At 38.6% G+C, this 72,089-nt stretch overlaps 5 protein-coding genes across 7 annotated transcripts; 2 read left to right on the top strand and 3 right to left on the bottom strand.

The window, feature by feature from the left end:
- Nucleotides 1-1,323: 1,323 nt before the first annotated feature.
- On the bottom strand, nt 1,324-6,910 carry LOC109187086 (cell division cycle 5-like protein). 2 transcript variants are annotated; one of them, XM_019337231.1, is made up of 5 exons: nt 6,430-6,910; nt 4,047-5,744; nt 2,667-2,948; nt 2,066-2,511; nt 1,324-2,008 (listed from the first exon to the last, which is right to left on the bottom strand). In XM_019337231.1, exons 1-5 carry the CDS (start codon nt 6,604-6,606, stop codon nt 1,666-1,668), a joined length of 2,946 nt encoding a protein of 981 aa, XP_019192776.1. In that variant the 5' UTR covers nt 6,607-6,910; the 3' UTR covers nt 1,324-1,665. The 2 variants fall into 2 exon arrangements, with proteins under 2 accessions (XP_019192776.1, XP_019192775.1); XM_019337230.1 differs by having other exon boundaries at nt 1,324-2,511.
- A 19,249-nt stretch (nt 6,911-26,159) lies between these two features.
- LOC109187028 lies at nt 26,160-27,212 on the top strand. The gene has a single exon (XM_019337186.1). It carries the CDS (start codon nt 26,160-26,162, stop codon nt 27,210-27,212), a length of 1,053 nt encoding a protein of 350 aa, XP_019192731.1.
- A 23,233-nt stretch (nt 27,213-50,445) lies between these two features.
- Nucleotides 50,446-50,820, bottom strand: LOC109187027. Its single transcript, XM_019337185.1, has one exon. It carries the CDS (start codon nt 50,818-50,820, stop codon nt 50,446-50,448), a length of 375 nt encoding a protein of 124 aa, XP_019192730.1.
- A 7,907-nt stretch (nt 50,821-58,727) lies between these two features.
- On the top strand, nt 58,728-60,684 carry LOC109187026 (ubiquitin-conjugating enzyme E2 A-like). The gene is made up of 3 exons (XM_019337184.1): nt 58,728-58,789; nt 59,256-59,577; nt 60,438-60,684. Exons 1-3 carry the CDS (start codon nt 58,728-58,730, stop codon nt 60,606-60,608), a joined length of 555 nt encoding a protein of 184 aa, XP_019192729.1. The 3' UTR covers nt 60,609-60,684.
- Nucleotides 60,685-65,884: 5,200 nt separating this feature from the next.
- On the bottom strand, nt 65,885-71,541 carry LOC109187002 (cytochrome P450 87A3-like). 2 transcript variants are annotated; one of them, XM_019337164.1, is made up of 9 exons: nt 71,270-71,541; nt 70,817-71,129; nt 70,473-70,622; nt 70,132-70,389; nt 68,292-68,381; nt 67,710-67,788; nt 67,500-67,606; nt 67,254-67,381; nt 65,894-66,095 (listed from the first exon to the last, which is right to left on the bottom strand). In XM_019337164.1, exons 1-9 carry the CDS (start codon nt 71,524-71,526, stop codon nt 66,005-66,007), a joined length of 1,473 nt encoding a protein of 490 aa, XP_019192709.1. In that variant the 5' UTR covers nt 71,527-71,541; the 3' UTR covers nt 65,894-66,004. The 2 variants fall into 2 exon arrangements, with proteins under 2 accessions (XP_019192710.1, XP_019192709.1); XM_019337165.1 differs by lacking the exon at nt 67,254-67,381 and having other exon boundaries at nt 65,885-66,095.
- Nucleotides 71,542-72,089: the final 548 nt, after the last annotated feature.

Below are 72,089 nucleotides of genomic sequence, written 5' to 3'. Positions count from 1 at the left end.
GTGCACATCGTCGTCACCGGTCACAGCCGCATGAGCCTGAGGAGGTGGACTGTCGGTGTAGCGGCGGAAACAATACACTGTTGTGTGCTCGTGGCTGCGGCAGATTTGACAGCGTGGCGTACCTCCACGACCACGACCTTGCCGACGGCCCGACGCCGCCTCGCTGGTTCGAGCGTCCTCCGCCACGCGACTACCGTCCTCCATTCCCGGCACCATCCTGCTTTCGTCTACGACCAGCACCCATCGCCGAAGGGGAACTAGTACATAATGCCGTCGCACCGGAGGGGAAGTCATCGGAGAGGATGAACTCCTGCGCCTGTAAGAAATCCGGGAGTTGCGGGATTGTCACCGGCGTACCTGAAACCGTCAAGGAAGCTGCCATGGCTTGGAACTCCGGTCTCAATCCCCGGAGGACGTACAGGTTCTGTTCGTCCAATGATACGGGGCAACCGGCCAGAGCCAAATTTTCGATGATCAATTGAGCGCGGCCAAGGTACTCAGCCGGTGAACTGTCGCCTTGCGGGAGTGCCTGAAATTACCCGAGCAGGTTGAGAGCCCGTGCCTGAGTGGAGGAGCCCAGCGCCATTTATACAGAAAGCCAAACCTCACGAGTCGTGGTGCGACCGACGACAAGGTACATTACCTCCTCAGAAAGTGACGAAATCAACAGGGATATGATCGACTGATCCTGTTGCACTCAAGGGGGGTAGTCCGGATTGCTGACGCTGGAGACAAGTTCGCCGGAGACGGCATCTGCGACAGACTCAATGGTGGCCGAAGGACATGGCTAGGAGCCGTCTACGTAGCCAAGAAAACCCTGTCTACGAAGGAACGGTATTAATTGGGTGCGCCAGAAGAGGGAGTTGCGAGAGGTTAACTTTATGGAGACAAAGTGGTGTGCGGAGGATAGTTGGTTGGGGTGGTGGGGGTTGGCTGGAGATGGTGACTGCACAGTGGCAGCAGTCAGCGTGTGCTCAAAGGAAGCGGAAGCCATCAATAAGGGATAGGGAGGGCCAATCGTTTAGCGATAGAAAAGGGAAGAAAGAGAATCCTAACACTATCTGATACCAGATGAAAGAAGAATACAATGTGTATTGATCATTAACCGTAAGATGATACAGAAAGAATATTAGTATAAGCTATCTATTCCTATACACTAGGTGAGATGTAACAAACTGTACCTAATCAAAATACCTAATATCTCTAAAACGAAGTGTATCCAATCAAATGGCGGGACAATATTTTCTGAAACATAAGGTTAGCTAGCAGGTAATTTGGACAAGCACGTATACGCAGTCTAGCAAAAATTTGAAATTGAATGTTAGGAAATACAATGGATTCAATGCCTGACCATGTAAACAAGGCCTATTTACCAAAACAGTATACGGGTTGACATCAACAAACTTCAGACCATTCCCCCTACCACCCTGCCAAACAATTTGCAACTAATTCCCCAATGGGAAGAGAGGGGATCACAGCTCCAACATGAATTTCAATGATACAGTCTGAAAAATATGTTTGTTTTTTTGTGTCCAAAATCTCAAAATGTGTAACAAGATCTCAAAACCTCATGATTTGAACAAGATGAGTACAAGTCTTAGGAAAGTTTATTGGAGTCCCGTGCCAACATCCAGCAATGCATCTTTTTGTCATATATTAGCAAGTTCAAGAGACCTGGTCCTCTGCAATGGGAGACACAGAAGCTTCGGCCGAAGCCGAAGCTGAACCGTCATTGCCACTTGTTGGATTGTCATCTGCATTCATTAACTGGGGACTACCAGAAGAAACAATGCCACTTTCGGATTCGTTGCATGCATTTTCGGCATGCACCTCATCAGTCAAACAAGACTCCCTGGCAGCAGGTGTTGTGTGAGATAAATCATTTGTGTCTGTAGTATTCCCTACCTCGTCGATATCCATTCCAGCTTTTGGGCTTCCACTTGGCTGTTCCTGAGCATTATCTGTCTGCTCGTTAGGATTCTCTTGAGCTGTGTCATCTGCCATGGAACTTTCAACTTCTGTCTGCTTGTTAGGACTTTCTTGAGCTGGGTCAACTGCCATGGAACTTACATCTTCTGTCTGCTTGTTAGGACTTTCTTGAGCTGGGTCAACTGCCGTGGAACTTTCATGTTCATTTACGGAGGCAACAGGTTCAGGATCTTCATTACTCGGTGCAACAATCATTTTATTGTCTGCAGCATCACCCTCAGCCTTAGCAAGTTCGAGAGCACGATTCTTTGCCTCAATTTCTTGCATTTGTGCTTGCTTTTTGTACTCATCCATGAGATGTTCAATTCTTTCTTTCTCTACCAAGAGGTCTCCATAGCGTTTCTGTAAGGTACGCTCAAGCTCTTTCTGCTTCTGAACTTCTTCCCAGATATTATTGATCCTGTTTGATGCTGCAAGCTGCTCTTGCTTTTGCAACACTTGGAAGCATTCAAGTTCAGTCCCAGCAGTGTCCATCTGCTTGAAAGTTGCCTCAATTTGTGACCAAAATTTTCCAGCTCGAAACTATTCACCAAAAGTAAAAAGGGAGTTACAAATGAATTTTTTTTAAGTTAAAGTGAACTTTAATGAACAACCAAAATGAGAAATATGATAAGTGAACATAAAGCAAATGTAATGAATAACCAAAATGAATCATCCAAGAAAAAATGAAGGCTCACCTGGTATCCATTTGTTAGAACCTTAACCTTCTGCTCAAGCTTCTGAGCCTTCTTAGTGTCATCATTCATTTTCTTCTTCACATTCTCAAATTCAGACAGCAGAGCACTGAGCTTCTCCATGTTTCCAGCAACACTGGAAAGACCATAGGCATTCCGTGTAGGGAAGTACATGATGTCACTTGAGCATGTTTTGTGTGCTTCGACAAATTCATCTACAGATTCAGTCTCATGCCCCATTGCCACACGCAGAAACTGAGCCTCACCCTTGATCAAATCCTCAGCCTGTATTGTTGGAAGTTGTTACTCAACAGTCGGGCAATACCAAGAATAGTTAACTACATATGCATAAGAGGAAATTAAAAGAAGATAAAATGAAATTTGCAACCACAGCCTCCCAACTATAATCAATTCCCAGTAAAAATTATGATAGCAGAATTAGAGAACCCCTTACATGAAATAGTGGAAAACATCTCTATAACTCCAATAAAAGGCCAGATTACATACTGTTTAATTTAGTGATGAAGGTAAAATCAAAGTCCAACCCAGCATAAACCATTGATTATTTATTTATTCATCTTTGACAGGCATCCTGAGTAATCATCTGTTATGCATTTTAGATGAAATAATATGTTTAGGACTTCATTTATAATGCAATGTAAGAACACGTGACATCTCTTGAGGGTAGAGAGATGCTCTGTCATCTTAGCTGAATTTATCATATTTCTCTCATATTATATATGAAGTAGTTTCTTTTAGGTCATAATAGCAACCAGATCATTTCACATATGTCATACCAACCAAGTGTTTTGGCACTCACGGGCTACTAAGCCTTCCAGAAGCCTTCAGTAATCAGTACTAACTTATCTTATACACTATGTAGTTTCTTCAGAGCCATAATAGAAGCCCATCAATTTTAACTCTGATACACTGACCAAGTTTTGGCTCTCCTGGGTTCCTAAGCCATCTAAAATCCTCTTGCACTAAAACACACATGATAGACTTGAATGAATTGATTATATATGTAGTACAAGATGAAATATGTTGAGAATTTAATGAAGTGTTCAAGATATGCAAGACTTAATACTTATGCATAGTCTGCCAGACATGAATTTTCCTCTGTTGAATAATCATGTCTACAAGGAAAGAATCATGGATATGCATGGGTATATTAACATTATCCAATGCAGTCAAATCAATGTATACGTAGTAACAGAAGATATACACAACACACCTCACAATGATGAATGATGAAATGTCAAAAATAAACATTGCCTTGCATAAATGTATTGAACCTGTGTGCTACACAGTGTATTTACATCCACCATCACAAGGCAACAAAATGTTATCCAAGGATGAGAAATTATATAACAAAATACGTACCTCCTTGAGCTCATCTTCTTCAAAATCTTCAATCACAGGCACAGGAACAGATTTTCTTTTGGTACCTTTCTTCTTCTCTTTTTCTGATTTCTCATCAATAGGATACTTCACATTATCATGTTCTAACAAAGATAGAAGCTCTTTTCTTATCAGCTCATCAGCCTGCTCAATTAGTGTAGGAGGAACAAAGGAGCTCTTGTCTTCATCAGCTCTTATTAATGAACTCTTAATTAGGTCCAATGAAGCAGCAGGAGGTCTTGGGAGATCCCTCTGTAGTGCTTTTGATCTTTTCCGGAGTAATGCTTGCTGCCTTGCTTCTTCTTCTGCCTTCTCCCTTGCAATCCTTTCAGACATATCCTCTTCAATCTTCTCCTCTGGTTCTTCACTTTCTTCAGGTAGTGGTTGCATGACAATCTGGTATTCATTCTTCGGATTTGGAAGACCTTGTAAACCGGAACGTAGTTCTCGTCTGGAATCCGAACGCCCAACTTTTCCGCCATCCATGTCCATTTCTTCATTAATGTGCAGCTCGTCCCTCATTGGAGTCCCTTTTGGCGTCATTCCAAAAGAATATCCATCACTTGAAGGGGTCATGCCAATTCTAGGAGTGAGACCTGTCCCTCCTGGTGTTGCTGAAGGGGTCAAGAGGGGGTTTGGTGTTTGTATCTCCTTCTTTTTAGGAGTCACACCAGAAAAGTCAGAAGGATGCAACATTGGGTTCTCCCCTCCCAGTAGTGGTGTTTGAGACTGACTCAATCTTCTTTGGTTTTCTGCTTCCATCATTATAGCATCCTGCTTGTTTGCAGGTGTTCTTTGTGGGGTTCTTAGTGGAGTCATCCCCTGCCGTGGAGTCTGGGTATAATTTGCAACAAGGGCACGAGTTGCAGCATTCCCTTCCAGAAGTTCCTCACTCCCAATGAGATCGCTGGCAATGCCAAACTTAGAAATAGCCTCCAATTCATGATCTGAAATTTGTGGAGCAGGAAGATTCAGTTTAGTCCTCTTCCTCACTGTTTCAGGATCATTAAGCTTGTTGGCATGGAGAATGGCTGAAGGGGCATCCTGCCTTTGGGCAATTTTATTCCTAGCAATATCCTGCTTTCTCAGACGGGCCTCCTTATCTACTCGTCTTTCACCTTCAAGTTCTTCAATAGTTGTTGGGAACTTAGGTTGTTCCACCGTACGGTCTTCATCAGTAACATCATAAAATCCTGGAGGTGGTTTCTTCTCAAAGGGTATTTCAGCATTATAGTCAATACCCTTCCTTTTTCTCTTTCGATGTCGAACATCAATTCCAGCTGCCTTCAACTCTCTCCTCTTTTGTAAAGAAGCTAGCCTCCGAGCCTCTTCGAGTTGTTTCTCTCTAGCTTTCCTTTTGGCCTTCTTGCCTCTTGTATTGGCAAGCCGTGCGCGTGCTTCAGAAAGCATCTCTTTCTCATCCTCATCCATATCAACAGGATCAGGACGAGCAGGCTTTGATTCTGGATTTGGATCAATCTCTCCTGGCCTCAGTTTCCTTGGATCATCACCTGCTTCATAATTCTCATCCTTGGCACATGCTGCATCAAGGAGCTTCTCATAGCGTTCCAGGCACTGTGATGGCGTACGGCCCACAATAGGTGCAATGGTTCTCCACTGTGTGGGCATAAGCTTTGCAAGGTGAAGCAGCTTCTCATCTTCTTCTCTAGTCCACTCAGTCTGCAATGTCATTAACAGTGATTGGTCAGCTCCAAAATCTCAATATTCCCACCAGAAAGGTGCACACGTAAATATTAGTTATGTAAAAAATTCTTGGTACCAGAAAGTTCAACAACATACGTTACCTGGAGATGCTATAGATAAAGAGATAATCATATACTCATATAGAATGAGCAGAGTTGTACATCATGCAAGGAAAATGTCAAAAGCAAAGCAAACAGTTTATGAAACACACTAATCTACTTTGTTAACAGTAAGCATTCCTTTTTACCAAATTCATTCAGTCTTACACTCTTACCTTGCAAGCACTCAAGCAGTACTTATATTCAGCTATCAATTTTTTAGCACAATTTACACACTGAATGCTATGCTCAATCTTTCTATCAAATCAAAGTTATAGTCTACCATTTAATGTGTATGGTAGACTTAAGTTACTTTTAATTCAATTTTTCATAATATTAAGTTTAGTATTAGTATATAAAATTTATATATATAAAATTTAAAAACTACATTAAAATTACTATTAAGCACAAAAAATTAAATTTAAAAATAATTTAAAATTACTAAGAAAAATAAAAAGAGTTAGATAGATAGGTAATTACGAAGGGATTACATCTAGTCTAGATTTATAAATAGATACACACTTGTTAAGAAATAAGAAACAGAAACAAAAATAAAGACTTGCCTTTTTGATGGAAGGGTCGAGCCACTCATACCAACGAGCTTTGCACTGCTTGGCAGATTTACGAACAAGAAGGGAGGAGATACGGGCCCACTGGTTCTTGCCATACTTCATGACCGCTGCCTTCAGGATCTCGTCCTCCGTGTTCTTCCATACTCCTCCCTTTATCATAATCCTCATCTTCGCTCACTGTTTCTACCTCCCGGAGGAGGACCTTCGCTTCTCCTGAATAATAACTTACTAAAACTCGAACCACCGATGTACCGGCGGTGCTAGGGTTTGCAAACCCCGCGATAACTGAGACGAAAACCGCTCCGCCTCCCTAGATATCGACGTTCATATGCATACTGTGAACGTATACGCTTGGCGTTTCCTCTGTGTCGCAGTTTTCGTGTGTAGATTTGGATGATAATGGCTGTGAAACCATGAATCGCTTCAGTCCCCTGAATCTGAGCAGAGCTCCCTTAGCTATTTGTTGCATGTCGAAAGGGTTTTTCTTATGTTATTACAATATAATAATGAAACTTGTGAAGTAATTGGGCCACCCAAATTTGACAAGTGATCCGGCCCATTCTTGTGATCCCCACATGGAATTTTTCTTTCCCTAGTAAAAAATTACCGTACTAATTAGAGCAACCACATCAATACAAAATAGGGAATAATGTAAGTTAAATTCTCTCATGTTAAAGATAATAATCAATATGGATAAGAAAGAATACAAAATAATTCTCCTGCAAAGAGTGGGAGAATGAAAGAAAAAAATAAAAAAATAAAAATAAAGCAACGCACGGACTGCGCGTATCGCGCAGTCCAAGAGGAAGGCCGGGCGCGTGCACTTCACACGCCCGGAGACGCATCAGGTGCGCCCGTCGGCGCGCTTAACGTGTTTGATTTCATTAGTTTTTCTTATATTTTAATTTTTTTTGTTTTGTTTTGGTTTTTTTTTCCTCCCCTCCTACATTCTCTTTCCTAATCACTCTTACATTATCCTCAAATTTCTCCAACGGATGCGGATGCTCTTACACGGAAGAATGGAGCATGATAATTTAATTTGAACTAATATATATATATATATATATATATATATATATATATAAGTATTTTTTATGCGCGATGCGCATAAAATAAGTGCCCAATATTAATACATTATATTAAAATTTTAAATTTATTTAGATTTTAGATATTTAAATGAGTCTAAATAATAATAATAATAATAATAGTAATAATAATAATAATAATAATAATAATAATAATGTAAATTATTTTTATAAATTTGATATTTATATTTTAGGTAATAATTAATATATAACTCAAATATATAATGTGTATATATTATTATTAATGAAGAAGATAAGAAAATATATGGTGGATGCATGTGCATGGTAACAAATAACAATAGTAGAAAAGATAACGGAAGTTATAACGGTAGGGGTATGTTTGTCCAAAATATTTTAATGTACAACCTTTATAGCATAATGTACAAAAAAACTTAATGGAAAAAACAGACATAAATGAGGGGTATAACTTTCATTCACACTTATTATGTTTTTAGATTTAGATTATAAAAGAAAGTTCAAATGCGGCGGGGTCTTCTTGTGCGGCGGTGCTGTGGAATTTCCGAATACACCAACAGTGTTAACAACATGCACCAACAGTGTAAGAGAAACACACCACAATGAAGTTAAAAAAAACACCAAAAAATACACAACAGACCTAAAAAAAAAAAATACACCATATAACTCATCACCCCCAATGGTGTATTTCCAAACAATGTATGGTGTTTTTACTCACACCTAATGGTGTATTTTTGGTGATGCGTACCTAATTTGTGTGTATTTTTATGGTGTCTTTTCCTAACGTTGATGGTGTATATTTGTTGAACTATTGGTGACACCGCACCGCCACACCGTAAGACACCGCCGCACCTGAACATTCCTCTATATATATATAATATAAATATATAAATCTACTAATCTAATAATCTACTTTCTACTATCTACTATCTACTATACTAATAAAAGCCAAAGTGAGTTATGCCTATAATAATATATACCATACTAATAAGAGCCAAAGAGAGTTAGGCATATAATGGGTAGAAAAAATGACGGTCAAATCTTTTAATCAAATTAATGACTAGATCTTCTTAATTTATCCTTAATTACATGATTATCCGTTAAATTTTCTGTTAAATATTATCTTTTCCATTAAATATTATCTTTTCCGTTAATTTCTGTTAGTTCACCGTTAACTTACTCATTGGTTTCAATAAGAAAGGTCTTGGTAGGGAATATCGCGACCGACATGCCTTCGTCCTAGAAGAACCCGGCCGGTTCCCGACCGGTCATCACCCGACCGGAATCGTCGACCACCGAGCGGTAGCCCTTAGGCAAGAAAGTTGATAAGAGACACGTGGCAACGCTACGTGTTGACAGGCAGGGCACCCGGGAGGACGACACGTGGTTGCTACATGGGCGACATGCCGGACGGCCGGACTTGTGTCTCCGGCCTCGCGGCTATAAATACCCGCGGTGGCAACAGTGTGAGGGACTTTTGGACGATCGATAGGTTGTTATCAGAGCATCCCGACCGCAGTCAGTCGGTACTCGGAACAACCATTTAGATTGTACTTAGGGTCTTCACCTTGATCAATAAAAGACATTTAATTGCTTTAATGTCTTGTGTTTATTTATTTCCGCTTACGTGGCAATTAACATTATCATTTTGGCGTTGTCTGTGGGGACCCGTGCACGAAAGCTAACGTCTTTACGAGCACCTGTCCTTTCTATCACAATGTATCCCTTCGCATACAACTTGTTCGGTGACGATCAAGCGGATGCGGCGAGCTCATCCGAGCATCAGCCCCGAGCATCAGCCGACCCAGTATCAAGGTCAAACAGTCGACCTTAATCTCAACCTCTCACCACCCCATCCAGCAGATTAGTATCCGGCCGCCCAACAGCCGGTCAATTACATTCAGTCGGGATATCCAACACCTGGTCAGCAGCCCAGTTCCCCGTGAAGTATCCTTACCCAGTCCCGCCACCTCCATACGGGTACTGGCCCGGTCAGCCAATGTTCTACACACCACCGGCCGGCTATTCCCCTTATACGCCTGCGTACACGGCTCCAGCCGCCGCCCCTCCGGTTTACCCGACTGCTCAAGTAAAGCCGGAGCATCAGCCCACTTCCTGGGCTCGACGCTCGGCTCGTTCGTGGTTGGGGTCGGGGGGTGCTGATGCGATGGAGGTACCACGGCAGGCTCCACAAGTACAACCGGAGGTCCAAGCCCAAGCGGAGGACCCCGAAGAAATCAACCAGGTGGCGGCTTTTTAGCGCCTCCGACCGGCGATGCGACAACGATTGGGACCACAAGACCCGAGCCGGCGCTCGGGAGATGTACAGATGCAGGAGGCTAGCCAGGAGGCTTCGTCCGGGCACAGTTGGTCGAGATCTCACCGTCGACGACGCGCTCGGGAAGCAACTCAGGCCCGGGCGGCTGAGCTCAACGAGACCCGAGGACTGCTCCACAACCTCCAGGCGGAATTCGCTCGATTCCGAAACGAGCATGCAGTGAGGCCTCCAGTCGTCCTTATTGAGGACTCCATTTACAGCGGAGATAATGGCCCAGCCATACCCGCTCGACTTGCAGGTCCCGGGAAATAAAGGTTACGATGGCCGTACGGACCCTGAGGTCCACGTTAACGACTACTATGGCAATATGATGATGATGGGCGTGTCAAACGCCGTGATGTGTAGGGCTTTCTACTCCACGCTTTCCGGTCGGGCGGTGGAGTGGTTCCGAACGTTGCAGCCGGGTTCTATTTATGATTTTCCAACCCTGGTGATGAAGTTCGTGCGGAAGTTTATTACTTCTAAGACGGTGAGGAAGCCCTACATGTACTTGGAAAAGGCCAAGAAGCTTGAAGGGGAGAGCTTGACCGATTTCTTTGTTAAGTGGAAGGCCGCGGTCGGGGAAGCCGAGCCAATGGACGATGCCACCGCCACCCACATGCTTCACATTTCTCTTCGGGCGGGTTATCTTTATCAAGATTTCATCCTCCATCCCCCGGCTACATACGAAGAGGCCATTCGAAGGGTCACAGATTATGCTAACGTCGGCGAGGCAAACGCCGTGAAACGCTCGCAGGAGGTCGGGTCTTCATCTCGTAAACCAGCCGGCCGGGCGGAACATCGATCGGGTGATGATCATCCCCGATCCTGCACTGGGCCTGGTGAGTTTACGGCCCTGAACCGATTCGCAGCGGAGGCCATGCAGTACGCACATTCCTGCAATCTCATCAAACTCCCCCATCCCGGACAAGACGGACCGGACAAGGGTAAGCACTGCGCTTAGCATCGATGTGCTGGGCATGACACTGAAGAGTGTACCCACCTACGCCAGCTATTAGAAGATTTGCTCAGTATTGGAAAGCTGGACAAGTGCGTGGGGAAGAGAGAAGAAACAAAGAAGAATACCGATCGGAGAGATCATCGACGTTCACATCACCGCTCTGATCGCTCCGATCGTGATGAACGTTCAGACCGGTTGGGTCGTGACCGTAGGGATGATCGCAGGGACGACCACCGGGACCCTGACCCTCCATCAAGCAGCCGGCCGGCTAGCAAGCCGACCATCCACGTAATTTTTGGTGGATTGGATGATGCTTCCCGACCGAGGGAGAACTGCCCGGTCGCCATCGTAGATTCCCGGGACACCGGGAAGAGACAAAAAATGGAGCCCATAACCTTCTCCCTTGAAGACCAACCTAGTAGCGGTGACCATGGCATGGAAGCTCTCGTGGTTACCATCGATGTCAATGGGACGGACGTCCAGAGGGTTATGGTAGACACTGGGAGCAGTGTCAACGTCCTTTATTTGGACGTGTTTGAGAAACTTGGACTCGACAAGAGAGAGTTGATTCCAGTCGGTGTACCATTGTCGGGATTTACCGGGGCTCTTATCCGCCCTGAAGGAAAAATCACGCTCCCAGTGGAGATCGGCACCCCGCCGAAGTCAGTAAAGACCGAGATGGAATTTTTTGTGGTGAACCTGCATTGCGTCCACCCGAGCGGTTAACAGACGTGATTCTGGTACGTCTTCTCGGGTGAACACGATCGCCAAGGAGGTTTCCAACGACCGGAATGAGCAACCCGAGCCTTCCGAGGAAATCGAAGAAGTTCCCCTGTCCGAGGACCGACCGGACAGGAAGATCAAGATTGGCCGGGCCCTTACCCCCGAGCTCCGAGCAGAAATTTTGGCAGTCCTCCGGGAGTTTGCCGATATCTTCGCATGGGGGCCCGAAGACATGCCCGAGATCGACCGAACGGTCATTTGTCATAAGCTGGCCGTTGATCCCGCAGTTAAGCCGGTCGTGCAGAAGACCCGACACCTTTCATCCGATCGCCGCGAGTTCGTTAGAGAGAAAATGGCGGCGATCGAGCACATCCGACCGGTAATCTATCCCGAGTGGGTGGAAAATATTGTTCTTGTGCCAAAGCCCCCAACTTGGAGGGTGTGCATTGATTTCACTGATCTCAACAAGGCCTGCCCACTCGACCCGTATCCATTACCGAGTATCCACCAGATGGTCGATGAGACGGCCGGGGCCGAGTTGATGAGCTTCATGGATGCATTCAAGGGATATCATCAGATCATGATGCACCATGAAGATGAAAGCAAGACAGCCTTCGTCACCCCAGACGGGCTGTATTGTTACCGAGTGATGCCTTTCGGCCTGCGCAATGCAGGAACTACCTATCAGCGGATGGTCAACATGTTATTCGCCGATCTGTTAGGCCGAACGATGGAGGCATATATTGATGATATGCTGGTCAAGAGTCGGGACCGATCCGACCACACTCGGGACCTCCGGGAATGCTTCCAGATCATGAGGAGGTACCAGCTGAGGTTGAACCCAACCAAGTGTACATTTGCAGTTCAAACCGGGAAGTTCCTCGGCTACATGATGACTAAGAGAGGAATCGAGCCTAACCCGGCCAAGGTTAAGGCAATTCTGGACATGCAACCACCTTCTACCGTTCGGGAAGTCCAGCAATTGATCGGTCGGTTGGTTGCACTCAGCCGGTTCCTCTCCAAATTAGCCGAGCGCGCTCTACCATTCTTCAAGGTATTGCGTAAAGTCAATGGTTTCGTCTGGGACGAAGTGCCGAGCGGCCTTCGATGAGCTAAAAGAGTATCTCATGTCACCAATTGTGCTATCGAAGCCCAAGCTCGGGGAAGAGCTAGACGTGTACATCGCCGTATCCGATCAAGCAGTAAGCGCAGTATTGTGCCGAACCGATCCGGAAGGGGTCCAGCGACCGGTGTATTATGTAAGCCACGCGCTACATGGTCCCGAGCTCTGGTACTCCCGGCTTGAGAAGGTCGTCTATGCTTTATACATTGCCGCGAAGAAGTTGGCTCCCTATTTCCAGGGTCGAGCAATTCGCGTGTTGACCGATCAGCCGATCGGGCCAGTCCTCCGCACTGCTTCATCATCCGGTCGCCTAGTCAAGTGGGCGTTAATGCTGACCCAGTACGCGATTGAATACCGACCGAGACCAGCCATCAAAGGTCAAGCCCTTGCAGATTTCTTGGTCGAGTGTACCGCTCGGGACACCCGACCTACGGAGGTCACCGACCCCGAGGCCGAGTGGTGGTCGCTGGCTACTGATGGGTCTAGCAGCAAGAAAGGGGCAAGAGGAGGAGTGGTAGTTACGAGCCCGGAGGGATTCAAGGTGTATTTCGCTCTCATGTACCAGTTCCATCCAACCAACAACGAAGCCGAGTACGAAGCCTTTGTCAACGGCTTGCAATGTGCTCGGGACTTGGGGGCTGAGTATATCCGAGCTCAAACAGATTATGCGCTCGTGGTAGGGCAGGTCCTCGGTGACTACGAAGTGAACGGTGAACGATTACAATCGTACTGGGACCTTGCAATGGAAAAGCTTGCCTTGTTCCGGGGGTACACCGTCCGACACGTACCCCGATTGGATAACGCTGATGCGAACCTTTTGTCCAAATTGGCCCAAGACGCCCCGGAACATATGTCAAAGATCGCTCGGATTTTGGTGATCCCAAGGCACAACATCCACCGATTGCCGGTCATACCTATCCAACCGGCAGAAGATAACTGGATCACCGATCTAATGGAATTCCTTGAGCACGGTCGGCTCCCAGACGACCCTCAGCGTGCTCGGAAGGCCAAGCTCAGGGCTCCTAGGTTTCAGATTCAAGACGGTCGTCTCTATAGGCGATCATATGGGGGCCCGCTCATGCGTTGCTTGACCGCGTTTGAGGCGGATCTAGTGATGAAGGAATTGCACTCGGGCATCTGCTCGTCACATCAAGGAGGCCGATCGCTAGCTCGTCGTATCATGTTGATCGGATATTATTGGCCGTCCCTCCAGCTTGATTGTGAAAAGCTCGCTCGGGATTTTGAGACGTGCCAATTGTTTGCCCGGATGCCCGGACGACCGGCCACCTTTTACCAGCCGGTCACGACTGCAATTCCTTTTGCAAGGTGGGGGGTGGACATTTTGGGACCATTTTATCAACTTGCCGGCCGGAGAAAGTTTGTCATCGTCGCCATTGATTACTTCTCCAAGTGGATTGAGGCCGAGCCGTTAGCCACGATCACATCTCAGCAGTGTGCTCAGTTTTGTGGCGTAATGTCATTTCCCGCTTTGGTGTGCCCGTGCATCTCATCAGCGACAACGGCCGCCAATTTGTAAGCCAGTACTTCCAGAACTTTCTTGCCACGATCGGGACAACCCACATCCGGTCGTCGGTGGCTTACCCGCAGGGAAACGGACAAGTGGAGAACGCCAATCGGACAATACTGGAAGGTCTGAAGAAGAAGCTACACTCGGCTGGTCGTAGTTGGGCCGATGAGTTGCCCTATGTTTTGTGGACTTATCGGACGACCCCGAGAGAAGCGACTTTAGAGACGCCGTTTGCCCTAGTCTACGGGGCTGAAGCCTGACTCCCGATCGAGGCATGGATCCCGACCGCTCGAGAACGGACCTACAACGTGGAGGAGAATGAACATTCGATGGTCGTGGATCTCGACGGGGTCGAGGAGAAGAGAGAGCTAGCCGCTCGGCGTATGGCTGAGTATCAGAAGAGAGTTAAGAGTTCAAAGGATGTCCGGGTCAAACCTCGGTATTTTCAAGTCGGAGATTACGTCTTACGCCCACGGGAAGCCAGTCAACCTTTGGAAGGGGGGAAGCTAGCTCAAAATTGGGAAGGGCCGTACGTCATCAGCGCTGTAGTACGACCGGGGACATACCGACTGGAGACAACGACCGGTCGGGTGATCGAGGGGACTTGGAACTCCGAGCACCTCGTTATGTTTAGGCATTAGCCTCTTTTTATGTAATTTTATGCGAAGTGGGGGCTCGACCTACGAGTGGGCTCTATTCGTTGATTAAATATTTGTACATTATTTGTTGTAAATATTCCTAACCGTCTGCGAAAGGGATTTTCCTAATGTATATACGATAGGTGATTGCTCGACTGTTTGCATACGGCGGCCCGATCGGTTTTTTCATTATCTTGGATAGAAGTAGGGTAATCTGCTTCATCACTTAGCCTCGCTCGTGAACTACTCGATCGAGGTTCAACATCAACATAGAAGAGGGGCTCTACGCTCCATAAACACCTCTCTCTCGGTTCCTATCGATAGGGGTGTGCAATCAGGCTCTAATAGCCGTCAATATTTTGGCTCTAATAGCCAATCGAAACTCAACCGGGCGAATATGTCGACCGGTTAAATGCGCTCCTCTTCGGCGGACATCAGGGTCACGCCACCGATCGGGAAAGCCAGAGATACAGCAGAATTCCCTGATCCGTCCAACTTCTTTCCACTATTGCACCCACTCGTGCCTCGAGCACACAATAGTGTGGGGGTTAGGATGGAGGAAGTGTAATATAGGTCTAGCGGTCGGAACACCCCGAGCGAAGAGGCCAAACATTTTTCGAAAAATCGACAAGGCCAAAAGGTCGGGTAAACCCCGAGCGGGCAGGCCATTCAAACGTCGATGTCTCGGTCAGAAGGTGCACGATCAGAAGGTGCACGATCAGGCTATAAGGCCGCGAGGTCGGGCATTAGACGATCGATATGCATACAAGCGAAAGTAAAAACATACGAGCCGCATAAGTTGGACAAAAAACAAAATTCATTAATCTTAATGTGCCCGGTACAAACGGGGGACCGAGCTCCCGATCAAGTTCATTTACAAAAAATGAAGAAGAAACTAATCTACTTCTTCGTAGCCTCCGCATCGCTCGGCGCAGCAGCAGCAGCCCCACTCGCCTCGGTAACATATCCGTCCTCTCGGCCAAATGGGGCCTCACCGGGGTCGGGGACAGCGGTCGGGAGAGTTGTTAGGACAAGTCGGAGGTCTTCGCCCTCGAGCGCCTCCTCCATGTTATTTTGTGTCTTCTCCCTCATCTTCCGCTGCCCGGCCTTGAAAGCCCAACGGCCGAACTCCCACATCAGCTCGTCCCCAACTAGGTTCTTTCGCATCTCCCGAACGAACTTGATGCCGGTCTCGACGTCTCGGAAGAGAAGCTTGGCCATCTCGGCCGGATCCTCCATTCGAGCCTTCAGGTCGGCGGCTTCTTTAAGCGCTTTTTGCGCTGCCTTCTCCGCTGTAGCCCAGTTTGCCTTGGCCTTTTTCAGCTCGGCGGACAGATCGCCGACCTCCTTTAGCCGCCGCTCGGCGACCTTCTTCAATGCCATGGCCTCGTTGGCCAATAATGCTTGGCGTTGAAGAGCGAGACCCACTTGGGAAGCCTACAAAACCGAGCGGGTTAGCCCGAGCAGCAGCAGTTGAAAAATTAAAGCAAGATAGCACCTTCTACATACCTCAACTAAGTCGCAGCTGAGCTTCTCGGCCAGTTGGTTCGGGGTCATCTTCGACACCTCAGTCGGGAGCGGCATGAGGTTGCTGACCCGTGTCAGGAGGGAGGCGTCGACCGCAACTGCCCCGACCTCGGGGCTGTTCTGCCTCCTTTGACGCTTTAACGAGGCGGTGTCTCCGACGCCCTTCTCGATTGCCTTCTCTTTACCCTTGCGGGTACCCACCCGAGTGATCAGGGTGTCAGATGTGTCGACCATGCCACCCTCGGGGGTGACGATTGTGGTGGTCGAGCCCAGGGGTCGGGCAGTTGGTATCTGTTCCCCTCCCGACGACCCAGTCGGGGTTTTGTTCTTCCCGAGCGATATCTTGGCCCGGGGGGGCGACTTCGCACCTTCGTCGTCGAGTCTTCGCGCCGCCATTCCTACAAGCAAACAAGCTGGTTAGGTCGGGAACAAGAGGCGTTCGGGGTGTTAGGGTCGGGGATGATTGGTTAGTGTTAGACCTTTGTCCTTCCGCTTGCCCCAAGCGGGCGCCCTTGCGATGCGCCCATCAGCTCGGGCTTATACTTCTCGGTCAGTTCGTAGATCGGCGCGGGCAATTGGGCTGCTTCGTAACTCTCGGTCGTCCGGAAGATCTTGTATTCGTAGATCTCGCCTGAGATCTTTATGACTGCGTCCCGGAGGGCTTTTGTCTCGACCGGGGTAACTTGTTTCCGGAAATGGGTGCTCCAAGTCCTCTCGACCGGGAGGATCCATGGGTCATACTTGACCGAGAAGATCCTGTTCTTCCATCCCCGGTTGTTCCCGGGTAGACCCTCAATCGCACACATCTCGGCTCGGGATTGGGTCATCAGGAACCCGCCCCCATATGAAGCTGCGAGGACCTTCACTTGGTACACAAAGTTGAACAGCTCCATTGTGCAGGACACATCGTGCCGAGCGCATATCTGAGGGAAGCAGGCAATCATCCTGTGCGCGTTCGGGCAAATTTGTGCTGGAACGACTTGATAGTAGCCCATGAATGCTGTTAAAAGGGCCGAGAAGGGGAAAGTGATCGGGGTCGTCAAGGAATCGTAATGCATCCCGATCCACTTTCCTTGATGGCGCTCGATGACGTTCCCGAGCCGGCGACTGGTGTCGAACTCGACCCGACCGCTGAGTGTTGCGGCGATCTTGGCCGCTTCTTCTTTCGTCAGTTTACTCATCTGACGTTCGACGTTCTCGCTGTTCAAGAACTCGAATCCGCCTGCGGCCGGTACCGCTGGGTCGGCTGGTTCCTCCTCGACCGGCTCTGTAGCATTTTCCTGGTCGTCTTCGTGAGACTCGACTTGGGGGTAGTCGCCAATAATCCCAGTCGGCGTGTCCCGAACGCCTCTGGTCGGGACATTTTGCCCGCTTGTTGACGTCTTCCCGCTATCTCTGCTCGAGCTCTCTGATCCGCTCGAGCTGGACCCTGACGTCCCAGATGAGCTTGACGATCGTCGTCGCTCGGGGGCTCGCTCGGGGGCTTTTTGTAGTCGTTGAACGACCTCCGGTGAGTAGGACATTATGTCCACCTCTTTGCTGATCTGTTCGACCTCATCGTCATAGTCCGCGATTGACACGTTCTGGCTATCTGAATCTGACATTTTGTCTACCTAAAGGCCGATCGGGATTAGTGTAGGACTCGGGATGTTTGGGTCGAGGTCAGCTCTAGCCTATAATTGGCTATGCGAAAGCGTAAAGCGAGAAATAAAAGCTAAGGATCAAAAAACTTACCGATTGCAGAGACTTGAAAGCTTGAAAGCTACTTGCTTGACCGATCTGTTGAAATGCTTCGCTCGGGACGTTCTGAGTGTACCGACCGATTCAGGAAGATTGGGAAAAGTTCAAATGAGGGCCTCAAAGGCCTATTTATAGGAGAGCATTTGGGCGGGAAACCAATCCACTTGCGTGACGCGACCGTTCCTAACTCCGAGGTGACCGTTGCGGTCGCCGAGGCCGGCAGTCATCGACACGTGGCGCGAAGGGAATGACAGCTGGCCGGTCGGTTTGGCGGCGGACGGTTGGGCTTCTTCATCCCGTCCCGTTTTTTCCCGGACGGTCAAAAAGGCAAGAGCTGGGGGGCTCTTGGTAGGGAATACCCCGACCGACATGCCTTTGTCCTTTTGTTCTTATCTGTGCAGGTTGCAGGTCGGATTTCCTAGAAGAACCCGGTCGGTTCCCGACCGGTCATCACCCGACCGGAATCATCGACCACTGAGCGGTAGCCCTTAGGCAAGAAAGTTGAGAAGAGACACATGGCAACGCTACGAGCTGACATGCAGGGCACCCGGGAGGACGACACGTGGTTGCTACGTGGGCGACATGCCGGACGACCGGACATGTGTCTCAGGCCTCGCGGTTATAAATACCCGCGGTGGCAACAGTGTGAGGGACTTTTGGACGATCGATAGGTTGTTATCAGAGCATCCCGACCGCAGTCAATCGGTACTCGGAACAGCCATTTAGATTGTACTTAGGGCCTTCACCTTGATCAATAAAAGACATTTAATTGCTTTAATTGGTCTTGTGTTTTTTTTTTATTTCCGCTTACGTGGCAATTAACACTATCAGGTCTTAAGTTCGAATCTCATCCCAATCAAAATTGGCATAATTAGTACTCTATTTTACTCTTATTAAATTATATACTAGTTTTTTTACGCGCTTTGCGCAAATGAGATAATGCCCAATTATTATTTTTAAATAAGTATTTCAAAGTATATCAATGTAATATATTATAGGAGATAGTCATGCATAGGTAAATAAATGTTGAATTTGTTTATTTAAATTAGTAATTTAAAGTATATAAATGCATGATAATATATGAGAGATTGATTATAATTGTCACTAAAATAAAGTTTGCAACTTTGTAATAATGCTAGTCTAAATACTTAGTCTAAAAACGATATAGTTTAAAGGAATAAGGTTCAAATTGGCCACTGAACGTAACCTGAAAATGCAATTAGACCACTGAACGAAAAAAAAGTGCAATTAGGCCACTGAACACTCAAAAAATGTGCAATTTCACCTGATAGCAGGTTACCCTCAATTTTAGGAGGTTATCTGCTTACGTGGCAGCTGAGTTGACATTTTTAATAACTTTTAAATAATTTTTAATAAATTATAATAATAAATTTTTATTAAAATAAATTAAAAAAAAAATAAAAACGACTTTATTTAATTTTGAATGCTACTAGCTCTATTACAATGTAGTATCTGTTTATATACTTTCTCAACCTACTGAAACACAAAGAGCCAATAACGCCTCCACTGAGGCTCGAACTCACAACCTTCCAAATAGAAGACTAACCCGGATACCATTAGACTACATAGTCATGGTATTTTTTATTTAATTTCTTTCAATTTTTTATAAAATTTATTATTAAAATTAATTATTAAAAATTATTAAAAATGCCAACTCAGCTGCCACGTAAGCAGGTAACCTGGTAAAATTGATGGTAACCTGCTATCCGATGAAATTGCATATGTTTGGAGAGTTCAGTGGCCTAATTGCACGTTTTTGGAGTGTTCAGTGGCCTAATTGTATTTTTTTCTTCGTTCAGTGGCCTAATTGCATTTTCAAGTTACGTTCAGTGGCCAATTTGAACCTTATTCCTAGTTTAAATAAGAGTTAATTCTATCGGAGGTCCTTTGTCTTTGGTGACAATTCCAAATTTAGTCATAGACTATCGTTTTTGCCATTTTACATCCCAGACTATTGTTTTTTGGACTTTTTTAGTCCTTCTCATGATTTTTTCTATTTTTAGTAAGGACATTTTTGTCTCTTCATATTTTTCTTTTGTTATTTTTCTGGTTTCAACAAGTTTAATTGGTTTATAACTTTAGGTAACCTCTTATTTTTAGTAATCATATTTTTCAACCAATTTTTAGTAAAGTCCTAAACCAATTAAACTGGTTGAAACCAGGAAAAATAACAAAAGAAAAATATGAAGAGACAAAAATGCCCTTATTAAAAATAGAAAAAATCATGAAAAGGATTAAAAGTGTCCAAAAAACGATAGTCTAGGATGTAAAATGGCAAAAACAATAGTCTGTGACTAAATTTGAAATTGCCACAAAAAACAAGGGACTTCCGGTGGAATTAACCCTTTAAATAAATACTACTTTTGATTTAAATTTCTCTAATTCTTCTTAATTACTTTTGGGTAGTATTGTCATTGCCTTCATCTTCAATACATGTCCTTTTTTTTTTCTTTTTTTTTTTTCATTTAATTGTTAGTGTGTCATGTGCAATTGGGTTACTGGTGGTAGCATAGATGTATTCATCGTGCAATGAGATTATGATGTAGGAAGCTTTAGATTTGCCTTGTTGTGTATATGATGGGATCTTAGCATGTACTATGAAGTCTTTATTTTACAAGCACATATTGATATTTGGTAGTGGTAGTTTTTTCCTTACATGTTTCATGCATTGTGAGATATGTGTCGTAGGTTATCATGTGAAAGTATTGAACAAAATATTAATATTTATTATATTTGTATAAAATACTCGGTAAATAAATATACATAACATATTTTGTATTATAATTTTGATATTTAATTACAAGATAATGTAAAAAGACGACAATGGACAATGTAGTGAATATAATAAATTAATAAATTTGAAGGTAGTGAATCTTTCAATTGTAGAAAATAAAGATAATATAACTAATGAAATTATATCTCTTTTTAAATTTTTTATAATGAATAATTTTTTTTTTTAAAAATAAAGGCATTATAGACATCTAATTCTAAATTAATTAAATGAATATGTATTATTTTTTGTTGTAGCTACTAATTTATTTAATTTAATAAGAGTAATAAAGTGGCGTATATACTTTTCATCAACAATAATGAAATTATTGATTTTTTTTTTAAATTTTCATTCGTTGTTGGGACAAATTGTTTTGAGAGTTTGTCAATGACAATTGTTACAATTCCTGTCAATAAATGATGATAATAAATAAATTAAAATATATAATTACAATAGATATTATTTTAATGATATAGTAAAAATTAACTTACAAATTTCTTTAGAAGTTTTAATGCATTGATAAAATTCTAATGTGTAAACTTGTTCAATTGTACCATTATAAAAAATACGAGTAAATACCAGTCATGGTCCCTCGAGTTTGGTGGTTTCACCACCTATAGTCCCTAACTTCCGTAATTACCATCCGTAGTCCTCCGAGTTGCAAAAATTGACCTGCTACCGTCCTTCCGTTAATTCCTGTCGTACTGTCAAAAACAGGGGTAGAAATGTCATTTGGCAAAGCCAAAGCAACGTCCACTCTCCCTAACCCATCAATGCCAGTAATCTCGTCGGAAACAGAGGTCCTTATCGTTTCTTCAATCTCCACAATCTCATGCTCATCCCCAATTCGATTTTGCCTTCTCCTTCTTCTTCTTGTCCTAGCTTAGGGTTTTTTTTTTGATTTCTCAATAATTATTGCGAAGTAAATTTTAGGAACTTTTTCAATAAAAAGTTTCTTTAGAAAGGATTTAATCAATGTCTACTTCCACAGTGTCCATCACCGCCAATTCGTCCTCTGTCGTTACCCGCCGCCGAACCGCCGTCGAGAAAAGGCATCCCGCCTCTTTGGACATTGCCGAATCCAACTTAGCGGTCGCGGCCACTATAGGCGCCGTCGCATCTCCATCCACAAGCAACGATAAACACACCGCATGCGACTCTGCTATCAAAGATCTACGTCAATGATAAGCTTAATTTCTAGGCATTATTTAGAGTAATTTTAGTTAGTGTTTTGCATAAATAAATTAAGTTTTAGGGTAAATTATATTATAAATATTATATTTACTTATCTGTTACTAGTTTAGACTAGTTTAGATGGGTTTTAATAAATATTAGGCTAGGTTGCATTTTTATTAATATTAATAAGAGTTTTATTTTATCTATAGTATTAAATTTATTGGGTAGTGTTATCCATTCTATTTTTAATAAGTATTTTAATACTTAAGTTTAATGAAGTTAATTATGTCATTAGGATATAATTGTTTTGCTTTAAATAAAATTTGTTTTCTTTGTTTTTCTGGTAGGGTTTTGCGTAGCAGAAAGGGAAAAGAAAGAGATTAAGGGTGTGTTTGGAAACCTGGAAAATGAGTTCTGGAAATCATTTTCCAAGTTTCCAGTGTTTGGATGTGCCTGGAAAATCAAGTCAACGGAAATTATTTTCCGTTGACTTTGGAAAATAGGCTTGTTTTGGAGGAAAATGACTTCCCCTTTTTTTGGGGGAAGTCATTTCCAACTTTTACACCAACATCACACCACCACCAACATCATCAACACCATACCACCATCACCACCACCACTATACCCCCGCCACCATCACACCACCACCACTACCACCACCAACACCGCAACCACTACTACCACCACCACCATCGCCGCCGCCACCACACCACCACCTTTACATCACCGCCGCCGCCACCACCACCACCATACCACCGCAACCACCGTCGCCGCCACCACCACCACCATCACACCAACACCACTATCGCCGCCACCACTACCACCACCACACCACCGCAACCACCGTCGCCGCCACCACTACCACCATACCACCGCCGCCGCCATCACCACCATACCACCGCAACCACCGCCACCATACCACCGCAACCACTGTCGCCGCCACCACCACCATACCACCGCAACCACCGTCGCCGTTACCACCGCCACCGCCACCACCACCATACCACCACAACCACCATCGCCGCCACCACTACCACCATACCACCGCCACCGCCGTCGCCGCCACCACCACCACCATACCACTGCAACCACCGCGACCACCACCACCACCATACCACCACAACCACCGTTGCCGCCACCACCACCACCACCACCGCAACCACACGACCACCCCCACCACCGTCATACTACCACCGCCATCACACCAACACCACTACCGCCGCCGCCGCCACCACCACCATACTACCGCAACCACCGTCGCCGCTGCCACCACCATACCACCGCAACCACCGCCACCACTATCACACCGCCGCCGCCGCCACCACCACGACCATACCAACGCAACCACCACCGTCGCCACCACCACCATACCACCGCCACCACACCACTACCGTCATACCACCACCAATTATTATTATTATTATTATTATTATTATTATTATTATTATTATTATTATTATATAACGAATAACACCACTACCACTACACCACCACCACCACCATAATATTTTTGATATATTATTAGTTTTTTTTTTTTTTTGAAAAACTTAGCTATTTTTTATTATATTTAAAATTAATATCATATTATTATATATTATTATACATGTTGTAATATTCTAAATAAAATAATTAAAATGTTTAATTATACAATTCTACTCATTTTCCAGAAAATGAACCAAACATAGAAAAACAGTTTTCCATAATGCAATCAAACACTGGAAAGGAAAATGTTTTCGGAAAATGACTCATTTTCCAGAAAACATTTTCCAAAAGTCATTTTCTTGCTTTCCAAACAGACCCTAAAAAGATTTATTTTTGTTGCTTTTGGTTGGTTCGGCAGAGACGGACGAAACGGAACACAAAAATAAAAGAAAAGGAAGAGGAGTTGCAGCGGCTAAGTAGGTGTGCAGCGACGACGCGGCGTACATAGCAGCGGCAACGGAGCTTCAGCTATCATCTTCTTAGGCTTGAATTATTCTCCTTCATTTTCTAGTTTAAATTTCCAGAATGTTATTTCTTGAACTTTTTATATATTTAATTATGATTCTGGGCTAGAACTTTAATTAGGGATTTGGATTAGCCTATATTAGATTAATTGACTATTTTTCATGTGTTGATTCTTCTAATTTCAATTTAATAATTGAACTTGATTATATTTATTTTATGTATTTTAATTGTGGATTGTGTGACTGGCCATTGCATATTTCCCATTATTAGGGTTCATAACTGACAGGTGAATTATGAACCTAGAACTCGTAAGATAAACACAATTGACCTAAACTAGACATAGCTTTAGGTATTTGTGGTGATATTTGATTGTTGCTTAATAGGTTTAATTAATGTTGGTGAGATATCGACGGATGATCACAGTTAATTGGATACAACCTAGTAGCTCGACGGAGTATTAGGATATATATGGAGCAATTGTCACTATAATCATAAGAATTAATACTTAGGAGAGTTAGTTAATTATCTAATAGGTGAACCCAAATCCCTAGTCTTCTCTCAATTGGAATTTTCTTTTCATTAAGTTAACAAATATTATTTTTAATCACATTAATTATATTTATTTGCATCCTTCTTAATCAACAATTTGATTATTAAAGATAACAGTTACTAGTGTTCTTCGTGGGATCGACCCTGGAATACTACAGGAATTTATACTGTGATTGACTCTATGCGCTTGCAGATTATAGCAATCAAGTTTTTGGCGCCGTTGCCGGGGACACTTTATTAAACTGTTTTATTTAAGTTTTTCTTTTCAAATTTATTTTAGTTGTTAGGTTCGTTATTATTTTATTTTTATTTTTATTTAGTTTTTGTTTTTCTATTTTTATTTTGTTTGTTTATGAACTTAAGGCGATCACTGAGGCATAAAAATATTGAGTTATTTCCGATTGATCTTGAAATTGAGCGTACTTGCAGAAAAAACAGGGTACGAAGGCGGCTTGAAATGGCTGAGAACAATAGAGTGGGTCAACTGGATGACCCCATACCACCAATAGTTCCACCTCCTCATAATCAAGCAGCTCAACCACGTCTTCGAGACATCCAAAGACCGGTAATAGCTGTTAATCCCTCTTGTATTCAATTATCTGATGCAGCTAGAAATTATGAACTGAAGACTTTCCATCTGAATATGCTCCCGACCTTTAACGGTTTGGGAAGTGAAGATGCTTTGGGTTTCATGCGAGAGCTCTATAGTACGGTGCAAACTTTATCTTTAAATAATTTATCTGAAGAAGAGCTTAGAATGAAATGTTTTCCATATTGCATGAGGGGTGATGCTAGGCAGTGGTTGTTAAATTTACCAGAGGGTACTTTAAGAACCTGGGATGATGTTTACAATGCTTTCATGTTTAAATATTATTCATCTCAAAAGACAATGGACTATAGGAGTAGGATATGCACTTTCACTCAAAGAGAGGCTGAGTTATTTCATGAAGCATGGGATCGTTTTAAATTGCTTTTGACACAATGTCCACACCATCAATTCCCATTGTTATTGTTGACACAATTCTTTTATGATGGTTTAACTCCTAATTGTCAGTCTCTTGTAGATATTGCTGCAGGTGGATACACAGGTGATAAAAATAGTGATGAATTAGAAGCTATCTATGAGAGCTTAGCTACTAATTCTCGACAAAAGGGCTGTGCATGAAATTAGCACACAATCTGAGTTGACAACACAAATGACTGAATTGACTAAACAGATTAACTTGTTGATGACCCGTGATAGTTCGAATAGAGAATTTTGTGCTTTTTGCAATACATATGGTCATAATTCTTCTGATTGTATGAATGCAGAGTCATCACAACCATCTTATGAGGAAGCTAATTACATGGGATCCAACATGGGTAGGAAACCACCAAGAAATGATCCATTTTCTAATACATATAATCCAGGTTGGCGAAATCACCCTAACTTCTCATGGAGAGATCAAGGTAATGCAAGACCAATGGGACCACCCGGATTCCAGCAACAGGGACCATCAGGATTCCAACATCAGCAATACAGACATTTCCAACAGTCACCTGCACCACAACAGTCTCAACTTCCTACTCAGGAGAAGAAGCCTCAATTGGAGGAGATGTTCATGCAATACATGGCTAGCCAGGACACTATGATGAAGAAAATGGATGCAAAGATTGATAAGGTTGCTCAATCCAACCAAGCATCCATTCATAATTTAGAGGTGCAAGTAGGTCAGTTGGCCAAATTAGTTGCAGAAAAAGATCGAGGTAAGTTTCCTAGTACCACTGAAATAAACCCTAGGGAAGGAGCTATGGCTGTCACTTTGAGAAGTGGTAAGATATTGGATGAAATTATGAAAGAAAAAGAACCCAGAAGTGTTGAAAAATGGAGTGATAAAGAAGAGGAGCAAGTGCCTAAAGAGAATTATAGTGATCAAAACCTCACTTCCTTTACAGTAAAACCTTATGTACTTCCCATTCCATATCCACAGAGGTTGCAAAAGAGGAACCAGGACAATAACTTTAAAAGATTTTTGGAGGTTTTTAAAAAATTTCAGATTAATATTCCTTTTGCAGAAGCACTTGCCAATATGCCGTCTTATGCCAAGTACATTAAGGAAATTGTGTCTAATAAAAAGAAATTGGAAGAGTTTGCTACTATGCACCAAAATGAGGAGTGTAGTGTTATTCTACAAAGCAAATTACCTCCTAAGCTAATGGATCCAGGAAGTTTTTCTATTCCTTGCACTATTGGTAATACTGTCGTTGATAAATGCTTATGTGATCTAGGTGCCAGTATTAACCTTATGCCTTTAACACTTTTCAATAAGTTGGAAATAGCTGAAATGAAGCCAACAGCAATCTCTCTTCAACTTGCTGATAGATCAGTCAAGTACCCGCATGGAGTAGTGGAGGATATATTGGTAAAAGTTGGTAAATTTTATTTTCCTGCTGATTTCCTGATTCTTGATATGGGTAGTGATACAGATACATCTCTTATACTTGGTAGACCATTTTTGTTAACAGGAGGCGTATTAATTGATATGCCATTAGGGAAATTGATTTTTAGAGTAGGAGCAGAAAAAGAAGAATTCTCTATCTCTAAAGCTATAAAATTGCCTACTTTTGATGAATCATGTCTTTTTGTTGATGTTATTGAGAAACCTTTAGAAGAAGTATTTGTTAAGCACTCACATAGTGAAGCACCTCCCTAACTTGAACTTAAACCACTTCCATTTCAGTTCAAATATGATTTTTTGAGTGACAATGATACATTTCTTTTGCTTCCTTATGCTCATTTACTTCCTGGAAAAGAAGAGAGACTATGGAGAACATTGACTAAAGCTTGGCATGACAAAAATAATTTTTGGAGAGAATTCAAAGTAGGGCAAAAAATTTTGTTGTTTAATTCTTGTCTTAAGTTTTTTTTAGGGAAATTGAAGTCCAGATGGTTTGATCCTTTCATGGTTACTAAAGTTTGTTCGTATGAGGCCATTGTGATTGAAAGAGATAAAAAGAGACCATTCATGGTTGCTTCACCAAAAGGCAGTCCCGGAAGAAACTGGCAATTAACAGGGAAGTTTCTTGCTTATTTCATTTTCTCATACCTGCTTTCTTATTTAACATTGAGGACAATGTTGAGTTTGAGTGTGGGGAAGAGAAAGTTTAGGGGACGCTTTCTACAAGTTTTATGCAAATAAGACAAAATAAAAAAAAATTCTGCATTTTTCTGCAACATTTTCTGCATCTTTTCTATTTTTCAGCATTTTGCTACAGTAAAATCTTGCAATTTTTTGCAAAAGTTTCAGTACAATAAAAAATTTCTGCATTTTCTGCACTAAAATTCTGCATTTTTTACACTAATTTTCTGCTTTTTCCCTTCATTTTTCTGCAATTTTTTTTTCAGCAAAATAAAGTTTTAAAAAAATGCCTTCTAATGACTATGTTGATTGGGAGATAAGTTCTAGAGTTTTGGGAGTGCATAATATCAATGAATGTGTTTGGCTATATGTATGCTTGCATAGAGTTAGTAGTCAAATTCTGTCACACCGTGAGCTTTTGAGCCTAGAGGTTGCCCACTGCAACTTATTTTCATTTTGAGTTTATTTGCCCTCTTTGATTGTGTTACTTCTAGAACTTGCTTCATACCATTTCAGAGCTACATGTTATATGTTGACACGAGAATGATTTAGGCATTAGGATTTAGCCTTATAGCCTTAAAAATGATCATATCCTTATACATGTTATTTTTCCCCTAGTGAACCATTTTTGAGCTTTAAAATATATAAGACATTTTTCTTCATTAGCGAGATCCAAAGAACCTTAGCTCATAAAAAGAAGCCTCTTAACCCGTCCTTGGGTCAGTAGAAGCCATTATTTCATTTATCTGTGCAAGATGACCAAAAGTGATGAAGTATGGGTGAGATTGGAGTTGAAAGGTGATTGTACAATTGGTTTTCTTTGAGTGAAGAATTGTTTGTGATCAAAGGGGGTGAAAATGAAAAAATGAACAAAATGAGATCTATTCTAATTTTGTGGGTTGAAAAATCTTGTTAGCCCAAACTTTTGTGCTCATTTTATTCTTAAAATGATTTATGAGCAATGGAGCATGATAGGAATTTGATGATTATGGGAAGAGTACCATTGAGGGTTGTGTGGAAATGGAAAGCTATTTATTCGGTTTTACCAGAGAAAAAAAAGAGGAAAAAGAAGAAGAAAATGAAAAAAAATAGAAAAAATGAAAAAAGATGAAAATGAGGTTTTGGAAGTTGTTTTGAGAAGTTATCAATGGAAAGGATGAGGGAGAATGAAGAAATGATTGCTTGTTTTGGTAGAGTTCATTGTATTGGTAGAATGCAAGTTCTTGCTCTTGATATGGTGAAATTATGACTCTACTGATTCCTTGGACTGTATTTGTTATTCCTTATACCCTTTCTTTCTTAAACCACATACCCTTGACCCCATTGCAACCCAAAAATAAAGACCTTTTGACTCGTGTTTTTCATATAATTTTGGTAGTGGAGTTTTGGTGGACAAGCAAGCCTATGGCAAGTGCACTCTAAATAGAGGATGGTGTGTACCTCCTTTATACACATATTTATGAGAGATTGAGTGAACAACCATGAGGACTACAATTCTCTATTGTCTTCTGTGCATATGACTTTGAACTCTCATGAAGTATTATGTGTTTACCAATTCTCTTGAATTGAATGCCTAGTTGACATGGTTATGGTTGGTAGTTTGATTTCATTGAATAAGTTTGCTTGGGGACAAGCAAAGCATTGAGTGTGGGAAAGTTTGATAAGCTTAATTTCTAGGCATTATTTAGAGTAATTTTAGTTAGTGTGTGTTTTGCATAAATAAATTAAGTTTTAGGGTAAATTATATTATAAATATTATATTTACTTATCTGTTACTAGTTTAGACTAGTTTAGATGTGTTTTAATAAATATTAGGCTAGGTTGCATTTTTATTAATATTAATAAGAATTTTATTTTATCTATAGTATTAAATTTATTGGGTAGTGTTATCCATTCTATTTTTAATAAGTATTTTAATACTTAAGTTTAATGAAGTTAATTATGTCATTAGGATATAATTTTTTTGCTTTAAATAAAATTTGTTTTCTTTGTTTTTCTGGTAGGGTTTTGCGTAGCAGAAAGGGAAAAAGAAAGAGATTAAAAAGATTTATTTTTGTTGCTTTTGGTTGGTTGTTTTCTTTGTTTTTCTGGTAGGGTTTTGCGTAGCAGAAAGGGAAAAAGAAAGAGATTAAAAAGATTTGTTTTTGTTGCTTTTGGTTGGTTCGGCAGAGACGGACGAAACGGAACACAAAAATAAAAGAAAAGGAAGAGGAGTAGCAGCGGCTAAGTAGGTGTGCGGCGACGACGCGGCGTACGTAGCAGCGGCAACGGAGCTTCAGCTATCATCTTCTTAGGCTTGAATTATTCTCCTTCATTGTTATTTTATTTCTAGTTTAAATTTCCAGAATGTTATTTCTTGAACTTTTTATATATTTAATTATGATTTTGGGCTAGAACTTTAATTAGGGATTTGGATTAGCCTATATTAGATTAATTGACTATTTTTCATGTGTTGATTCTTCTAATTTCAATTTAATAATTGAACTTGATTATATTTATTTTATGTATTTTAATTGTGGATTGTGTGACTGGCCATTGCATATTTCCCATTATTAGGGTTCATAAGAAGAACTGACAGGTGAATTATGAACCTAGAACTCGTAAGATAAACACAATTGACCTAAACTAGACATAGCTTTAGGTATTTGTGGTGATATTTGATTGTTGCTTAATGGGTTTAATTAATGTTGGTGAGATATCGACGGATGATCACAGTTAATTGGATACAACCTAGTAGCTCGACGGAGTATTAGGATATATATGGAGCAATTGTCACTATAATCATAAGAATTAATACTTAGGAGAGTTAGTTAATTATCTAATAGGTGAACCCAAATCCCTAGTCTTCTCTCAATTGGAATTTTCTTTTCATTAAGTTAATAAATATTATTTTTAATCACATTAATTATATTTATTTGCATCCTTATTCATCAACAATTTGATTATTAAAGATAACAGTTACTAGTGTTCTTCGTTGGATCGACCCTGGAATACTCCAGGAATTTATACTGTGATTGATTCTGTGCGCTTGCAGATTATAGCAATCAAGTTTTTGGCGCCGTTGCCGGGGACACTTTATTAAACTGTTTTATTTAAGTTTTTCTTTTCAAATTTATTTTAGTTGTTAGGTTCGTTATTATTTTATTTTTATTTTTATTTTGTTTGTTTATGAACTTAAGGCGATCACTGAGGCATAAAAATACTGAGTTATTTCCGATTGATCTTGAAATTGAGCGTACTTGCAGAAAAAACAGGGTACGAAGGCGGCTTGAAATGGCTGAGAACAATAGAGTGGGTCAACTGGATGACCCCATACCACCAATAGTTCCACCTCCTCACAATCAAGCAGCTCAACCACGTCTTCGAGACATCCAAAGACCGGTAATAGCTGTTAATCCCTCTTGTTTTCAATTATCTTATGCAGCTAGAAATTATGAACTGAAGACTTTCCATCTGAATATGCTCCCGACCTTTAACGGTTTGGGAAGTGAAGATGCTTTGGGTTTCATGCGAGAGCTCTATAGTGAAGATGCTTTGGGTGCCATCATCAAATCGATCGAATGCCGTCGTCAAACCAATTGAATGCTGACGAAAAATAAGATCGATGGAAGGTATTTCGTGGTTTTTAATTTCTGAATGTTTTGTTATATGGAAAATGACACATTTACCCCTAATTTTGACAACTTAGATGGTAGGAATTAACGGAAGGACTGTAGCAGGTCAGTTTTCGCAACTCGGAGGATCACGAATGGTAATTACGGAAGTTAGGGACTATAGGTTGTGAAACCACCAAACTCGAGAGATCTTGGCTGGTATTTACTCTAAAAAATACATACAAAAATATTAATACCATAACGACCTAATCATTCCAATAATGCAAAAGTATAATTGAAATATTAAGTTTTATTCTAAATAATCAAAATAAGATTAATTAAACAAAAAAAAAAAAAACAAAACTTAACCTAAATTTATTTATTTTTTTTAAAAATGCATAAAAATCAAATGATTTTTAAAGTTTCTGATGTATAATCTTTGAATGCTATGCATTTAGTCGGACTATTTGACCAAAGTTTATGTTAAATTGTATATTATATATAATTTAATATATTTTAACATATTCATAGTATATGTTTAACAATTATTCCAACTCTAATTGGGATGAGGTTCAAACCTAGTTAAGACCTTTTTTTTTTTTATATATATATAGAAATTAATGAGTAATTTAAAAATAATAAATAAATAGAATATTCGTTACAAAACTTTATACTAACGGAGTTTAAGTTATTTAAGGGAAGAAGATAATATAATAGAGGGTAAATAAGGAAAATCATTAAAAAAAATACTAAAATCATAATAATATGAACCATTCATTTTAAGAAACAATTACACCATCATTTTTTTTTCCAGTTAAGGGCTTAACACTATTGGCTCTTATTAGAATTGTAGATGTAGAAATAATAATTTAGTAGCTACAACAAAAAATAATAAATATGCATTTCTTTAAGTTAGAATTATTTGTCTACAATGCCTTTATTCAAAAAAAAATTATTCATTATCAATAAATTAAATAAGAGAAATAATTTCATTAATTATATTGTCTTTATTTTTCTCCAATATAAAAATTCTTTACATTCAAATTCATTAATTGAATATATTCGCTACATTGTCCCTACAATGTCTTTATTCAAAAAAAAAAATTATTCATTGTCAATAAATTAATTAAGAGAAATAATTTCATTAGTTATATTTTCTTTATTTTTCTCCAATGTAAAAATTCTTTATATTCAAATTCATCAACTGATTATATTCACTACATTGTCTATTTATCTTTTTTATGCACTATTTTTGACTAAAGTGCCATCCCGCACTCTGAACCATATGCGATTCTTCATGCCGCACCCTAATCTTTAATAAGTGCTGATTAGATTCACAAACCAAAAATTTTTTGTCGCCTAGCATTTTTAGAAGGTTTCCTAGTCGCTGTGCTGACATGCATGGAGCCGGTTAGAATCTGATGTGGATCCATCTTTTTTTTTTTTTATTTTCTCCTCATTTAAATTGTTAAAATGTATTCGTCGACTACTACCCTATTTATTTTCTATCGTATTAGGCTATTAGCAGACAACTCTGACGGCTCTTCGGCGACGACTTGCAATTACACAACGTTGTCCGACGACTGCTCACTCCTCACTGGTCTCCGACGAAGCACTGGTCTCCGACTATAGTCAGGGTAGAAGATGTCATCTTCCTCAACATCATCACGAGTGAGAGTAAACTTGGACTATGAGCCTAGTGTTTTTTTGTAATTATGGGTTGAAAGTTCCTATTTGCACAAGTAGAGAATCGGGAAAGCAATTCTTTGGGTGCCAAAGATGGAAGGTAGGTATTTATTGAATTTTGGAATCAATTTTGTGTTTTCAATTGTTTTGAATTAAATGTAGGGGTTTCAATTGTTTTTTTGCTCCGTTTTGAATAGGATGAAAATGATTGTGGCTTCTTCCTTTGGAATGATCAAAGTGCTAGGAGGGGTGAAGGTGACCATGAAGACCTCAAGAAGCTTGTGTTGTCTTTGAGATGTGAAATAGAGGGTGTAAGAGAACTAATTATTAATGAGTGTAGTGCTATGAAAAAAGAAAATCAAGTGTTGAGGAAAAAATGTTTTCTTCTCTTAATTGTAATTGGGGTGCTTGTAGCCAAACTTTGTAGTTAGGAATTGTAATTGTTTACATTGTAATGAAATTGCCATTGATTTGGTATTTTGAGTTTGATATTTGTTATACAATTTGCCTTATTTCCTAATTGCCTTAAGATGTGAATAATGGTCATAGTTCATAGCCAATTTGGGATTATAGTTCACTGCCAAAATGGTCACTGAATGCCTTTAGCACTGCCATCAGAGTGCACAGTGTGCTCACTGCCATTATGCCTTAATCACTGCCTAAAGCATAAGAGAATTGCAAAAAAATAAAATCACAGTATGCTCACTGCCTAATGGTCATAGTTCACTGCCATTGAATACCAACATCCAATACATTCATTTGGCTAAAAATTAGTAGCAATACATTCAATACCAACAAGCCAAATCATTCACTGCATACATGAGTGCAAACTAATTATGCCTACATGAATTAATCACAGCAAAAACTAATCCTCATTGTTTAGTACCAGCAAGCCTAATCAGTCAGTGCAAAAATCACTGCAATACATTCACAGAATACAGTGATGCCAAAAGCCTAATCATCATTGTTCACTACCAACCAGCCTAATCAGTCATTGCCGCCAAAAGACATGAGCGCAAGAAGTTTCCAAATCTTCAATGTTGTGTGCAATCTACAAAAATAAACACATATTATTAGCAAATTATTATCATAAATCCAATAATCATAGAACATATATAAACTGTAGTTTAAGTGAAATACCTGACATTCCAATACTACTTTCTTGAGATAAAATTGCCCCCCTTCCTCTTCCTCTAACTGCAGTACCAGCCCTTCCCCTTCCCCTTCCTCTCCCTCTTCCTGTAACAGCAGTAGAAGTACCACATTGTCCTTGTTGGTTTGTCAAAGTAGGACAAAATCTTTTGTTGTGCCCCTTTTCCTTCCATATTTGACATGTCATTATCCTCCCTTTCATTGACAGCTTACTGACCTCTGAACTCAGCTTGGTTTTGTCCTTGTTCTTCTCATTATCTTCAAGTTTTCTCTTTTTTTTTTTTTTTTTTTTCTTGGGCCTGCTAGTCATCTTCCTTGGGATTGGAGCATGTAGTTCATCACCTTAAGTTCTTGGCCAAAACTGATCTCTATTCATTGGTTGTATTACTTCATGATAGGTCTTCAAATACCTCTCTTTACTGTACCATTCATGGATGTAATGATCTGGCTGGTGACCCTTGTGAAATATGGCACAAACGGAGTGAGAACATGGCATACCACTCAGCTACCAAAGTCTACAAGAACAAGTCTTCAACTCTAAATTCACCTTGAATTGAAAGCTTCCCTTTTTTCACCTCGTATCCTTCAGCTCCATTGTAGATAACTTCCTAGTTTGCACTGCCAAGTATGTTCTCATTCAGCTTTTTCAGCACGCATGGCCCATAATTGCCACTCCATCTTTCAGTTGCTGCTTTCTTCTTTGCAATCCTCTTCATAACAAAAACTCGAATATCTTCTACCATTGGGATAATATTCTTTGACCTTGCTTTCAACAATATCTTGTTGAATGCCTCACTCAAATTGTTGTCCACTAAGTCACATTTAACTTCATCTTTGAAGAATGCTTTGCACCAGAACTGCATAGGGTACTTGTTAAGATCATGGCGTGTTGTAGCATCTACCTTATCCAAAGCTTTCAACTTATCTGCAAGTAGTGCTTGATTAGGTGTCTTTGCAATCTGCCAGAAATGTGACTTCAGGACCATCCCCCTGTGATTCTTACTCCACTTGGCATGGACATGCCTAGCACAATTTCTGTGCTCAACACCAGAAAATATCTCTTGTATGACATTAGATAAACCCTGCAAATTCAGATTCAAGTTAACCACAATATCAAGTACAGTAAAACATATACAAAACTAAAGAATTGAAGTGAATTTACCTTCTGTTGATCACTCATTAAGGTCCATTCAGTGTTGTCCAGAATATTCAAATCGTCCTTTAAAAGACCCAGAAACCATCTACATGATGAGCTATTCTCAATCTCAACAACAGCCCAAGTAATTGGGCACATTTGATTGTTACCATCTCTACCAACATCAATCAGTATTTCATCCTTCAATTTCCCTTTTAAAAGGCAGCCATCTAGTCCAATAAACCTCATGTAACCCTTTTAAAAACCCTTTTTCATAGCCTTAAAACACACATAGATCCTCTCAAACATTAATGGTGAATTTTCCATAGTTGTTGTTGTTTTTATCTTCAATATAGATCCTGGATTTGAATTTAAACACTCATGAGCATAATCCCTTAGCATTTTGAACTGACTCTCATATCCAATATCCAACTTCTTCAATATCCCTGTTATTGCTCTTCTACACATGCTGACAGTTACATTCAAGTTCAACTCATATTTGATGTCTCTGCTCAACTCTGAGTAACCAATAGTTAGATTTTGTCTCACATTCTCTTCAAATTTCCATTCTAACCATTTCTGACGAACTATCCCCAAGGTAAATTGATTGTTGCATTTATGTTCCAAGCTAATTGCCTTCACCTGAAAACACTTAGTTCTCTCTTCCCACCCTGCACTAACATGAAAACCACAACCCTTTCCCAGACACTCAACCCTAACATACTCCAATTGATTCTTTTTCCAGAAAAGATCTCTCTTTGTGTGTACAGCATAACTAATCATAGCCAACTTGAATTGCACATTGTCATCAAAGTACATACCTAATTAAATAAAGGGTGGATCTGCTTTAGGGTTAAACTTAGGGTACTTAGCATTGTACTTTGATTGCACCTCATTTCCTTCCTCATTTTCCTAATCTTCTTCAACTGTTGGTAGATCTTCTGAATCATAATATACAGAATCAGCATCATCTCCTAAGGGATTTTCAGATGTTGGCACATAAGGTGGTATTGATTCCTCATCTAGTCTGATTTTCCTTTTCCTCTTGTCCCCCTATTAGTAATCTGCTCAGAATCAGAATCAGCCTCATCTTCTAAAGGATTTTCAGTCCCCTACTCACTTAAGTAGTCACTCCCAAGTCCTGAATCTGCCTCAACTTCACTCCCACCTTCCTCACCCCGTAATTCTGCATCATATTCAGCCTAAGCCCACCTCCCTCACCCCCTAATACTGCCTCAGGTCTAGGTAAAGATAAAGCAACCACATTAGGCTCATCTACCCCATGTTCAACATAAATCTCACACCTTTTATTCTCCCTAGCAATCTGAGCTAAGTGAAGACTACTAGCATTATTATGAAGTAGTTTTAAAGTTGTAAAGGGTTCAGTGGTCAACTTATATGTTAGTGAGGCTATTTTTCCATACCTTTGGTCTGCTATGTACTTCACTAAGTGGGGATAACATATTTTGTCAAGGTCCAAACACACTATTTCTGACTCACCATTCAAATATTTTAACTGAAGCTTTTTCACCAAATTACCACCATGATGAATAATTAATTCCACACTTTCATTCATCTTGACAACATAAATTTAAGGCACATTTAATCATAAAAGCAACAACATTGGCAGTATCAATTTATACACCAACCAACTGTCAGAAATCAATTTAAAGTAAAGAAATGCAGGCTCACACTTTATACAAGCAAATTCAAACAAAAGGTATGGAGAAATGCAGGACCACACTTAAAAGTAAAGAAATGCAGTACAACAAGACTCCACTACATAAAAAAACAAACAATACAACAATATTCAAAGCAAAAGCAATAGTAGTATAATATTCTAACATATTCGCATATTCCAAGCAAAAGCAAAGCAAATTGACAACATATTCGCATATTCCATTAACAACAATATAATATACCTACACTATGTGCATATATTGTTTTACATTGCAGAATTAAAGACTTGAACATACCTTACTCCTCCTTCGCATATATTCACTTCGAATTTGCCTTCGTACCTTCGTCCCTAATGTTCGTCGACAACTCTTCATAGCTCACTGTTCGTCGCCGATGTAGGGATGCCCTCTGGATTAGGGATTTAGGGTTTGTTTGTTGGTCGCGAATTTGGGAGAATGGGCAAGCTTCCCAATCTTCGCAAGTTAGGGCTCGTTGGTTTCAATTCACTAATTTGATTTAGGGTTAGCAATTGACCCTTTAATTTGGGTATATACACGTAGGTGATGACATGTAAGCCACATCTACAAAAACAATCATGTAAATAGCATATCAGCTCCACATCAACATCAGAAAATCAAAGACTTAATGGCTACCTTCTAAAAATGCTAGGCGACAACAAATTTTTGGTTTGTGAATCTAATTAGCACTTATTAAAGATTAGGGTGCGGCATGAAGAATCGCATATGGTTCAAGGTGCGGGATGTCACTTTAGCCACTATTTTTTAATTAAATATCAAAGTTATAATACAAATTAATGCTATATATTTATTTACCAAGTATTTTATTAATACCATGAAAAAAATTAAAAAAAAAATAATTAAGCCAATCATATTAACTACTTGAGGGATTTGTTGACAAAGAGAGTATTCAAATCACACAACAAAATGAAGTGGGAAACTATCTCGCAATTTTCTTGTTTGGCAATCAGCAGTTAGCGATTAGCGTTAGCGGATTTGACCAGCAAATTATATCAACGGTTGGTAAAAAGTTATTTGAAAAAAAATTAGTTGTTTAGATTAACATGTAAAATGACCTAAGGGTATACATAATAATAATAATAATAATAATAATAATAATAATAATAATAATAATAATAATAATAATAATAATAATAATAATAATAATAATTTAATAAAATAAATAAAATTATTAAAAATAAAAAATAAAAAACATATGGGGAGCTGAGCGTTCGGCTCTCCTTAGTTTTGTCACTTTTCCCACATCGGTGGGAAAAGTGGCATGAGAGCCTTGAGGCTCCTATAAAAGGAGTCTTAAGGCTCCAATTTAAAAATTAAGCTTGTTCATCCGTTGATGGGCAAGCAGTGAGCCAGCGAAACTGACTCTTATTGTTCAAGGAGTCAAAATGGCTCTAGAGTAAACTTTTTTTTTTTTTTTTAAATATAAAGGTGTTTTGAGGAAATCATTCTAAAAAACGCTAAGTGAAAATATTGTAAATTGCAATGTTTGTATTTTCAGTGGCTTGGAACAAATTGTTGCCTCAAATTGTTGAATAATCAAACACTTTCTTTAGCATTTTGATCTTTGGGTTACATCATATTTACCAATCGTCTAGTATCTTTGGGTTACATTATAATTAACATTTTTAAATTTTTACTATTTCATCTAAATTCCTTAAATTAGGAATTTCTTTATCCATAATAATTTATTCAACAATAATGGTTGAACTAAATGAACATTGAGCAAAACACCTAAAGGACCGGTATCGTTGATTCATTCATTGATCTTGTATATATGTGCATTCATTAAATATATTAAAACCCGTTGCAACAAAAATACTTGGTTACTATTTGGAAAAAAGTTTAGTAACAATTATAATGAATCTCCTATATTACATTGTATTCATATACTATGAGTGACATATTTAAATAAACAAATTCGACATTAAATTACTTATGTATGAACTTCTCATTTACAATCTTGCATTTATGTACTTTCAAATATTCATTTAATTATAAACATTGGGCATTAACTCATTCGCGCAATGCGCGTGTAAAACTAATATATATCTACAAATCTAATAAGGGCCAATAATATTAGGTACTTAACCGGAACAAAAAAATGTCGGTAGTAGTTGTTTCTTAAAATGAATGGTTCATATTATTTTGATTTTAGTATTCTTTAATGATTTTCCTTATTTATCCTCTATTATATTATTTTCTTCCCTTAAATAACCCTAAATTTCGTTAGTATAAACTTTAGTAACGGAATGTTCTATTAACTATTTATTATTCTTAATATACTCATTAATTTATATAAGAAAGTTCTTAGGTTTGAACCCTATCCCAATTATCGTTGACATAATTGTTAAACATATATTATGAATATGTTAAAATATATAATATAAAATTTAACATAAACTTTGGTCATATAATTAGCCCGACTAAATACATAGCATTCAAAGTTGAGTATCAAAGATTATAAATCGGGAACTTTAAAAATCATTTGATTTTCTTGGATTAAAAAAAAAAAAACAAATTTAGGTTAAGTTTTTTTTTTTTTTTTAACGTTTAATTAATCTTCTTTTGATTATTTAGAACAAAACTTAATATTTTAATTATGCTTTTGCATTATTGGAATGGTTTAGGTCATTATGGTATTAATATTTTTTGTATTTTTTTATAATGGTAAAATTGTACATTACTTTACAAATATTATACTATTATTTTTTTATCGGACAAAATTGTTCTTACATCATTGTCAGATCTGCGCGGCCTAACTACAAAGTTGTTGATCATAAATATAATTACACATGGACTCTAAAACGGTAGGACCATTTTCCAAATAATTGACAATGTTAACATCCTACTAGCTTCAATTGAACAAGTTTACACATAAGAATTTTATCAATGCATGAAAACTTCTAAAGAAATTTGTATGTTAATTTTTACTATATCATTATAACAATATCTATTGTAATTATATATTTTGAATTATTTATGATCATCCTCTATTGACAGCAATTGTAGCAATTGTCATTGACAAACTCTCAAAACAATTTGTCTCAACAAGGAATGAAATTTTTTTTAAAAAAAATCATTGATTTCATTATTGCTGATGAAAATGTACAACACTTTATTACTTTTATTAAATTAAATAAATTAGTAGTTACAACAAAAAATAATACATATACATTTAATTAATTTAGAATTAGATGTCTATAATGCTTTATTTAAAAAAATTATTCATTATTAACAAATTTAAAATAAATATAATTTTATTAGTTATATTATCTTTATTTTCTACAATTAAAAGATTCCTTACCTTCAAATTTATTAATTTATTATATTCATTGCATTGTCCATTGTCTTCTTTTTACATTATCTTCTAATTAAATCAAAATTATAATACAAAACATGTTATATACATTTATTTACCAAGTATTTTATACAAATATAATAAATATTAATATTTTGTTCAATACTTTCACATGATAACCTATGACACACATCTCACAAAACATGAAACATATAGGGGAAAAACTATCAGTACTAAATATCAATAGGTGTTTGTATGATAAAGAGTTCATATTCTAACTAAAATCTCAGTCATATAAATAGCAAGGCAAATCTAAAGCTTCCTACGCCATAATCTCATTGCGTGATGAATCTCTCTATGCTGTCACCAGTAACCTAATTGCACATGACACACTACCAATAAAAAAAGAAAAAAGAAAAAAAGAGGACATGCACGGAAAATGAAAACAATGACAATGCTACCCAAAATAGAATTAAGAAGAATTAGAGAAATTTAAACCAAAAGTAGTATTTATTTAGACAATTGCTTTAAGACTAAGTATTTAGAATAGCGTTATTACAAAGTTGCAAACATTTATTTTAGTGGCAATTATAATCAATCTCTCATATATTATCTTGAATTTATATACTTTAAATTACTGATTTAAATAAACAAATTGAACATTTATTTACGTATGCATAAACATCTCCTATATAATATTGCATTGATATATTTTAAAATACTTATTTAAAAATAATCATTGGACATTATCACATTCGCGCAAAGCGCGTAAAAAAAACTAGTAATATAAATATAATAAGAGTCAATAAAGTTATGTCCTTAACGGGAACAAAAAATGTCGGTTTAATTATTTGTTGAAATGAATGATTCATATTATTTTGATTTTAGTATTTTTTTATGATTTTCCTTATTTATCCTCTATTATATTATTTTATTCCCTTAAATAACCTTGCATTCTGTTAGTATAAACTTTAGTAACAGAATATTCCGTTAAGTATTTATTATTCTTAACTTACTCATTAATTTCTATAAGAAATGTCCTAGGTTTGAACCCATCCCAATCAGAGTTGGCATAATTGTTAAACATATACTACGAATATATTAAAATGTATTAAAAATACAATATAAAATTTAACATAAACTTTGGTCAATTAATTAGCCCAACTAAATACATAGCATTCAAAGTTGAGCATCAAAGATTATAAATCAGGAACCTTGAAAATCATTTTCTTGCATTTTTTTTTTTAAAAACATAAATTTAGGTTTTTTTTTTTTTTTTCAAAGTTAGCATCAAAGATTATAAATAAGGAATCTTGAAAATTATTTTCTTGCATTTAAAAGAAAAACAAATTTAGGTTAAGGTTTTTTTTTTTTTTTTTTTTTTTTTTTTTTTTTTTTTCCGTTTAATTAATCTTCTTTTGATTATTTAGAACAAGACTCAATATTTCAATTATGCTTTTGCATTATTGTACTATTATATTTTTATTGGACAAAATTGTTTTTACATCATTGTCAGACCTGCGCGACCTAACTACAGAGCTATTGATAAATACAACTACACCTAGACTCTAAAATGGTAGGACCATTTAATTGACAATGTTGACATCTCACTTGCTCCAATTTGGTAATTTCACTATAGTTAAAGGACTATTTTGGTAATTAACTCTAAAGGCTCCCTAATCCCCTTTCATATAGGTTTAGGAATCCCTAATCAGGGTCTAATTAATAATGGACCCTCTTTCCTTATTTTAACAGGCTTGGAGTTTCATTGAGGGTAAGGGTCCACGATCCTCCGTGGACAATATTAATTAATTTAGGGAATCCCGACAGAATTAAATTCTTTTTAGCTATTCCTTTAACGAGATTAATTAAATAATTAATTCAAATTTAAAGGCGTAATACAGGGTGTTACACTCTTCCCCCCTAACAAGAAACTTGGTCCTCGAAGCTTAGGCGCAATGTGATTTAGGCAGACAAGCAAATTGGGAAATTAGTTGTGTGCTGTGACTTAAGGTGTGTTTTGACAATCAGAGAGTGGTTTGTCATGGATTTTATATCATGCTTTACCAACTAGAACTCGTCCCCGAGCTAAATAGTTGGCTCGACTCAATTCTAAACATTGCATCAACCAATAGCATTCAATCAGGAGATTATTAAGTTTCGAAGTGAGTTTACCTTGGTCCCTAGCCCCCGAGCTAGAGGCTCTCGATGGTCCGGGTATGCCTAGTTTGGCCGTCACCACGGTAACCCTTTGGTCCAAGGATCTAATCGAGACATTTAGGGACGAGAACCCTTCCTCCATGATTTGATTTTGCTTCGTGAGTTGTGCTAGGATGCGCTCATGATTGACATCCCGGCATGGTCCTCTTTGGTTCTCTTTTCCCTCTGTGCGGGCTCCAGGTCGCTTGGTTCGGTGTCTTCCTCTTCTTGTTCCTCCTGTTCCTCCTGTTCTTCCTCCTCTTGGACGACTTGCTTTAATTTATTGTTTGGGATACCCAACCGTTCTACGAGCAATCTCTGCTCGGCTACGAGCTTCTTGCAAACCTCCTCGAGGGTGATGTAATTTCCCTCGCCAACATGGTAAATGTTGCTTCGGCGGAGGTTTTAGGCGTTGAAGATCATCCCGTCTATGGGCTTAGCCACAGCCTGGTTCACATCAATCCCCTTTTTCACCATGATATAGCTTAGGATCATGCCATAGGGCAAGCTCAGTCTGTTGTAGGATTTACAAAACTCCATGTGCTTCAACATGAGAGCGGACAAATTGAACTTGACCTTGTGTTTAAGGAAGTAAGCAAAGGTGCACTCAAGGCTCCCCACATCTTTGCTCTTATTGTTGTTGGGCAATAGACTGTTCGTTATAATCATCACCAAGAGCCTTTGTTTGGCGGTTAGCAATTGCTTGTTGGGCCTTGTGGCCATTGTGATCCCGTCGTCCCTTCCTAATAAGTAACTCAAATAATCCTTGTACCCTAAGTTTTCGGTACCAATCCAAGATTTTCGGTCGTAAGTCGACACGCCCTTGGCGGTTAATTTCAAGAGTTTGGCCAATCGGCCTTCACTTAACCCCACTTCCTTACCCCGGACTTTGGAGGTGATTTCCACCTTGTCCCCGTTTTTAGTGGCTACCATGTGGTGGTAGAATTCTTTTACCAACTCGGGGTAAGTATCGCACTTCATATCAAGGTACTCCCCCAACAAACCTTGGAATTTAAGCATATTGATCAATTCGTTAGAGAATTGATCGGGTTCAAGTGCTTTACCTTCCAACACCGTGTAATTGGCGTTGTTCTATTCCGGGTTCCGGGCGTTTGCGGGTCTCCTCGGCATTGTTGCAATTTATAGAGTGGTTGACGTTGGAGTTCGATTTTTCCAACGAGATTCTTCCGGCGACTTTTCCGGCGAGCACGATTTTTGATTTGGGGATTTTGGGATTTTAGGGTTTTGAATGGGGTTTAAGAAGGTTTTGTTCCCCTTAGGTTTCAAAAAACAGTTGTGGTGAAATCGTTAGGAGCTTGGTCTTGGAAATGGAAGGTTTAGGGTTTGAGTTTCACAATCTATACTTAGTTTTCTTTCTAAGGTTTTTAGTTCAATTCCTTGTATTCCTTAGAGTTTTACCATCACTTACTTTAGGCAATATTAAAACTCTGAGTCGAACCCCACCTCTAGTTGCCAACTTAGATTTAACACGCATTATATTTGCGGTCTCGTTGATTGTGAGGGTGCGACCAACTTAATTAATTTTAAATAGCGAGACGGGTAGTCAGCCCAAACGGATTCTCCAATTAATTTTATTCGAAGTAGGGAAATTCAAATAACTATACAAGGTAAAAGTCATATGGTAAGGAAGATGGGTTACAAAGTTCATCTACCTAGCCTAAGCAATATTCTTCTCCGGGATTTTCTTCCGATTGATCCACGGGGTTCTCGTTCCCTACGACTATGGCTTCAATGTCGTCCGGGTCCTCGGTTTCGTTCCCGTCTCCAGTTTCAGCTTGAGTGCGACTCATGACGAATACCTTTCTAGGTGCGTCATAGCTCCCTCGGTTGTTCATGTGGTTTTGTTGACCTGTGAGTGGGGGCCTTGCTTGTGTGGGTTGGCTACACTGGAAAGCTTTGTGTCCCCTTTCCCCACAGTTGAAGCATTGCAAGGCGTTTCCTTGGCAATCCTGCCCCGATGCTCCTTACTACACTTCCTACAAGGGAATTGTCTTCCCCCGATTTCGTTGTTCCCCTTAGGCGGTCCTGGTGCCTGTGGATTCGAGGCCTTAGTGCACGAGTCATTCCGTGGTTTTTTTAAGTTAGGGCCTCCATTCCCGTCACTTATTCTTTTCACCTGTTCCCCTTGTTGCAATAGTTGGACCTGGTAAAGGTCAGTGGCACTACTGTAGGCTTCGTTGAGGGTTCTTAGTTTACTCACGGTCAAGGTCTTTCTAGCCTCAAAGTTGAGTCCCACAACGAATTTCTCTACTTTGGTCGCCTCTGTAGGGACCAACACGTGAGCAAAACGAGCCAGTTCTAGGAACCTCTTGTGGTATTCTATCACCGTGACGAATCCTTGTTGCAGGTGAAGGAATTCTTCGTACCTGGCTGCTCTTACATGCGCGGGGTAAAAGCGTTCCCGAAGTTTCACTACTACAAAAAGGAGAATATAATGATGAGTTTTCACTACACCTTCTTATTAAAGGTGTAGTGGAAAAAACAAAAAAAAAAAACAAAACGGTGACAATCTTGTAAATAAGTGCATAAGAATACACTATACCTTTAATTAAAAGGTGTAGTGTGTTTCAAAATAAAAAAGCACGTGCTAATGTGCCGCGGAAAGTTATATATTTATAACTTTCCGCGGCACCCACCCCTGATGGTGCCGCTGCAAATCAACAAAAATACCCCCCCCCCCCCCACACGTCTAGGTCAGATCTGCAATTTTATTTATTTTTTGTTTTTTGAAGAAATAGATCTGCAAAATCGAGGAAAAATGACTGAAATATGACAAATAGGCTTCCCAATTCCCAAAATATGACCCTTTTTTTTTTTGACAAATTTGTGAAAACTTCATTTGGGACATGCGTTTTAGGCATGTCCCAGTTCTTATTTTATTTTTTTATCCGTCACCAAAGACGCAAATGAGATTTGCGTGTTTGGTATCGAATACGTCAAACGCATTTACCTAATGCGTTTGACGTATATTATTAGTATACGGTAAAACGCACGTACGAGATGCGTTTGGAGTATTATACGTCAAACGCATCTCGTACATGCGTTTTTGTCGCCGGTCAGTTGCCGGAGACTAGCAATGGCAACCCGCGTGTGGGAAATGCGTTCTAATTGAATCGCATGAACCACATGCGTTTCAAATGCCGTAATATTGCGCTAAACAACATGAACAAATACAAAGGGATACTAGAATCATCCAAGTAATACATTTAGCTTATTTGGTAGATTTGATGATAATGAAACTTCTATTTACCTTGAAGACTCATGTTCAAACCCCATAAACTGTGGTAGTTTGACGTGAATTGCATGAGCTATATGCATTTTAGACGTAATATTGCGTCCACACCATGAACAAATACAAAGGAATACTGCACTTATCAGTTAGCTTATTTGGTAGAGTTGATGAGAATGGAACTTCTATTTACCTTGAAGACCCGTGTTTGAATCCCACTTTTTGTTTGAAAGTCTCAACAACTTTGATGGATTAGGATTTTGGTTGATACTTGATGTTTGATTTTTTTTTTTTTTTTTTTTTGTGCAGTCCCTATGTATTGTATTATTGCTTATTAGTTCATTAGTAGTTAATGGAGTGTAATGATGAATTACATCATTTAGATAAGAAATGTAGTGTTGGGCCATAGGTTATTAATTTTTTTTGGTTGGTTGGGTATTTATAAATTTGTTTTGGTTGGTTGGGTATTTACAAAAAAAAACATGTGTGTGCCAGGCCACCTTCAAAACGCAATTGGGACTTGCGACAATTTGACCGCAAGTCCGTTTATCGTTATTACTTTTTGTCAGCGACCAGGGTCAGGTTTGCATGTGGGATGCAAACCTTGGTAGTTGTGCATCAAAGTAGTGGCCGGGGTAGGTTAGCATGTGGGCTGGGTGGTCAAAATGCAAATCCCACTTGCATTTTTACTGTGCAGCCCCAGCCTCAATAGTCCCATCGAACAGTAATGTATGGTAGTTGTGCATCAAAGTAGTGGCCGGGGTAGGTTAGCATGTGGGCTGTCAGGTGGTCAAAACGCAAGTCCCACTTGCATTTTTACCGCGCAGCCCCAGCCTCAATAGTCCCATCGAACAGTAATGTATGGTAGTTGTGCATCAAAATAGGGGCCGGGGTAGGTTAGCATGTGGGCTGTCAGGTGGTCAAAACGCAAGTCCCACTTTCATTTTCACCACGCCCAGCCTCAGTAGTCCCATCGAACAGTAATGGTAAGTGTACATGGCTGTAGAAGTTATCGATTTTACTATAAATATAGTTACAGATTGAGTGAAATTATAATGTATATCTTCAGTTTGATAGAAAAGAAAGGCAATATGCAACACTTTAACAGTAGTGATTTTCAAAGAAAGGTAGGAGAACTCGACTCCTTATTATCAATTTTTATGAGGAGAAAGAAGAGAAATAGAAGGTAAGACTTTAAGTATATATATGAATATATATACATATACATATATAATTAAAGTGTGTGTATGGGTTGGTTTATGTATAAATGATGATGTTTTTATTGGCGCAGGTATAATTTACTGGAAGAATATGCCTGTAGTGGTCTGTAATTAATTCTCGCGAAATATCTACGAATTTCAACTAAATTTCGCGACATATTTTTATTTATAAATATAAATATGTTGTGAAATATAAGAAATAATATTATTATTGAAAGGATAATGGCGAGTTTTTTTGGTCACAATTTGCACAAATTGCTTTAGCTATTATCTATATTTACTAAATTTTTGAAATAGGTTTGTTGTAGTCACAACTGAACCCTTTCAATAGTTTTTGAATTGTTTAAGAGTATCTAAACTTGTAGTCCACCGGTAGCAAGTTGCTTCCTTATGTGGGAGTTGGTGGGCTTGATCTTTGGTCGACACGGAGCATTAAAATTGTATTTTTTTGCTTGCTGATAGTCAGAATTGAACCCGAAAAGAATGTATGTTGTGAATAGTCGCTTGTAATGTTAATAAGCATGTCAATAAAATTACAATTTGTCATTTGATTGAATTATTTGTAACAAGTATAATGGAATCGGTAATACACTCTGCTTTAAATACAAGATCAAATACAACATCGGTATTGGGATACTATCCCACCTGACTCAATTTCGAGTTATTTATAAATATAACCACATTGGTTTCTTCAGAAAAATACAACATCAAATAAATCTGTATATTTAACTTACATATCGAAACTATCGTGGATACAAGAAAACAATATCGTCGTGACTTGTCATATTGATGCCATCATATTGATTTCTACACGCCCTATAGTATTTTGACAATCAATAATATGAATATATATTGATTTCACTGTACTGATTTCGGGATGCCCTGTAGATAAGTAAATATATATAGTCTGTTGGGTCATTATTCAATAAAATGAACATATATTGATGCCATCATATTGTGACCCAGAGACGTATTTTTATATAGCCCGCATGGCTATCAAATAACATGGACATAACCATTGATGTCCAGTAACTGTGACCCACATGCATTATAAGTTGGCAGCCGCTCCAAAGGATTTTTTAATGTGATCCCGAACTGTGTATGGATGGGAAGGCAATCATAGAACCCGGCCTATTACCACAGTTTTTGGATCACATTCTTCAACTAAGCCGCCAAGAAATTTCGCGAGAATTAAGTACAGACTGTACTTCTAGTTAATTGGAGAAAAATGACTCCAATTATCTTGAACATAAAAATGTTTGGCATACGAGAACATAGTATTCATATGATAGTATGCATATGATAATGCATATGATAGTATAGACTGCATACTGCCAAGTATGGAATTTGAAAGAGAGTAGAAGAGAATGAGATAAAAAAAAATTTCAGAGTCAAACAAGTGTGGCAAAATATTTCCGGAATATATATAGGCAAGGTTTTATGCCACTAAAAATGCAATTTTTAAATGCGTTTGGTAAAACGCAAGTGCAATATGCGTTTTAATTTAAACGCATGTCGCACATGCGTTTTACTGGCTATAAATAGGCCATTGAAGTGAATGGTACCTACCTGATTGCATAAAGTTTGAATAGCATGTCAATTGAGTTGGCAAACTTTCAAAAATTCAATCAAAGAGCACGCAATCAAATGTGGTTATTTATATTTCAACCACATAAGAGGAAAAAGAAAATATGGAGATGGTAAGTGTCACATACTTATATACTATTATTTGAATATATTGTAATGATTAATTTTTTATTCATTTTTATGTTTACGGGTACGAATTTCGTCAAATAGTCTGTACGTAATTCTCGCAACATATTGTTATATTTATTTATAACTAATATGTCGTGGAGATTTTATTAAATAGTAATTAATGAGCGGGTTGAATTGACAGAGTATACAAACTGTCGACTTCCTTCCCGGTTATTTAAAAAAAAAAGTAATATATGTTCTTCCTACTGCAACTGAACGCGATGGTGTTGCCGTTGCTGCCATTAGACACTAAACATTATATAATAGACTTTATAAATTGTTGTACGACTCATTTATGTAATTTAATTATTATAATTTTTTTTTTCAGTATTGTACACAAAGATTCAATTGTAACAAAATACACATTGAAATAAAAGATGAATTTTTATATTGAAGTGTGTTGCAAATAGCATATTACATATTTCAAATTTTTATATGTTTTTGTTCGAATGGCTTGACTCACTGTGTGAGTTAAGCCCTTTAATGTTGACGTGACCAGCAGTGCAGTGACTGACTGGTCACGTGTTGTTTACAGTGGACTGACGCAGCACTTTAGTTGCTGTGTCAGTCTACAACTCCGACTGACACGGTAGTGTGTCAGTCACGCCAAACTGATGTGACCATAGTCAATGGTCACATCAGTCTGGCTTTAAAATTTGAACATATATTGGGAAAATAAAATCTGGCTTAACTCACGTATGTATAAATATAAGTTATCTTTCATGTTAAATGAACCCTAGTATCACTCAGCTCTCTATATCTGAAAATTGTAGATTATTTCTCCCTTTCATTGCACCTTGGATCAAGTATTGTGCGATCAAATTTGTTAAAAAAATGAGGCAAAATTATTTACACCCCGGTCACATTGATGAAACATTGTTAACTTATCAACCGCATCATCGATCGGAGTCGGTATGGGGGAATCAAGACTACAATGCACAAGTATCATGTGTACATTCTTCGCGTGGGGCATTTAGTAATCTCGATTTGAATGAACGCGTAGAAGGTTGGTTACGCGAAGCGGGTTTTCTTTCAATCACACGGTTAGGTAACATGAAAATTGACCATCATCTAATCACTACTTTAGTTGAGAGGTGGCGCCCTGAGGTACATGCGTTCCATATGCCGTTTGGCGAGGTAACGATAACATTACAAGATGTTGAAGTTCTTTTAGGACTTAAGATTGATGGTAGGACATTGGTTGGCAAACTTGAAAAAACATTACAAGAACGTTTTTTCCAAATTCAGACTTTTTTAGGTTTTACACCTCTACAGAACGCGTACACGGTTAGTGGTATAAATATGCTGACTATAGAACAACGCGTTGCTGCCATTGCCAATGACATTGATCAGGCAAATGATGTAATACTGCAACAATACGTGCGTGGTATTATTTTATTATTTATGGGGGGTTGTTATTTCCTGAAACATCCTGGAATAAGGTAAAATTGTGTCTATTGGATAAATTAGAGGACATTATTTCTACTGCCGGACAATACAGTTGGGGTTCGACCGTCCTCTCATGCTTGTACAGATCACTTTGTAGAACGGCGAATTACGAGCATTCCGTTGCTGGTGGTTGCTTTATTTTGTTACAGTTGTGGGCATGGGAGCGCTTGCCCTGTACACGTCCTATTGGTGTGGTCCCAGTCATGAACCTAAATGATGGACCTTATGGTGCACGGTATGTTTTTTTTTTTTTTTTGAAAACAAAAGATCAATATATATTAATTTCTCAAACCAGACAAGTCTGCTAAAACAGATGATGAAAGAAAATAGGGAATAAAATCAAAATATTCAATCACCCCTCCCCAGAATTACACAATGCATACTTGGCTAACAGATGAGCTGAAACATTTGCATTCCGCTTTGTAAAAACAAACCGAACCAAAGGCAGATGCTTCAAAAGCCCACGAACCTCAGCAATGATCATTCCAAACGGGGTGAAGTTCTGATATGCTACCATAGCATTTGTCACCACCTGCGCATCAGTTTCAAGCACAACTTGGGACCATCCTTTGTTTTTGATCCAACTCAAAGCTTCACGAGCCCCAATGGCTTCGGCCTCTCTAACAGAATAAATCCCTTGAACCGTAGAGGTCGCAGCCCCCTTCACCACGCCCGCTGCATCCCTAAGAATCCACCCATATCCCATTCGGCAATGCTCAAAGTCCATGGCCACATCAATATTTATTTTCAAATAATGTGGAGGAGGGGGGGACCATGCAGTATGGTGCGCTTGAATAGCCATATTTTGTGTCCTTGCTGTATTTTAACTCTGAGCAGTTTGCCAATCTCGCACATAGCTCAAAGCCATACGTACCATTGTTATCGGGTCCTTCCATTGAGATTTCCAGACCATAGAGTTTCGGTTCTCCCATATAGCCCAAGCAATTGTAACTACCTTTTCTACCATAGCAGTAGGCAACTCATTCCATAGTGAACCTGCACATATTAGATGGTCATACTAAGAATCAAGATTGGACAGTTTACCATCAATTGTATGTTGCAATTTGGGAAAATCGAAATGAGAACTTGATTATAATTGCACCACATGCACCAGCCGGTCCATTCGTAAGTCAGGCTTACGAACATTGGTTCTATAGGGTTGGTCGCCGTTTAATAGGGAACCCAGCTCATCATCAAGCTGAAGGATACTTAGAGACTGCATCTTTATTTGCTGCAACGGTTTTACATGAGAACTGTTCATATGTTGCTTCAGTAATTGTGTTTTATTGTTTTGTCCACTAATTATGAAACTATGTTATGTTAGGTGGAAGCTCTGCGTCACATAAATATTGTTGGTGAAATGGTCGAGGAGCACGGAGAAAACGACGAGTATACACATCTAATGCAACAGATTGCGCGCGATGAACTTCAAAGGCTTAACTACGGTTACGTAATGGATTTTCCACGCAATAACGAAGGAATTTTTTATGAGCCTATTGATCAAGTTCGGGCCACTGACAGAAGACGGGAAAATAGGCGCGGCGGCTGAGCTCAGGGTGGTCATCGACGTCGACGACAACATCCACCTTTGAACATGGACATCGGCGCTGCAGTAAATTAGTATGTTTCCGGCCAGCAAATATTTCATGAAGAATATGCACTATAAATGGAAAGTTACCGGGATCAAACTGCCGAATATTTGTCCTTCGACCAAATTGATTAAATTCTCTCTTTGGACTATACGAATCGACACTAAATAAGTAACATTCGAAAATGAAGAAACCTATATGTCGAAATAGGACAATGTCTCCAAGGTATAAATCATTTTCCGTCTTGAATTCACTAATTCCCGTTGTAAATTGCATATCTTCCACATCAACTTCTATCCATGCGCTATGATGCCACAATATTGCTTTTGTCGTTAGATGTTGCATTAAATGGCGATGCATACAATTTGGAATTCTCTATTATAGAAATGAATACAGGACGTCATAATGAAACCAGTGTTGCAATATAGTGTTAAAAGGACAAATTAGATGAGTGATTGCCATGTCTTGGTCAAAAGAAACTAGAATAGTGAACCAAGTCGTAGCGTAGTCACTCACATCAGGCATATGCAATACATCGTTGCAAGCTAATAACAAAATGGGAAAAACAAATTTGTCGTAGACTTTCAAATATTATTAATTAACAAAATGCACAAAAACTTACGTGAAGGGAAATAAATTTGTCTGAGACTTTCAAATATGACCAAAGCATATCGTTCGGCATCTTCTTTATTTGCAAAAATCCTTGATTCCGGCACAGGAATACCTAACATCAGTAAATATCGACCCCAAGCACGAGTGGGATACGATACAAAAGTATCACACGGTCTTCGATCTACACATGCATACAAAAAATTTCTTTGATGGATTGTTATTGCTTGATACAACAGTCGATGACAAAATAGAGGAGTGATTCCAGGAGGTATCTCAAAATCATCGAAAAGATCCATTGTTTTTTTTTCCACAATACTTGTTGATGAATTTAAGGGAAAATCATGGGTTTTTTAAATTTGAGGATCTGATGAGTTTTTTTTAATTTGAGGATCTCATGGGTTTTTATAGGCGGGACAATCACAAATTCTAAGGGTCATAGTAATTTAAAAATTTAGTACCCCTAAAAAATCCTGATAGGAAACCTACTTTATCAAAAGTTGTAGCACTGAATTGTTTTTGCTAGTATAAGATTCCAAATTCTTCTAACTTATACGGTTATTTATAGCCCCAGAACCAGATGACAACTTTGCCATTTCCCTAACAAGTATCCAATAGGGACATTGCGTTTCTCACTCTACTTGTTCCAACCGTTCATCACCATCTTCAAAAAATATTCAAAATGGTACGCTCTATTCTATATATATTTCTTTTAATTACATTACTACTCCGTTTTTAATAGGATGTTTAATACTAGGGTAAGACATATGTTGTGTTTGTTGGTCGACAACCGGGAACATATGAAAATTGGGAAGATGCAAAAGCTCAAGTACATCACTATAGCGACAATTTGTATAAATCATTTCACTCCAAAGATGAAACCATTGAAGCTTTCAACAAATTCAAAAACAATAAGCAACATCATTTCGGACCATGTAGTTCAACTTCCGCTTTCACTTCAACATGCACCCCACCCAATACAAACACAATTCCGAATGATGAAATCTTAGCGCGTATGCAAGATGAACTTGCACGTGAGACTCATGAGCATGTCATGAAAGTCGATGCAATTGTTGAAGAATTTAAAAATCTACTTTCAAAATAAGTTCACATGTATGGATATAGCGTTTATATTCATATGAATATGTGTTTTCGATTGACACCATGCGTGAAATTTACGTATCAAATATTACCATGCGCACTATGATTGTATAATTTATCAATACTCAGTCCCAACTCGTAAATTGGCATACAATCATACTATGCTATTCCGGGGCTTGGCCCTTCCTCTGTACTCAAAAAATCATACTATGCTATTTGATAGCCTGTACCAAAGTTGTGTCCACTATGCTATTCGTCAGCCGAAATGCATCACATGTTGGCTGACAAAAAGCAATATCGCAAGTGGGAATTGCTGTTCGTCGTACACCGCAAGTCCCACTCGCGTTTTGACCAGCTTTTTTTGCTTTGGTCACATCTACGCATTTTTTGGTTACCTGTGCCAACCACCCCGTTAGTCACCCAGCTGATACATCTCATCCCCTGACAAAAAATAAAATCGCAAATACCACTTGCGGTTTAAGCGTGAGTTACTTTAAAAAAAATACAACGCAATACAACACAACAAGGACTTGCCTAGCATTCTACCTCGCATATAAATAGCCTAGCGGTGCGGTTTTACATTCAAACATTACATTTTTTACTAAACCAATTTAGCTTATTTCTGTATTCTCTATGGGAAGTTTGTTTTCTTTTTTTACAACTTTCTCATGCTCAATATTTCAAGCCCCATATTTTTTCTCTGCATCCGAAATTCAATGAATTTCAACTAAATTTCGCGACTACTATTTCTATTAAGAGGTTCGTTCAATTTAGCTTACAGACTTTGTATTGGTTAGCTCGTACAATGCTTCTTTTAAATATACATATATATATATGATGTATATCCAAGTTCTGTAATTTGTTATTTTTTATATTTTCCTTATTTACAAATTTCAGGTTATAGGCTGCGCCTTATTAAATGACTTCTGCAAGGAGTCAACGACAAAAATAAGGTTACTAAACGACCAAAGGTCCAAAAGGCCTATGATTCGGAAGATGACATTGATGCAAGAGAAGCCACATTTCATAACTGTGTCAATGACTTCCAGCCGTCGCAAATTTAATTCAATTCCTACAAACATTGGCTTTAACGCAATTTCTTTTGTAATTTATGTAGTTTATGATGTATATCCAAGTTGGTCGATGTTGGAACCAGCCTCGCAAAATTCGGAGACCTGTGGTTTGTAGTTTATGTTGGTCGATGTTCGAACGAGCCTCGCAAGATCCCAGTGATGCACCAACTGGTTATGTAGTTTATGATGTATATCCAACTTGTGTACTTTGTGATTTATATAACTGTATTTGTATACATTTATATCACAATTTCAGTTTTACTACTTTATTACTAAATATCTTATTAAACGAAAATTCACTAATTTTTTCAAGTGGTTAGTACAAATATTCATTTCACTCCTTTATAGTGCTTCAAACATACATGAAAACTAATAAGCAGTCATTTCACTCCACCGATTGAGACATTTCGGTATATAGTTATATGTGCATTATTTTAAAAACTAAACCCCAACTAATTTTTTGCGTCCTCAATTGCTTCTGCTAGTTCATGAATGACAAGTGCTGAAAACAAATCATAAATAGAAAAAAAAACTCAAAATCAGGTGGAAAATAAAGTAAGAACACAACTAGGAGTTGCGTTTTCCTGTGGACCGCATTTCCCCATCGCATTTTGACGACCTTACTAATGTGCCTGACATGCAACACATCTCGACTCATGCATCACATCTCGGCTGACAAAAAGCAAGATCGCAAGTGGAAATTGCGGTCTGCAATCGACCGCAACTCCCAATCGCGTTTTGACCACCTTTTTTGCCTTGGTCAATCGAGACATCAGATCGCCGTGACAAAAATCAAAATCGCAAGTTGCACTTAATTACAGACTAATTGACAAAATTTGTACCTGCAATAATATAAACAATACAATATTAAAATGACATGCTATACATGGGTGCTCTTTGATGGAAATTTCGGATGTTAGCCAACTCAAATGACATGCTATACATTCAAACTTTGCCAAATCATGTAGCCTTTATTCAGTGAAATGGTCACAGCTATGTAAAATGCATGTTGGACATGCGTTTTTACAAAAAATGCAATTTCGACGTGCGTTTTAATGAAACGCACCAAACTTGGCCTATATATATTCCCGAATTATTTTGACAACCTCATACGACTCTGAACATTTTTTATCTCAATCTCTTCTCTACTCTCTATCAAATTCCATACTTTTCTATAAGCCCTCTATACTATCATCTGCATACTATCCTATGAATACTATGTTCTCATATGCCAAACATATGATATGTTCAAGTTCTTTGGAGAATTTTTTCTCCCGTTAACTACACGTATGGTCTGTACTTAATTCTCGCGAAATTACATGGCGACTTAGTTGAAGAATATGCTCCAAATTGTGTGGAGAAAGGCCGGGTTCTATGATTGCCTTCTCATCCATACACAGTTCAGGATCACATTCCAACTTCCTTTGGAGCGGCTGCCCACTTATAGTCCGTGTGGCTCACAAATACTGGGCATCAATGTTTATGTCCATGTTATTTGATTGCTACGCGGGTTATCTAAAATTATGTCTCTGGGTCACAATATGATGGCATCAATATATGTTCATGTATTTCAATGCCTACAAATTAATGACCCAGCAGACTATAAATATTTACTTATCTACACGGCATGTAGAAATCAGTACGATAACATCAATATATATTGATAGTATTGATTGTTAAAAAACTACAGGGCGAGTAGAAACTAGTATGATGGCATCAATATGGTACAACTCACGGCGATATTGTTTTCTTTTATCCACGGCAGTTTCGATATGTAAGTTAAGTATACATATTTTTTGATGTTGTATTTAAAGCAGAGTGTATTACCATTTCCATTATACTTGATACACATAATTCAATCAAATTTGTAATTTTATTGTCATACTTATTAACATTACAAGCGACTATTCACAACTTACATTCTTTTCGGGTTTACTTGTGACAACAAGGAAATAAAAAATACACATTTAACGATCCGCGTCGAACAACGCTTTATCCATCCGCCACCCCCATCAGGAAGCAACTTGCTACTGGTGGACTTCAAGTTTAGATACTCTTAATAAAATTAACAACTATTGAAAGGGTTCAATTGTGACTACAACTCACCCATTTCTAAAATTTTCAAAATATGGATAATAGTTGAATCAATTGGTGCACATTGCGACCAAAATAAATCGCCATTATCCTTTCAATAATTATATTATTTTATTATATTTCGCAACATCTTTTTATTTTCAAATTAAAATATGTCGCGAAATTAAATTGAAATTCGTAGACATTTCGCGAGAATTAATTACAGACCACTACAAGCGTATTCTTCTCGTAAATTGTACCTGCGCCAAAAATAAACATCATAAATTTAAACATAAATCAACCCAGATACACACTATAATTATATATGTATATGTATATATATATACTTACTTCAACTCTTACCTTCTCTTTTTCTTCTTTCCCCTCATACAAACTGATAATATATAGACGAGTTTTCCTAAATTGCTTTCAAACTCAATACTATTAAAGTGTTGCATATTGCCTTTCGTTTGTATCAAACTGAAGATATAGGTTATAATTGAGTTTCAGACAGTCTGTTACTATATATATATATATATATATATATATATATATATATATATATAGAGAGAGAGAGAGAGAGAGAGTAAAATCCCATATTTATAGCTATGTAAAATGCATCCACATACCACTTACCATTGCTATTTGATGGGACTTCGCAGCAAAAATGCAAGTGGGACTTGCATTTTCATGGCTGCCACCCCACATGCTTAGCGGCCCCTACCCTACTGTGATGCACAACTAACCAGGTTTGCATCCCGCTCACAAAAAGAAATAACGCAAGTACAACTTGCGATCTACTTGCCGCAATTCCAAAATGCGTTTTCAAAGTGGCGTGACTGACACCCCACATGTTTTTTGTAAATATCCCACACGAATAAAAAAATAATAATAACCTATGGCCCAACAGTACATACGAGATGTCGCATCTAAGAAAAAGAAAGATCGCAAGGGGGATTTGCGGTTGAGATCACAGAGAGATTTCGGATATAAATAGTAGCTATTTCGTTTGCACTATTACACTCAAACATTACATTTTTTTGCTTGACGGCATTGCTTATTTCTTTATTATGGGAAGTATTTTTTCATTTTTTCAACTTTATCATGCGAAGCATTTGCTTTATATTTCATTCAAACACTCTTTGCTTTTATTCCAACCAATGGTAAAGTTGACTGAATTTCAACTAAATTTCGCGAATGTTTGGTTGAGCCTCCGTTGAGGATACGACCAAAGGAAGTTGAATGTCTCAGCGTACAGACTTTCTATTCCATTAGCGCGTAAGAGGCATTTATGATATGTGGTGGAGAAATAGTGGTGACGTCAAACAAGTCTACACTGTGGGTCACCGCAGTCCTGAAATAAAGAAATGCAAAACTACGTAAGGGCGTTCAAAGGTCCAAAAGGTCTATGATTATGATGACGCCATTGATACAATAGAAGCTACGTTTCACAATTGTGTCAATGAGTTCCATGAGAAAGACGTTTGCATTTCTATTTTGTGGTTCTTTTATTTGAGTCTTCTTTGAAGTCGAAAGTTGTACAGACTTTTGTATGATACAACAACATATTTCCTCGAAATGAAAATTCAACGATATTTGTTATCAACTTGATGTAATTTTCAGTATATGAATGTATGATTATATCGTAGTTAATATCAATCGCAATTTAATTTTTTGATTCACATATTTATAAAACACTAATTTTTATTCAAACTAATAGCAATTCGTTACACTCATTTACACATTAATACATCTCGTACGGATGCCACAATACACAAAAGATAAAAAAAAAAAAATGGGTAGATTAAATTTAAAAATAATGAAAAAATGAATCATAAATATAGTACATATTTTTATTTATTCTTAACTTCACTTAATAAATGAACATTTTGTTGCATATTTTTCAAAATTGAACATAAAAATAAAATTAATTTTGGTATGCTATTTACCATAAAAAAACATCAATTATCAACCAAAGAGCTAATCCAACAAGATATTGAGACTCTCATTTTCATCTTACAAACAAAAGTCCCAACTAACAAGGAGTTGGATTCAAACACGAGTCTTTGAGGTAAATAAAAATCCCATTCTCATCAACTCTACCAAACAAGCTAAGTGTATTAGTTAGTTAAGTGCAGTATTCCTTTGTATTTGTTCATGGTGTGGACGCAATATTACGTCTAAAACACATGTGGCTCATGCAATTCATGTCGAACTACCACGGTGTGAGATTCAAACACGGGTCTTCAAGGTAAATAGAAGTTTCATTGTCATCAAATATACCAAATAGGCTAAATGTATTACTTGGATGATCCTAGTATCCCTTTGTATTTGTTCATGTTGTTTAGCGCAATATTATGCGCGTTTGAAACGCATGTGGTTCATACGATTCAATTGGAACGCATTTCCCACACGCGGGTTGCCATTGCCAGTCTCCGGCAACTGATCGGCGACAAAAACGCATGTACGAGATGCGTTTGACGTATAATACTCCAAACACATCTCGTATGTGCGTTTTACCGTATACTAATAATATACGTCAAACGCATTAGGTAAATGCGTTTGACATATACGATACTAAATACGCAAATCTCATTTGCGTCTTTGGTGACGGATAAAAAAATAAAAAAAGAACTGGAACATGCCTAAAACGCATGATTTGTCAAAAAAAAAAGGTCATATTTTGGGAATTGAGAAGCCTGTTTGTCATATTTTAGTCATTTTTCCCAAAATCGATCAACCGATCTGCAATTTCCGCAGCATCCACTGTCTCCTTGCCGTTCAGTCGCCGCCACCCGCCATTTCTGGTTTCCTCTGGAGTTCAGCCGCTGCCGCCTACTGTCGTCTTCCTCTCGTGTTCAGCCGCTGTCGCCCGCCGTCGCCTCCCTCTCGCGTTCAGCCGCCGCCTGCCATTTCTGGTCTCCTCTCGCGTTCAGCCGCCGCCCGCCATTTCTGGTCTCCTCTCGCGTTCAGCCGTTGCCGCCTGCCCCCTGCCGTTGCCTCCCTGCCACAGCAACGTCGCCGGCCCCTTCTCGATCGGTAAGTTTTATTTATGTATTTTATATTTTTTTAATTTATTTTGAATATTATTGTTATTGTGTTATATTTGAAAATTTCTTTTGAGTTTTTGTTTAGATGTTTGTTGTGTTTTATGGACTGGTTTTATTTAGTATATGGTTCATTTTGAGGTAGGAAAGCTGCATTCGTGAAGGGGGCTTTAGGATTGACCCCCAGATAGCCCATATACTGGGGGAGTGTTTTTGGTTACTATTCATTTCCCCCGTGATTATCCATTCAAACCTCCAAAGGTAGAAGATGAATTAAAGTTACTATTGATATATATGGCATCTCAATTAGAAACTTACCTTTGTTCTTGGATGACTGAGCATCTAAACAACCCCAACATGGGGAAGCGGGTGGGCTAGTTTGTTTGATTTATCTTGTAGTTTTTTTACTCATATACTAGTTACTACAGTAAAACTTTTCATATGCATGTGTATTAGTGCTTAGTTGTTTATAATTTCCTAATTTTCAAAATGTCCCATGGAATTTGTTAGAACCTAGTCTTTGTAGCTTAATTTCAGGGCTATGTTGTTGCTTGGCTTCCTGATGTATGAATGTGTTGTGCAGTGTGCTGTTAACAGATGAAAGATCTAAAATAAAATAAGGAGAATTGTGATAATCATAGTTATCTCCACTAACATGAAAAAGGGATTGTATGTTGGAAACTGGATGTGGTAGAATGTCTAATAATTTCTTAGAAGAAACAGGAGGATGAAATCTTTTTAAATGAACATACATAAATTTAAATCCAAGGTTATTGAATGGCAGTATTTCCTATTCTACTAGTTTCTTACAATTATATGTTCGTTATGAATTATCTGTTTCCATTCTTTCAGGTTGCTTTTAATACGAAAGTTTTTCATCCAAATATTAACAGCAATGGTAGCATCTGCCTTGATATCTTGAAGGACCAATGGAGCCCTGCTTTGACCATCTCAAAGGTTTTGTTAAATTTGATGTTTCTTACTAATTTGCTGAGAACTAATGCATACCATCTTGTCATTTAAAAAGACTCCCTAATTCTGAATGACTGAATCAGCCTTCCCTAATTTCTTTATTAGCTTTATCTTTTCAATTAACTTCTCTACTAGCTTTATCTTTTCAATTAACTTCTCTACTAGCTTTATCTTTTCAATTAACTTCTCTACTGTTACCCTGTGCAAAGATTTGTTAAGTACATCGCTTATTGCTCTCATCCAATTTTCTGCATCTATAATCTTCTGTCTCTGAAATCCCCCATATCTTGTGGAATTTCTCACTCAACCATCCAAGTATCTAACACATTCCATATATTTTGGGCTTTAGGGGTCTATATTTTCAGCTATTATCATCACAGTTTGTTTATTTTTACTACTATAGTAGAATAGAGTATGGCGATTGTGGTTTTCTAATGAAATCTAAGATCATGTGTGAGGAAGATCAATTCCTGTACTATATTGGCTCTTGAATTAGCAGTATATGTGTGTTTGGAATATTAATGAAATCTAAGATCATACTGTTGTAGTTTAATACGCAAAAGCATGATTAGCACTATAGTATCACCAAGTTTGACAATGTAAGACAAAATTATCAGGGCCATATTTCTGATTAATGTTGCGCCCTCAACTCTTAATGAATAAAATTCTGTCTAATTAAAACTGGATGAAGCTTAAATTTCTGAGTGCTTATCATACACTCCTTTTCTTGCCTATTCTGAAAGTGGATATTAGGTTATATGTTGTCAAGTCATTTTCTTTATATGTTTCTCTAGATTGCAAGTCATTGTCAAAGTCCTTAACTAATTTGATTAATTAAAATATTTTTGTAGGTATTTGAAGAAGCACCCTACTCCATTAACGAAATAGATGAAGTTCGAGAGTTGTGGGCACATGGAGTAGTGAAGAGTGCGTGTAACTTTATTTCGTTTAAAACATTATCTTTATTATTATTAACTTATGTTTATTTTTTGAATTAAAGAGTTGTATATCTCGATTTCAATTTTAAATGTGTTTTGTTATTATTGTGTTGATAGTATAAGTATATTGTGGTGATTTATTGTGTTGATTATTAATTGTGAAGTATATATATAGTTATGTTTATGTTCATACTTATTTGAGTTGGTTTGAAAACCATTGTGAGTAGATAGTTTAATTTTTTGTAATTAGTTTTATATATTTTTGGGTGGATTTGGAAATAAAATTCTGCATGTGCAGGTTTTGAATAGATAGTAGGTAATAATAAAAAATAGAATAAAATGTAAAAAAAAAAAAAATAAATAAATAAATAAAATCCGCAACACCCTCTCTGTAGAGGGTGTGCGGAAATGAAAAAAAAAATAAATAAATGGTTTCCGCGACGCCCACGGTCACGTGGGTGCCTTGGAAATCAATTATTAAAAAAATAATAAAATGCTTTCCGCTACCCCCTTTGCGGGTGTAGCGGAAATTCAGGGTTTTCAGCGACACTGGATTTTGCTACACCTGCACAGGTGTAGCGGAAAGTATTTTATGGGTGTAGTGGATATGTTTTTTTGTAGTAGTGTTTGATCTTTAGGGCTTCCCAGTTGAAACCCAGGTTTTTGCCTATAGGTGGGTCCCTCATGGATCCACCACAGGTTGGCCTTGTGTCCGAAGTAGAAGGTTGCCAACTCGACTTGGCGTTCCTTTGGATAGCCCACTACTCCGAAGATCTTGTCCAACGTATGGATCCATTCTTCGAGTATTGCGGGGTCCTCTTCCCCGGTGAAGATAGGGGGACGGTGGTTTGACACTTGGCGGGCTACATCGTGATTCCCGTTCGGTGGCGGGCAGTTGTTATTGTGAAGGAGGTTATCACTCAGTGCCTGGGCGATCTGGGTTAATTGATGCAAGTTCTGAGCCAACTATTCGTTAGTCGGTGTCTCAGGGGTCCTTGCACGGTTTCTTGGTGGTGTCATACTAGATTCTACAGGGTTAACATCGGTTATAGATGTGGGTTCGGAAAAGGCACCCATACCTGATGTCTTATATTACAAGAATAAAAGCTAGACAGAGAGCAAGTATAGGAAAGTCTTAACAAAAAGCGATAAGTAAACTCACAAGCTCACTGTGCGTCCTAAAATCTTCTTATCCTAAGTACTTAAACACCTAAGATTCAAGCCTAATGTCTTAAAGTCCTGTCCTAAAGGCATTGTCCTAGGGTCGAACTTAGGCTCTGATATCAACTGTAACACCCCCAATTTTCAGCATAAATTAAAACCATTAAAACTTATGAAATAAAGGCAAGATTACCATTAATACCCAAACAGAGTGGAAACTAAACATCAGAGTTGGGGTGCTATGCCACATCTAAGCTAGAGAACCTAGATGCACGGGCTAAAATAACTAAACAAAGTTTAATCTATAATCATTATCCGAATACAAGCATGGCTCGCAGGCCGACTAACTAAGCTAATACTACTAAGCCAGGAACCGCAGCTCCTTCTATCGCGCTCTCGGTCAACTAATCAGTACCTGAAAAACATGCAGTATCACAACCGTTAGCGAATAATGCTAAGCAACCCACTCCCACGCGTTGAGTACAATACATATAGATATAAGAAATCATTTTGAGACTTGGGAATACATAATATAGACCTAGGCGACTCTAACTTCAAAACCAGGAATCAGACTCAAGGTATACCAATAGACTCGACACGACACGACACCTAAAGGCACAACATGCAGCTAAGACCACAAAGCCAGACAACAATAAGACTCGACAATAATAAGTAACACAAACATGTCCATGTTCCAATCTTATACCAAGTTCCAACCTTTACGCCTCTCTAACCTTATAACAGTTCTAACCTGTACCTCCAGGCCACCCTACACACCACATCCTTATCCCTCCGGGGCACCGCATGCCCCCCGCCTACAAGACCTCCTACATAACCTCCGAACTCATAGCATCCGCCATGCCTTAAAATCACACACCGGTACTGCAGTACCATCTCACACAAGCACGCGCAGTGCATCAACCACCAATCATAGTTTTTACTACAAATCTCATATCTTTTCTTTTCACCATGGACAACAACACGCAAGCAAGACTCACAATGACTCCACAAGGGGATAATCAGGAAGGGCACATCATGCACATTGACTCTCAACAACAAGCGCCCTCAAGGAGACCATAAGATACATAAAGACCACTTTAGACCATACTCTGGCACCACACGATACGAGTATGGACCACATGCAAAGACACGACTCACAATTCACATTACGGCACACAAGACATCATACTTGACTCGAAAACATCAATGAAGACACCATGTGGCACGGAGTTCGACCCACGAAGACCGAACGACCCCGCACCGGCCCGTACCGCAGGGGGTACGGTGGGAAGACAACCTCCCGTCAACCTCCCGCCGGCGGAACCACGCCGTTCCAGCGGGTGGACCGGCGGGTGGCCGTCCACCCGCTGGAACATCTCCCCTCTTCCGCGGGTGGTCGAGTGGGGGTTTGTCCCCCCACCAACTACCCGCTAGAACATATTCATTGGCCAATTTCCCATCCTGGGAATTTCCCCAATTTCACCCTATGGTCAAGTCCCAACACGCCCAAACACATATCAACAATCGTAGGGACTCGAACACATAAAATAAGCCAAGAAACAACACAATCGATCCCTAAACGCAAACTCTAAACATGCCAAGACTCAAGGATAAACACACAACGGTTCAGGAGCATCAAGAACCTCAAGAACATCAAGAAACCAATATACAAAGCCCTACAGACAAGCCCTAAACCGTTAATAACACCCGAACATGCATAAACCCACCCAAGAACTCCAAGAACATCAAGAACAACAAGATTCACCATATAAACCCTAAGGACAAACCCTAAACATAATTAAATACAAGAACATGCAAACCACCACAGAAAATCATCAAGATCATCAAGAATAACTAGAATCCAAATCATAAATCCTAAGGACAAGCTCTAACAAGGCATAAATACAAAACCACACATTCAATCGTTCAACGGAGCCAATCAATAAAAGATAGCAAGGAAAATAGGTTTTGTAGGACATGGGTTACCTGGTAGCTTTAATTAAGCTCCTTACGACTTCTAGGATCTTTCCTCAAGGTCCTTTTCCTAACAATTTTTCCTAGGCTTGGTGGCAGGGATTCTTCGTCTGAATTCTGAGAGGGGAATTCGAGTGGTGGAGAGGGAAGGGTTATAAAGGCTCCCTAATCCCCTTTCATATAGGTTTAGGAATCCCTAATCAGGGTCTAATTAATAATGAACCCTCTTTCTTTATTCTAACAGGCTTGGAGTTTCATTAAGGGTAAGGGTCAATGATTATCCGTGGACCATATTAATTAATTTAGGGAATCGTGACTTAATTAAATTCTTTTTAGCTATTCCTTTAACGGGATTAATTAAATAATTAATCCGAATTTAAAGGCGTAACACGGGGTAGTAGTAGTAGTAGTAGTTAGCAGCAATAGTTATGAGTAGTAGTTAGCAGCAGTAGTAACATCAGTAGTAGTAGTAGTAGTTAGCAGCAGTAGTTAGCAGCAGTAGTAGCAGCAGTAGTAGTAGCAGTAGTAGTTAGCAGTAGTAGTTAGCAGCAGTAGTAGTAGGCATTAGCAGTAGCAGTAGCAGCAGTAGTAGTAGTTCATTGACTAAGAGTATTCAAGATGTTCTTTCTTTTTTTTTTTGGACGTTATGTTGAGTTTTCTACCATCATATATATTCAAGAAAAACATAATTTTTGGTAGCAAAAAGTTGCTCTGCAAACATTTCTGCAGCTTATATAAGTATATAAGAAAGTGGGGTTTAGTTTTTGTATGTATACATGTTGCTTTTAAATAAAATACCAAAATGCTTACTATGTGGGCAATTTCATTCATTGCATATCAGGATTAGTAGTTTAAGCTATAGGGAGATACATATATTTGTCGAGTAAGATACTTGAACAAATTAATGCTTACATTTAATAAATTTATTGTTTTTTAAGCATCTCTTTTATGAAGTCTCGTCATTCTGAAATTTCTGAATTCGATATGCAAAAATGGTTTTACACACTAACTCAATATATTATACTTAACATTAATTTTTTAAATGATGACAACTTATAGATTCAACCTGTTTGGATAAAAGGAAAAATCAGCTTTAAACATCAGAACAAAAACACTTGGTACATTGGATACAATCATTGTATGAAAAAAGTTTACGCAGAAAGTGACAAACAATTTCATGCAGAAATTCATAACATAAATACAATTACTATTTTGTTTCAGGTACAGAATTAATACTCTTTTAAAGTACAGAATTTCATAATACAAGACACAAAAACTCACAACGTACGACACATGCACATACACCAAGATTCACAGTGCACTATGAACCCTAATCCATGGTATAAGGATTGCATGTGGTGGACTCCTTGATAATTAGGTCTTCTTTGAGATCTTGAAGTGAAATCCATCTGGAAATCTTATGATAGGAGCTCTCACAAGTCTGCATCTCTTCACCCGTTCCCATCTATATAAAATCACAAAAGTATTTAATTATTGATATATTTTTCTTTTATATAAAGTACAATGATAATAGGAAGAGTTTTCATCCCACGAGTTAGATAACATTCGATCTCATCACCATTATTGGTACACAACTATAAATATTATCGTGACATATGCAAGACTTATGCTTTCCCCCTTTTGATCCTTCGGTGAAGATTAATCCAATGAAATCATATTGGATTTTGTCTCGTGACTTTGACTAAAGTTTATGGCAAATTAAAAATCGCACATCATACAATAGCATTGTTAATGAGTGTTATTATTTAATGTTAGTTAATAATTATGTGGTGTTAGTTTAGTTGACTAAGACTAGTCTATTAGTTAGGAGAGTTTAGCGTTTCCTATCTGATCTGTTATACTATTGTAAACTCTATCAGTTGTAACTGAATTGAATTACTATCTCTAATCTGGTATCAGATAGGTTATCAATCATGTCTCTCTCTCTCCACCGTAAACAGCCCTCCCTCACCGCAAAACCACTCCTAATGTCGACCAATTCGTCGGAAAGGACGGTCTCCGCTGTCGGCACTCCCTCTCCGACTGCCCCGAACCCTCTATGTTATATTTGTTGTATATTATAATTAAATTATGTGGTGTTAGTTTAGTTCACTAAGACTAGTCTATTAGTTAGAAGAGTTTAGTGTTTCCTATCTGTTATACTATTGTAAACTCTATCAGTTGTAACTGAATTGAATTACTATCTCTAATCAGCATTTCATGTTAATTGACATTTTTGTCCATAAGCTTTGATTACTAAGTAAGTCTGGCAAATTTTAGTAAAATTTTATTGAGTTTTTCACTAGATCAGAATTAAAAAAAAAAAAAAAAATCAGGATCCAGTCATGCACTTAATTAGAACTACATTATTCCAAAAGGCTGAACCCCAACCCTAAGGGCCCCCCACACCCCGGTCCGACAAAACTACATACCGTTTTTGTAATTAGAAATCATTAATGAAAATGTCATGAATTAAATGTGACAATAGAGTCGGTTGCATTCAAAAAAAAAAAAAAAAAAAAAAAAAAAAAAAAAAAAAAAAGAAAGGTAGCAATAGACTCATGGGGTCAAAGACGACAATATGTAGCTCGTAATACAAATTATGGATTTAGTTGGAACTTACTTGTAATTAGTGACTAAGATATGTATAAAGAAGGACAAAAACACCCTAGCATATTCTGCACCAGCACATTGCTTCAATCCATACCCAAATGGCATGAAATGCTTAGTAGCACTACTTTGATCAATTTTCTTCAAAACCACCAAATTAAAACAAAAAACATCAGCTTTGGCTAGAGAGATGAAAATACAATATTATTTTATTTTATTTTAATTTTTTTGGTTAGGGTTTAGGGTTTAAGTATTAAACCTGCCAGCGCCATGGATTGAATGTAAGTGGATCTTCAAATGTATCAGGGTTTAGATGGAGAGCAGACACAGCAATCAAGATGACCCAGCCTGATGGAATAGTATATCCTGCAGGAAACGGATAATGTTATCCTGGTAGTATCAAATTTAAACTTTTTTCTCGATTTAGAAAGTTTAAAAACAGGTTAAAAACGCCTTTCTATAACCCTACCATTGATGGGAATATCTGTAATGGCACGACGAAAAAGTCCAGGAGCAGTATTCACTAGCCTCAGGACTTCATTTATAACCTGAAGGATTATAGAAATGAATTAATATCCAATTTAGTCATCGATTATAGTGATTTTAATTTCTCGATTTAGTTCTAAACGTCTTTTTGTACATTGGGTTATCGACTTTGAAGATTTTACCTACTTGAGTCTTTTGCTGTTAGAATCAAGGATTAAATCAAGAAAAATTATTATAGTTGAGGACTAAATTATGTATTAACCACTATATATAGTCAAAGATTAATTTGGGTAAAACTACTATACTCGAAGACTAAATTGGGTATTAATAGATGAGAATTACCAATCAACAGTTACAGAGGACTCAATTAGGTAAAATAATCAAAATTGATGACCTAATTAAGCAAAAAAAATACGTTTAAGACTAAATCGAAAAAAATCACAATAATCGATGACTAAATTGAGTATTAACTCTTATACAAATATTTGATCAATGTGTAAACATGCTGCATTTTTTTTGGGGGGGGGGGGGGGGGGTGTTCTTGAAAAGGAATAACTTAACATACCTGCAATGTGAATGTCATGGACTTGTACTCTTCCCAAGTGAGAGGGGCATCTGGATTCTCTCTATTCTTCAAAATGGTTTCATGCTCAGCCTGGATTTGAACTCACTTTTTTTTTTTTTTTTTTTTTTTTTTTTTTTTCATGAAAATAATGTAAAAATGCGCACTATTGGAAAATTCATGATTTCCGATCAAATTAGAAGCTTAGGATTTCTAATTGTTGGTAACATCTGTTGGGTAGTTTCTCGTTGATATACCCCAAAAAATAATAATCCTACGAAAAGATTATCATTGTATGGAAAGACAAATAATTGGGAAGGAAAGGGTGGATGATTCGGTTAGAGGTTAGCACGAGTTGAACGAATTGTTCGTTTCTTTAAAACCTTATTTGCTACCTCCCACAAGTGTTATGAGCGTTGTAGCCTAGGTTTCCCAAGATAAAACGTGCTACGGTTCAACGTTTGAGCAACCAAACTTTGAACCTGGTGAACTAGAGCACAGCTTACAACACAGTAGGCTAAGAGAGGAGTAGAAGCATAGATTTTGGAGCTTGAAAACAATTGTCTATGTTCTGTGTAAAATTCTGCTGCAACTACTACTTATACAGGAGAAGATGGTGTAAATAGCATTTACTTAGGCATTCAAACCCATCCTTCAAAAATCAAAACTAACCATTGAAATTCCGTAACAGCTAAATTACTCTTCCCAAAACGATAGGTGTGTACCTCTCCGGAAAACACGATAGCGGAACGCATCGGTAGACCAGGGCGGTACATACCGCGGTCCGCAGCCGGACGACATTCGTGCCCGCGTACACGAGTTTAAGCTTGGATCAAGCATTTTCAGTCTTAGTTTGGGTTTTGATTTGCACAAAAGAAAAATATGAAAAGACAAAAATTCTCTCACTAAAAATAGGAAAAGTCATAAGAAAGATTAAAAGTGTCCAAAAAATAATATTCTGAGATGTTAAATGGCAAAAACGATAGTCTAGGACTAAATTTGGAATTGCCAACAAAGACAAAGGACATCTGGTAGAATTAAGGGTGTGTTTGGTTGGTGGGTTTTGCCCATAGGAATGGGTATGAAAGTGATTGTTGTCGTTTGGTTGATAGGTTTTTAGATCACTACTATGGGTTTCGAATACCCCATCAATTGAAAAACTCATACCCAAATAAAATAAGGGTTTCATTCCCTTATTCATTTTCAAGCACTATTATTAGTAACCATTCTCATTCCACCTTACTACCAAACATGTTAAGTACTTCCACCAAAACCCATTACCATTACCAAGTATTTGATACCCATTCCGATTCCGATTCCTATGTGCGAACCAAACACACCCTAACTCTTTTGACATTGTTTAACTACCACTAAGGGCAACCTCAATAGAAATGTTTTTTTTTTTTTTTTTTTTAGGTGCCAACTAGAAGAGAGAGGAGGGCAATAGAAGAAGGAAAAAGAGAAAAAAAAAAAAAAAAGCATGTATGCAAAAAAAAAAAAAAAAAAAAAAAAAAAAACCAAAGCAATTAACACGCGCAGACTGGGCGCAACCTGTGCAGTTCAAGCACGGAATTGCACATCTCTTCCCCACTTTCTCTCTTTCTCATGCGGGTCCCACGAAAAAATTAATCTCTTACAGGCAGTTTCCAAATCTTCTCTCTCCTCCCCCTCTTTATGATTGCTTGAGAAAAAATCACTATTGTGATTGCTCTAAAGATAATCGAAAAAGTTAAAAATTTTCCTAATTCTAGTTTCACTTTGTTGGTATGTAGTCCAAAATTGGGTGTCATGACAGTGTAGGGTTAATAAGGAATTAATTAGAAACATTATATATCGTACTGACAGTTAGCTCCTCCAGGACATTGGGATGTTCTGCCAGCAACTTGAAGGCGAATGCCAGTGCGGTCGACACAGAATCAGACGCCACAAACAACAGACCAAACAACAACTGAACCGCGAAATCTTCCGATAAGAACTCCATGCTCTCCATGTCTTTGATCAGATGCTCCACCAAATCTGCTTCTTCTTGCTGTCTCCCTGCTCTTCCATTCATCCTCTTCCTCAACGCCTCCCTCATCACCCCGCTAACTTTCTTCTGAACCTGCAGATCGATCAGATGTTCTCGTTTTAAACATTTTCTTCAATTTGGTATCAGATCAGTTCGAGAATTTTTAAATACTATACCTGCATGCATTTATGGTAAGTAGTCCCAGGGAGGTTAATTGGGAAGGACATTAGTCCTTGAAGCAGGTCCTTGTACATGTTACCAATTCTGGAAGATGAATTTTCAAGATCCCCACTGAATATTTGGTTTGAAGCAAAATCAACGGTCATCTGTCACAGCCCAATTAAAATCCAATCAAACAAGAATAGTAGTCAATAATAAAGAGTCATTGTATGGACCATGAATAGTAGTGGTCATTTGCAGGCTAGAATCATAAGGTGGGATTTATCCATTGCACACCTCCCGAATTTCGCTCGTCACCCAAAGAATAGTAGTGAATAAAAGTGGTGCAAGAAAAACCTACACTTATTGCTGTGGTTTTTAGCTCAACAGAGTCTTGGGTGGACCATTTATCGAGGGTGAGCCTAATTAAAGTTTCCATTTGAGGGAGGAGCTTTAATTTCCTGATGGCCTCGGCCCCGAAATGGTTCAAGGCTATATGCCTGCTATACCTCTTGGAGTTCTGCAACTCCTGACCAAACACTTTTGCATTTGTGTCCATGGTCCATGGCTCAATCAACTTCTTATCATGTTTCAGAAGGAAATTGTTGAAATCTGGGTCTGCTGATACCACCACAGGCCTGCCCGCGATGCTTGTTTTGAATATCGATCCATATCTGCAATAAATTAAAACAAAATTGTACTGTTATAATCAAGCGTTTATCACTATACTAGAAACAACTGCACAGTTTTTGTGGTGTCAAGATTAAAATTCAGTGGTGTCATTATACTAAACATAAACATGTAGTCTGAGTACCGTTTGATCCTTGTGTTGATGAAGGGGTGGAGGTCGAGAGAGGGGCTGGGGATGATTAGCTGAAGAGTCTCTCCTATGAGTGGCAGCCCCATGGAGCCTGGAGGGAGGACTCCATTGTTGCATTTCGGGTTTCTCCATTTGTAAGTCCAATGCGCAATGAAGATGGCAAGCAGTGCAAGAGTGGAGTAGGCGATGGCCAATATGTTAATCTTGGTTAGCTCATCCAAGATAGATGATGATGAGAGCATAGTTTCCATGGCTACAACGAAACTGAGGGAGCTTTAATTTGCCTTTGTGTTGTGTGATTTTTCCATTCTGATATGAGGGCAGTTTATAATGGGATTGAAGTCAATCTCAGTTTTAAGGGATTATTATATTGTCTATGGTCTGAAAACATGGATCTGCCTGCAATATTAAATTGCCTACTTTAATTTAATGCGAATCTACTGGCTCAACCTATTGAAATACAAAGAGTCAATATAATATCACTCTTACTAGAATTTGGTGGGGCTCGAACTTATGACCTTCCAATTGGGAGAGTTACTTCATGTCACTAGACCACTAGGTCATTGGCAATATAATTCTATATATTGTTTGATAGCCACGAATAAAATTATTGAAAATTGAAATTGAAGAAGTGATATAAAGTAGTAGTAGTAAACCTCATTCGTTATACTTATATTGTAGACTCAATCCATTAATTATAATCATATACATATTTTACCCTTTAATTATGTGGAAAGTTGTAGATTTAATCCATTACTAACAAATTCTATTAAAATTAACATTGCACTTCAAATTCTCAAACTATTGAAGGACA

This window comes from Ipomoea nil, unplaced genomic scaffold (assembly GCF_001879475.1).
Source record: "Ipomoea nil cultivar Tokyo-kokei standard unplaced genomic scaffold, Asagao_1.1 scaffold1416, whole genome shotgun sequence".
Taxonomy (NCBI): Eukaryota; Viridiplantae; Streptophyta; class Magnoliopsida; order Solanales; family Convolvulaceae; genus Ipomoea; species Ipomoea nil.
This window is presented reverse-complemented; position numbering and strand designations above follow the sequence as displayed.

Bases quoted from the DNA above. Each gene is read 5' to 3' on its own strand.
- LOC109187086 (XM_019337230.1), bottom strand. From the start codon at position 6,606: ATGAGGATTATGATAAAGGGAGGAGTATGGAAGAACACGGAGGACGAG. The intron at 2,949-4,046 runs GTACGTATTTTG...CCAACAATACAG, and splicing joins AAGAAGATGAGCTCAAGGAG to GCTGAGGATTTGATCAAGGG. The intron at 2,512-2,666 runs GTGAGCCTTCAT...TTTGGTGAATAG, and splicing joins TTCTAACAAATGGATACCAG to TTTCGAGCTGGAAAATTTTG.
- LOC109187028 (XM_019337186.1), top strand. From the start codon at position 26,160: ATGGATGCAAAGATTGATAAGGTTGCTCAATCCAACCAAGCATCCATT.
- LOC109187027 (XM_019337185.1), bottom strand. From the start codon at position 50,820: ATGGACTTTGAGCATTGCCGAATGGGATATGGGTGGATTCTTAGGGAT.
- LOC109187026 (XM_019337184.1), top strand. From the start codon at position 58,728: ATGTGGCTCATGCAATTCATGTCGAACTACCACGGTGTGAGATTCAAA. The intron at 58,790-59,255 runs GTAAATAGAAGT...GTCATATTTTAG, and splicing joins TTCAAACACGGGTCTTCAAG to TCATTTTTCCCAAAATCGAT. The intron at 59,578-60,437 runs GTAAGTTTTATT...CCATTCTTTCAG, and splicing joins CGCCGGCCCCTTCTCGATCG to GTTGCTTTTAATACGAAAGT.
- LOC109187002 (XM_019337164.1), bottom strand. From the start codon at position 71,526: ATGGAAACTATGCTCTCATCATCATCTATCTTGGATGAGCTAACCAAG. The intron at 71,130-71,269 runs GTACTCAGACTA...AATTTATTGCAG, and splicing joins ATCAACACAAGGATCAAACG to ATATGGATCGATATTCAAAA. The intron at 70,390-70,472 runs GTATAGTATTTA...ATCGATCTGCAG, and splicing joins CTTACCATAAATGCATGCAG to GTTCAGAAGAAAGTTAGCGG.